The 71622-nt window shown below is 44.1% G+C and overlaps 6 long non-coding RNA genes across 9 annotated transcripts in view; 3 read left to right on the plus strand and 3 right to left on the minus strand.

The window, feature by feature from the left end:
* Positions 1-1463: 1463 nt before the first annotated feature.
* On the minus strand, positions 1464-18853 carry LOC148220218 (uncharacterized). Its single transcript, XR_015798971.1, has 3 exons — positions 16302-18853; positions 8875-15520; positions 1464-1661 (listed from the first exon to the last, which is right to left on the minus strand). It is a non-coding gene; the product is annotated as an uncharacterized LOC148220218 (long non-coding RNA).
* A 1493-nt stretch (positions 18854-20346) lies between these two features.
* Positions 20347-24559, minus strand: LOC148220219 (uncharacterized). Of its 2 annotated transcripts, none has more exons than XR_015799036.1 (3): positions 24390-24559; positions 22200-22302; positions 20347-20820 (listed from the first exon to the last, which is right to left on the minus strand). It is a non-coding gene; the product is annotated as an uncharacterized LOC148220219 (long non-coding RNA). The 2 variants fall into 2 exon arrangements; XR_015799037.1 differs by having other exon boundaries at positions 20347-20864.
* An 11234-nt stretch (positions 24560-35793) lies between these two features.
* Positions 35794-38527, plus strand: LOC148220220 (uncharacterized). Of its 2 annotated transcripts, XR_015798854.1 has the most exons (4): positions 35794-36200; positions 36443-36571; positions 36711-36841; positions 37011-38527. It is a non-coding gene; the product is annotated as an uncharacterized LOC148220220 (long non-coding RNA). The 2 variants fall into 2 exon arrangements; XR_015798853.1 differs by lacking the exon at positions 37011-38527 and having other exon boundaries at positions 35801-36200; positions 36711-36976.
* On the minus strand, positions 38110-47027 carry LOC148220221 (uncharacterized). Its single transcript, XR_015798857.1, has 2 exons — positions 46729-47027; positions 38110-43389 (listed from the first exon to the last, which is right to left on the minus strand). It is a non-coding gene; the product is annotated as an uncharacterized LOC148220221 (long non-coding RNA).
* On the plus strand, positions 45819-51823 carry LOC148220222 (uncharacterized). Of its 2 annotated transcripts, none has more exons than XR_015798856.1 (2): positions 45819-45940; positions 50331-51823. It is a non-coding gene; the product is annotated as an uncharacterized LOC148220222 (long non-coding RNA). The 2 variants fall into 2 exon arrangements; XR_015798855.1 differs by lacking the exon at positions 45819-45940 and adding an exon at positions 45964-49107.
* A 19615-nt stretch (positions 51824-71438) lies between these two features.
* LOC148220223 (uncharacterized) overlaps positions 71439-71622 on the plus strand; it is a 7898-nt gene continuing 7714 nt past the window's right edge. The window contains exon 1 of the long non-coding RNA XR_015798986.1: positions 71439-71622. This exon is cut by the window's right edge and continues 179 nt beyond it. This is a non-coding gene — a long non-coding RNA (uncharacterized LOC148220223).

Below are 71622 nucleotides of genomic sequence, written 5' to 3' on the forward strand. Positions count from 1 at the left end.
TATTGCTTACATTTCTCATTTAGAACAAGATAGGCCATGAACGTAGTTTATACGTAGCCTAGTGTGCTAAGAAATTAGAATTCTAATAGGTTAAGAAGTAGTGGTCTGAGTTTGTGTCTTAGCTTGCTTGTAAGTTTCTATAAAAGAACATTCATTAGGGAGAGCTGGTGCTCTATGCCGTGGCTTTATGCCATGTGCATTTTGCCATTGCTTTGCTTTGTTTTTGCCTTTGAGACTGATGTGCTTCTACAATAAATAACTTTATAGCAACTATTAGCTGCTTTGCTTTTTAAAGAAGAACATAACCTGACAGTGTAGGTGCCTCAGAGCACCCAGAGGTTTTCAAAACCTCACATTGTTCATCAATTTTGATCACCAGCAGAGTGATACTGCTCTGAAGATTTGCATGTGCAGAGCCAATTTCTAAAAGTTTTACATAAGGATCCACAATTGGGTGTGCAGCTGTAAGGCCTAGCTGTTTTTCTAGCCTAGGAGAGAAGGTATGCACGTGTTTTATTGCCAACAGGTTTAAAGTAGTTACCTGCTCATCTGGACAAACATCGATCACCTCCAAGGAGATGAGGCCCAGTGAGAGGAACAATGACCTAATAACCATTCGGCCCTCATGGCCAAGGCAGGAGCAGGGGTAGGACTGCCAGGACATGGCTGTGTCTGGAGGCTTACGGAGGCAGCCTGCCAACAGGGGCCTTGCGTCCCACTGCACTCACCATCGTGTTACTGTGTTCTTGCTGACCTCCTTCAGTTATTCCCTATTCCATCCTTCCAGAAAGACATTCAGTAATGCCAAAGTCAGCATTTCCAGCTAATGGATTCCCTCCTGCCTAAACAGCATGACCCCTGAGCTCCAGCCATATGAACTTGGAAACAGTAGCCATTTATTTACACTTTTTGGGGACATTGGACATTATCTTTCTGTTCTCCTATGCTGAGGTTCTCTTTGTCAGTGGCATGGTTGTATTTGATGGGGTTTTATTGATTGTGATCTGTATTCCATGTATCTTATCCTGAGTCCAGCATATGATCAGTAATAGTCTTAATAAGATAATGGCCTTACAGGTGCAGCCTGTTTTGGCATCGGGGTACACAAAACCTTTGAACAAAAAACAAAGAAAGGGGGAATTGTTGCATATAGGTAAAGCCTTATAAAATAAGGGCCTTTTTACCCTTGAAAAATCATGGCTCAGGCCTGCTACTTCGGCTTAGTAGAAGAAAATTATGAGAAAGTGACTCCGCTGAATTGGAGGTAGAAAAACAAGTTAAATCTTTCTTCTCCCCTGACCTATATGTTTGTTCACTGTAGACAGCCAGAGCTCTTTCCTTGGCAAGCTACACTTTAATAATAGATTTCCCCAATTAATACTGTGAGAAACAACGCTTACTTTTAAAATTTCAAAGTTTTATTAAACCTTAACAAAAATACAACAAAAGACTGAATAAGGAGAAAGAGCAGTGCTGGGAGCAAATGACTCAACCACCATGTACTTGTCCACAAAATGGGTGCTCCACCTTTTATACCCCTAGCCACTCCCAAAGTCTTGTTAGTCAACTTCTTCTTCGCCGTCCATTGGTGGAAATCATCTTACATCTTGATTGGCGGTCAGGTGTTGCCATAGTCCAATGTCCTGACTACCAAGGCCATCCTGTGACAACAATACAAGGGGGAGGGGAAAGAGGACTATGGGAGGACATATTATAGTAACATAACTATACGTATACAAAACTTCTCTTAACATGCACATATTTATCCCTTAATTGTGAGAGCCAACCATCACATTACTCATCTATAAAAATACTGTCAGATATGACACAAGATCAAGATCCAAATCTATGAAAACTAATGATAGGTATTTCATTGACCTATTTTCCATCTTATCCAAAGTAAATCACACTCTCTTTAACATGTATGGGTATGGGCAACCATTAATCCAATCTTTCAATGGCAGTTCTAAGAACAAGATCTGCAAAATTTGGCTCATTAATAGCTCAATCATATTGAATTAGGGGGGGAATTGCATTACTTTTAATGACAGACTGAACACCCCACTCTCCCTCCTTTCTCCTAATATATGTATGTATATAAATCAACAACACTGGTATGAGACTCAGTCCTGGTCCCAGCAAAGCTAACAACAATTTCAGCCAGATTAGACTCAGGACCTTGCAGGTAATCTTCACACCTGCTTTATACCACACACTAAAAACCTATAGCTCTATATATACATGTACATATGTGCATAGCTAAATACCTGCAACAGGTTCAAGAATACCAAAATAGGTTATTGTTAGTAGACAACTACAAATCCAAAGGGCTCCTTTCTCCTTCTTTCTCATTCCCTCAAGAGAAGTCCATAAAAATGTATTAATTTTTATCTCATGCTGTATTGTTTTTGCACAGCCTGGTTTTTGGTAGCGGGGGGCCACAAAGATGGCTCCTGTGAAAAGCTGATGGAAGCTTCCACCATGTCCAGCAGAGCCAATCTCTGATGGCTTTGAAGATGGACGTGCTGCTGGCCAAAACTGGATCAATGAGAGAGGTTGGTAACACCTCTGTGATGACATATTTAAGAAGAAAAACAAAGCAAAGACACAGTTTTTGCTTCTAGTCAAAGAGGAGGAGGTGATAACGTGAAGGAAAACAACATGGCAACACCAAGGTCAGTGGAGAAGGAGGGGGAGGAGGTGCTCCAGGTGCCAGAGCTGAGATTCCTCTGCAGGCCATGGTGAAGGCCATGGTGAAGCAGGCTGTCCCCCTGCAGTCCATGGGTCCACGGGGGATGCAGAGATCCACCTGCAGACTGTGGGGAAGGTGCCCATGCTGGAGGGGATGGATGCCTGGAAGAGGCTGTGATCCAGTGGAAGACCCATTGGAGAGAGAGGGCCCTTGCTTCCAGGCTGGAGCAGCCTGTCCTTGGAGGACTGCACTCTGTGGAAAGAGAGACCCACGTCGCTGCAGTTTTGGGAGGACTGTCTGCCTATGGGAGGGACTCACGTTGCAGCAGGTGCGGTAGGACTGCTGCTTGTGAGAGTGGACCCATGCTCCCATGGGAGGCACCCCACGGTCTCACAGGGGAAGGACTCCTCTTCCAGAGCAGTGGAAGAAAATCTTGGTGATGAACTGACCTAAAATCCCATGCCCTGTTTCCCTGCACTGTTGGTGAGAAGGAGGGAGGGACTGTGGGAAGAAAAGGTGTTTTAAGGGCTTATTTTACTTCTCATTATCCTCCTCTGATTCTGTTAGTACTAAATTCACTTTGCAGCCTTAAGTTGAGCCTGTTTTGCCCTTGAAATGTTTTCTCCCGGTCCTTATCTCACTCGCAAACCCTTTGTTAATTTGTTTCCCTCTCCGCTGCCCAGCTGTAGCAGGGGAGGGTGAGTGAGCGACTCTCATGGGTGCCTGGCATTGGGCCAGTGTCAAACCATGACACACGCATTTACAGTTTAGTGGGGAAATTTAATTGTCAGAAGCCTGGCATTTTCTTTCTTTTAAATTGAAATAATGAAGGAGGTAAGAGCTAATTATTGGGCTCATCCCAGAGTATGCAATCTATGCAACTGTTGTGCATTTTAAAAATTTTAATAGACTTTTTCATTGTGTCTCTGTGGGACTGCTACTTCACTATCACTTCTGGAGCAAGTCAACAGAAATGAGAAAGCAACTTCTAATTCACACAGGAAAGACCAAATCTGCCCTAAAAGACAGCACACTCAGGTTCTTTATAAAATGAAATATTCCACATATTGAAATTGAAATATTTCCATTTCACTTGAAACAAATAATGAATTTCTTCTATGTTAACACATATTAATGGCAACTTTAGGAAGGCAAAGATGCCCTCATGAATAAGTCCATTCATACAACCAATTTCTGGACAGGCAAATATAGTTTCCTTCACTGCCAAATTTTGTACAATATTCAGCTTTTGTTACTGTCAGTGCAACAGCCCCACTAACACCATGGCTTACAGAGTTTGGCCTTTTCTTTCTACTTGCTATGAATGGAATTTAAATGTATGCTAGTGTCATTCTGCTCTTTATACTTCAAGTCTGGATTATCCTAATTCCTATTATTGTTCTTAACTTACAATTTGTTACAAAAGATTTTACAACTTTTCTAGCACTATTTTTTCACAAACCACTCTGAGTGGTCTCTGTCAGTATTACAGAATAGAACTACAAATGCCAAATCCTGCAGATATTGTTCCTGCTTAGAAATTTACTAGTTAATGTGGTTGGCACAGATGTATTATTCATCAAAAGTCTAGTTACTCATTGCTTTGTAGCTTTATGCTAAGAACTGTATGACATTTAATGAAACTAACAAAATCAGTCAATTAGATTAAAAATACTGATGTTCTAATAAAATATGTAACTAACGCCTTGTATTTGAACGGTTTCTTTTTCTTAGTCTGTATTATGCCAATTGGTATATGAATCTTAAAAAGAGGACTGAACTGAATAGTATCTATAATAGAAACTATTATCAAGCGGGAACAAAAAAGTAATAAAAACTGAGAGAACTGGAAACATTTCTACATTGAGATCTATTAATATATTTCATTACAGAAATATATTACCTATTACTTTGTTTATCGACTTCAGCCTTATTTCTTCTAATTATTCAAGCATAAATCTTTCCCTAGACTCAACTCAGAAGCAACCTGTGTAATATGGATTATACTTATGTTTTATCAGTTCCAAGTTAGAGTTGGAATAGTTGCAAGATACAACCTTCCTGACACAAATAATTTTCTTAATTATATAAAAAGCTGGTTTATAACTTGAAGTTTTCAAAAAACAATAAACCATCTCTATATGCTGATTTCACATTCCCATAAGAAAATTAATAAGTTTATCCGAATAAAATAACTTGTAAATAAACTAATTTTTCTCTGATTCTTTTTGTATTTTGGGCATTGTAGATCTTAGCAATGATGTTAGCTTTAGTGTGGGAAAATATTATAACTGAAATCTTGTAAGTTATTTGTAGATTTCAAGTTTTTCTTTACACTGTGCTGACATTTAGTACAGCCCCGGTGAGGAAAACAATACTGCCATTCATAGCTCTAGACCTAGATTTCAATTGACTTAAGCAGGCACAATGACACTTGGTCATTCACTGGTTACCCATATTGTGTTCTCAAAGTTTCTCTCAGCAAAAGTATAATGACTCAGTATTGTATGGTTACATAGACAAGGGCCCAGAACAGGAGATGCTAGTTTTGTCTGATGGTGTGAGAAAGTTGTGAAAGGATCTTTTCTTCCAGATGGTGTTAAATTCAGCTGCTTTTTTAACATTGTCCTTCAACAGCAACTGATGCTCCCTTTTCACCGAGAATAAGCCTGGATTCCTACTAGTTAACATGCATAGTCGCACAACCTGTAACTTCAACTGTTTTATGACAGTGACATGCTAAATGAATTTGATCTGTTTTTTCCTAGTGCTAAAACTAGCCTTCAAAGGACTGCTCAACTGATATTTACACTTCTTTTTATTTAAAGATGTATATTGTTTGGGTTTTTTTGAAAGTTCTAAAGATAGATAATTTTGTATAACATTATTTGCTACATGAGGCAAGCATAAACTTGGAGACCATGCTACATTTTAAAATGCTCTCTTTTCCCAAGTCAGGTTTGCAGATGGGGCATTTTGCTTCCAAGCAATGAAGGAAAAATAATAACAATAATATAATTAGTAGTAGTAATAGTAGTAGTAGTAGTAGCACTAGTAGTAGTGTTTTACTAATTTATAGTCATGTAACTTCAATATGGTACAAATCAATTTAATATTGCAATGGGCAACACAATTATATTTGTGTTTCTTCTGGGTGTTTTTCTTAACAAATTAACATAAAATACCGAGATGCAAGCAAAAGCTTAAGTTAATTGACTCCATTGGATGCCTGAGTAAACAATAGGTTTCTCCAGAAAACAGTTTATTGACTTAACTGAAGGTCTTTCAGAAAAAACCCCACATACTTTGTAATGTAAATATTAATGGTCATAGACAATCACTCTAGGTAAATAGCAACTCTGGATAGAAGTAAATGAAAGGCATACAAGCACTCAAAATGAAAGACTGGTTGCACATACAGTGCTTCAAATGTAAATAAACAAGGGGCTTCTCATCGGTCTCTACAGTAGTACAACTTTGGCATGTGTACAGCAGCTAAAGGGGGAATTAATGTAAATACAGATTGGCTGGAGTACTCTCTGAATCTCAGTAAAAAAAGCCACTGAGTAAGCCTTAAAAATTCTATAGAATATATTTGGAACTATAGGGAAGATGAGATGACTTTGGAGGCTAATTATTTCTTTTAAATCAACAGTGCATGTCTTGTTTCTAAGACCTGTTTGATGGTTCTCTGCTTCCTTCGTCTCAGAGTATGTGATGTAAAGGTAAGTATTTCCATTATAAACACCCAAACAGTATTTTATGTGTCATCCTATTCATAAGTAAAAATTGAAAAAATAAAAAAATTGAAAAAACCCTCAAAACACCAAACCCACAAACAAACAAACCGCCTGTACAAAGTCAACCCTTTAATTTATGAAGAACGTTGAGAATTGTTTCCTTATGTCTGATCTTATTTTAATCTATTTTAGAGATGTTCAATTTCTAAGATAGTATTAGACACTAGTCTGCCTCTGGAAAGATGTTTAAGTTGAATTAAAAGGAAAATGTTGCTCTTAAAAATTAAACCTGCTCAATTTCACTGTAAAAGGTGCCTAAACTGCAATAATGATAAATATGAATAGCACCGAAACAAGTGTTTATTAAAACCCATTAGATGTTTGCAAGGTCAACACATTATGTCTGCTATTTTTATCCATCTGGGAAGAGAGGCGCAGTCTCCATAGCTGTACCTCCCAGGTTGCCTCACCTCTGCCTTGCCTCTCCTAAATCATCTGCAATACTTGGGCCAAGGAAGAAAAGTGAAACTTGTTCCCAAGGAGCTTGTACTGAGGTTCCAGAATTAACAGAAAGAAACAGTGTACAGCCACAGAGCAGTCGGTGTTCTCACTTGGGAGCCTTCAGATGGCTGTGGGTGGGAAGTAGCTCCACTTATGGAGGCAATGGAGATGAGTATGGTATAGTGCACTTGAGGGTTTTTTCATTCTGCAGCCCCCAGCAGAGCTGTCTGTCACGGGCTGCCGAGGCATGGAATTGCCACTTTCCCTGAGCGTGGGAATGGGAGGGCTCAGCCGTTCACATCTCCTGCAGGTCATGTAATGGAATCAATTAGGCAAGACAGACCATCAGCTTCCCCACCCCCTTCCCATTTCTGTCAGGTCCTAATACGTCCTAATTATTTCAGTTTGGGATGCCAGAACTGTTTCCTAGATAGATCTGATCATCCTTAAGCAAAAAGAGAGGAGGCATACACGTGGATTTTTTGAGCAAATGTCACTTTAATTTCCAATGCTAGGCACAGAGTAAGACAGAACATTTTTAACACTTTGACAAGGGAGGAGGCGATCTCATCTCCATCATGTCCTTCTGCTTCAATAGCCTCCTCAAGGAAACCTTACTGGAACTGAGAAGCATATGTGCTTGCATATTGAACAGAAGAATAAAAATCAGCCATCACTTGTGCATTTGCACCAAGTTCTCTGTAGCTATAAATTGTTAAGCTTGCCTACACTTCAATGTGAACTTTTTTTGAAAGCCTGGTTTCATGTTATTTGAAATAAATCCCTCAATGCTTTGTCTAAGATGAATGCAGACTGATTTTTTTCCAGTTCAGCCCACACTGTATCATCACCACCAACAGCAACTATCATCATCACCCTAACCAACCACCAGCTTTATTTTTAAAGCCATTTCATTGCAATGAATAATTTCACAAAATGAAACAGCATTTCCAAATAACTTTCTAAAAAATGTAATCTCAGCTCAGTTAAACATTAACTGGTCTAGGTTTTGCTTTATTTATTTAACATCAATCGTTGCACATGCAATGTTTACCATTGTTACCATTTCCTTGTTGCAGCACTTAGCATCTGACAATTTCATATTCTGGACTAAGTATGTTATTTAATTCCCTCTACTCCCACCTTTAGCTATAAAAATGTTGATTCAATAGAATTGATAACCTTTCTTGGTTGTTTTTTTTTGTTTGTTTGTTTGTTTGGGTAATTTTTTACTGTCTCTTGCAGTAGTCTTTCATTTTCACATGGTATACGATGATTTGGAAGGAGTTTTTACTTTCGGTTATCTAGCTTTATGAAGACCAAAACACTCATACAGCTAGATAACCAAAGATAACAACTCACTTCCCTCTAGCTTTCCTTGCTAGAATCCAATTTTTTTTGATAGATGTGCAGTTTCCTCCAATAGTACCAGTGCTGCTTTAAAATAGTCATCCTTTTATACAATTGTGACCCGATGTGTGTGTGTGTCCATGTGTGCATGCTCAGCTAATAGCACCCAAAAGAGGTCTGTTATCTTCAAAGTTTATTCCAAACTTTTTCTTTCAGTCAGTAATTTCCAGCAGGGATAACCAACAATTCATCTGTTAATATCAGAAAAAAACCCCAGCTATTAAGGTGTATCAAGATGTGATAAGACTGAAAAAGCATTCATCCCTTCACAAGCTTCTATTTGCATTATAAATTACTTCAGCCTCATAAAAGACTCTTTAGACTATAAAGATGTAAAACAATTGTCAATTTCCAGGGCAGTGTAAGGAAGAAAAAAAACCCCACATTTCAGTAAAAAGTGACATGATGATTCGAGGATCCAGCTCCTGATCCCTTTAGATTATGCATGGTATAGAGATTTGTACCAAATGGTGGCAACTTGACTGTAAATATCTTGCATGTATGTCTGTTTTGCAGGGGGGAGATCCTTACTTTCTCAGGGCTCCTAGAACTGGGAAGAAGCAGTCTTGCTGGCTTGCTGCTGCCCTCGGTCTGAAAGAAGGAGAAAAGTGGTATAATTGGGGGACCTTTAGTGCCAAAATGTGGACCAGTCCAGCAAGATCAGAGGTCCTGGACCACAGGAGACAAAGGTAATGATGATGTCATGAGAAATTTCAAGTACGCATGGTTATTGATATGCATTAATGATCAGTGATCTGCCTCTGTCAGCCACAGCAGCAGCAGCAGCAGCTCGGGACTAAGCCCTCTGTTGCTCCTGACTGCAGCAAAATCCACCTGCTGCCTTTACTTTCCTTCTTGCAAGCATATATTGCTCTAATATTCAAAGACTGGAAGAATTCTCTCTCTAAGGATAGGCAAAAGCACTTCAGATCTGTGGAACGTCTTTGCCTGCATTTTGGCAGCCTCTGCTTGTGCAGAGAGATGTGAGGCACTTTGCTATATCTTAAAGTTGCGCCTTGTTTTCTGAGACTGGGGATCAGATCTGCATTACACAGTAGTCGATGTATAACTACTTTGACAATTTGCCCTGCTGTGATGTGTTTTTAATGGCTTCGCAGCTTGGTTGTTTTGTGTCTATAGTGATTTGCAGGTATTTACACCAGGATGATTGTGCAACGCATTTTTCTCTACTTGTTTATTTGGAATGCTGCTTATATTACTCAAGAAATTGATGAAGTCTTTCTAAATTGTTAGAATGAGTTATGTACCATTTAAAGATTTAAGTCTCTCAATTCACCTGTCCTCCACATTATACTTTGAATTATTTAACATTATAATTTGTATAGAATTTTTCTAAGTCCAAAGTGCAAAAAATAAAGGTCTCCCAACCATATATGATACAATGAAACTCTGGACTGAGATCTACAGTACTTACTGTTGAAATTAAGAACTGTATTTTAAAAGCTCATATGTACTGTGGTCAGTATAAGATGCATATTGAAGAATTCAGCACAGAGAATATGAACTGCTCTACACTTCTAAATGAATTCTTGCTTGAAATTCATGCTGCTACTATTCTTTTAAGGTGTAAAATAAAACATAATGCATCATGCTGTATGTTCCTGTACAGTTATAGTGAATACATTTCACTGCATTTAAATAATTTCTTTGTAAATTAACCTGTTTGCATTATTGCTATTTTTAAGGAGAAATATTTAAATGCATGAAGTTGAACTGAAATTCTTGTTCTGCATTGACTGTATAGCCTACTCACATAATAAAGCATATATGTGCTTGTATGTACACAGGGGGACTGTGTATACATGTGTAGGACTAAGCACATGTGTATAGGTATTTATCAGACAAGGCCCAAAATTAATACTGCAACCAAGAAGTAAAACAAATATTACTAATGTGCCAAATCCTAAATTCAGAAGTCATATTACTAATAAGACCATTCATTTGTATTTTCAGATTATCAGCCTCTGAAATTGAGCATTTTTAAAAAATGTGTGTTAGATACTCTGGTATAAGGAAACACTACAATTTGCCACCAGTGCTTGGTATATGTGAGATGCATGAACTAATTATGCCAGTGCTCTTTTCAGATTATACAGTTTGGCATGAAATGGTTCCAATTCTTATAACACTATACTATTCATTACTGTGCTTGATAATTAGATATCTGTTATATCTAAAGGCACATGATCATTTTGATATGTAAAATTCTAATGAACTTCTCTAAATTGGAAGTTGTTTTTTCGAAATATTTTTTCTTGCAATAGCTAAAGGCAGCAGTATTAGTGGTTTAGGCATGTGTTACATGCACTAGGATTGTGAATTTATCCATTGCATTGTCAGAGGCATGAAAATTCTGGTATTCCTTGTGTATGTGTGCGTATGTCTATGCTTATACAGATATTTCTATATATAATACATATTAACACAGACACATGTACACATTAATGCATACATTAAAGCATGCTATAGCATTGCTATGTTTCAAAGATGCAAAATACACCTTTAAAACATCAAGCTCTGTTCTCAAGACCACCTTACTCACACACTGACTTAAGAAGTAACTGCAATACACATTTTGTCAAATAATCATGAGAGTCTGAGAAAGTCAAAAGAGCCAACATGAAAACTATAACCTAACTGTTCATTAGCCATATTCCCAATTAAATTTTCTAACTTTCAATCATCTAGAAGGACCTTAAGATCAAAGGGTGCCCAGTGAGACTGCACAAAAAATATTTGCTTATTGTGAATATTTAAAAAATCTATACAGAAATTGCTAATTTTTTCCAAAATCACTTTAGAGTGATCTGCATATTGGGAGATATGGAATTCAAACATTTCTTTTTTCCTTCTGCCTTTCTAATAAATGTCCATCAGTGGCCTTTAAATTGGTATGTTATTGACACGCTTTTCTAATTTTTTATAGGTCTCCAGATGGCTGTGATGTAAAAAAGAAACATTATCCATGTATTTTTAAAGAACAAACAGTCTCTATTTATTTTAAAGAGGAATAGTTATGTTTCTGTAATTACTACAGAGACTTGTTCCAATGATGGTATCCCCATCTTCTGTATGGAATATTCATAGGAACCCTATTTAAACTGTTATGAAGTACATAACTATACAGCATTGTATGAATACTCTTTTCCTACTAAATTAGAATAGGACTCATAAATTTAAAATGTCACACCAATACAATACAGGCAAGAATTTCCTGCATAATATCCCTTCCCTTTCAGCCAGGTGAGTCACTTGACTGGCTTGTCTTCTAATAAAAGTGTCTTATAATTTCTTTTGTGACCACAACTGAATTTTACAGGCAGCTGCAGACTACATTTCTGTTTTGTTGAACATGTGGTATGCAAAGGGATATCCATAGTACAAAATAAGATTAGGTAGACTATCAAGAATGCAAAATTTTGGAAAAGAAAAAACCCACACACTCAGTAATTTCACAGGAATACACTATGCGCTGTTAAAGAATATGTTCTATCACCTGACTTTTATTATTAAACAAAAAAAAAATACCATTCCTTGTCCTGATTGTCATTTCCTGTAGTCTTCCTGCATTGACTAAATCTGAAAAATAGCTAGGAAAAGGCAAAGGTTCATAATTTAAATGATTTCACTGGTCTTGTTCATGAAATGTATGTAAATATATAAATGCATGAGTGTTCAGGGGGAGGTGTGTATATCAACATTTGGAGATTATTGAATAAATTACTAAAACACTTCACTCTAGATTAAACAGGGAAATAGCTAGCCACATTTCCTGCAGATGGTCTAATATGACATAAAACAGATACAAGTAATGTACTCCAGTATCTGCAGGGTTCAATGTGGTAATTAATACTTGCAGGACTTAATTATTAACAAAAAAATCCCAAATTCCATAATTATTTGTGGAGATCTATCATGAAAAAGAAAATAATTGAAGAATATTTGGGACTCCTGAATAGAGATGCTGAAAGCTACAGAGGTGTATATGATATTTGCATACTGTAAGCTGCCAGTTACTTTAATACTTCAGTCTCATGAAAAGGAGGAGATGGAGGCTCCATCTACCCTTCAGTTCAAAACATGTGAAACACATTTAAGCCAGTATGTTCTTGATAATTTCCATGTCTTTCACATCACCGATGTCGTGAAATTAGGATCATTAAAAAGGCATGATCTATATTTACAAAACTGTTAGTATATTAAGAATTGTATGTGTAAATAATTATGACACTGTTTTTGCATCATATTGATTACATCAGCTCTAGTTTTAAAGCATATTATTTATTACAAAATAACTGAGTTCTTCTACTTTATGGTAAGTTTTTTCCCCAATTTCATGAATCCTGGGCTAGAATTGTTCTTGGAGAGGTATGTGAATTGGTGAGTGGGTGTTTTGGTGGGTGGGTGAGATGGAGGCCTAAAAGCACCATTGTATAAATCGCTTTCTTCATTTATGCTCTCTGCCTACCAGCGTCCCGGAGAGCCCACACCAGGGCTGGAGGCAGCGGTGGCCGGGACTGTGCCATGCCCCAGCAGCCATTCCCGGAGTCTCGGGGCAGTGGCACCTAGAGCCGTGGCATGGTGCAGGCTGACACCACTGCCACCTCCCCCTCTCAAAAAGGTGTATGTTTTAATCGGGTTGAGCTATGCCAGGTGCATCACACCTACCTCTGCCACCCCGGACAAGATGAGAATAATTATAACCTCATGAAACATTTATTAAATCACCACTGCTCAAAGGGATACATATTTTAATCAAGCTACATTTTGGACAACCCAGTAATGCCTGCTTGCAATTGTGGCCCATAAAGCACAGAGGCACACGGATTTATTAACTACAGTGAATAATGTCCACCACTTTGACAATCTCAAAAATATGAGTTCAACTTTTTAATTTTTTTCAATTTCTTTTTTTACAAAACACTTTGAAAATGTAGGGTCACCAGAAGTTAGTTCCATTATTCTAGTTTAAAACCCAGTGAATGATTGTAGGAACAATGTCTATACACCTTAAAAGGTACCCAGGTACTGCTAAAAAGCTTCTTCTCTGCATAGTTAAACATTATAACTCTGCTTTTACTGGCAATATACTTGATAATTAAGAGTTCTCACACCTAACCACATACAAGACCAACAAGTTTAGCATAAGACATACAAAATCAGCTAACCAATATAAGCCACCGTGTTAACTCATAAAACCATGCCTTGTTAATCAAATTTCCCTCATGGTCACCAGTGGAAGTTCCTGGAGCCCTACTCAAGATCACCTGTTTTGTCTGACTCTGGGTGAGGCAGCCCCTACCCCTGAACCTGTCACAGAGCTGCCAACTGAGCTCAGGTTCCCATATACCCATTCCCTCAATTGGAAAACATGGAAGTCCAGTGAAGTTGATCTCTCTCCCTTCTATAAGGAATTCAGGTTCTTTAAATTCTCCTCACAATACTTACATTAGTTCTTTATAAAATAAAGATTTGACCTCAGATCTAAATGAATCTCTAGTAGAAAACAAAGATTCCCACCATGGTAAAGACCCCTTTAAAGCACAGAAAGCAGGTCCTTTCATGTCTCCAGAAATTCAGATCTTTCTCCTTGTGATCTCTATTTAAAAGTGCCACTTATTTCCATGGTGCAATTCTTGCAAGATTGGTTCTAAAATAATTAGAAAGCTTCCACAAAGAAAAAGGGAGGGGAGGCAAAAGGGTGTGTTTGTGGGGTGTTTTTTACTTTTTTTTTTTCCATATTGCTTCCTAAGCTCCAGAGTAGAAAGTGAAGTCTTGCATGTGAGGCTCTACAAGGTTTTTTTTGGTGGAGGGGAGACAGATTGGCCAAGGTCTAGTCCAGCCCTTTCTGCTAAGGAGAAAATGCTCTGAAATTCAACCAGTTTTCCCAATGCTTTTGTTTCTGATAAACTGAAGTCCTTTTGTTCATCCATTTCCATGGTCTTTTCCTGTTCCTACTATGTGTTTATGCATTGCCAGAGATAATGAATTTACACCAAAACCTCTCATAATCCCATTTTGACAGACAGAACAAATTAGAAATGCCTTGTCTAAAGAAGAGCAATGGCTACATATTCCTAGAGAAGGAACACACATTTATTTGGAAACACCAAATGGTTGAGTTTTTCTAAGGTGTTCTCCTCTGGCTAACTTCTGAAGAATTGATTCTTCTGAGTCCTGGTTTTGGGAGATATTACCTTTTTGTGTAGCGTGTCAAAATTGATCAACCAGTCAACAACAACAACAATAATAACCACAAAAAGGATCCCTTTCAATTTGTTATCATGAAACTTGTAGTGTGACATCCCATCAACACAGTGATTGCTGGAAGAAGGCTTTCTTAAATTGTTTTGTGGTTTCCTTCTTTTCCTTCTCATTCAATGCTTCAGGTTCAAAACTAGTGGCACAGAACCAACACCTTGTCCATGAAAATGCCAGCTCTTTTTAGAGCGTAGGAACTAGGCAAAGGGCCATGTGGTGCCTTCGGAGAAGTTTGGGTGTGTCTGATCAGAGAAGATTATGGGAGAGGGAGGGGGTGCACCACAAGAGAGGGAGGCAGGACAGCTCTCTGCTATGTGCCCGGGGAGGACGCAACAATGGGATTGTGCTTAATGTTTGCTGTGGGCAGCAAATGGGTTGGCAGGGGTGGTTACAGGGCAGGGGTGCTGATGGAAGAGCCTTAGAGGGGATTTGGGGAGGGCCAGGGGTTTGGGAGTGTGCCAGACAGCCTGTCCCTGCCTGGGATAACTGCATGACATCCACATATGGAATTTTTTCCATGTGCTGTGTTGTAGTCATGTGAGCAGGTGTCAAGGAGTGTGAGCATGTGTGAAGAATATGTCAGGGGAGGTATTGGGGCAGGGACAATACTAAAAAATATGCATATGTATATATATATACATATTAAGTCATATGTGTATGGTGCATATATATAAATATACGTTATATGGGAATCCCATCCAGAGTGCGAGTCCAGGGAGAGAGTAGTCAGTCTGCAGAGGCACGGATTTCCTGCCAGCTACTGCCAAGGACAGCAGTCCAGCCATCCTGTCCTGGCCATGGCCCTTCACAGCTCCTGTTGCAGGCCAGACAAGCACAGCACACATGGATTCTCCTGCTAACACAGCCCCTGGGGACAAGGCAGACCAACAGAACTCTGTAAGAATAAAAATGCAATCTCAGACTAAAATAACAAAATTCTGGACAAACCCTGGCTACACAAAACTGCTGAGAGGACTTATAAAAGCCTGGATCAGTCTCTCAATCAGAAATACACTCATGTTTCCATTCCCTGGCTCGGCCATTTAAGTTTAGTCAAGATGTTTGAATAGAGAAACAGTGCATGAGTGTGTGTGGGTATAAGCGTGTGTGTGCATGTGTGCAGCGGCTGGCTTACAGCTGTTTTGCTCTAAAATTGACTGTGTCAAGTTCTAAAGACATGCTCTGGAACATAACAAAACAGACAAAAAAAACTTACATCCTATTAAAGACTACCATTAATTTTCAAAACGCTGATTGCATTTAATTCTACAGCCTCACCAGTGAAAATTCCCCTAGAGCTAAAAGTTCTCAAATCATTATAAACCAAGGTGTTTCTAAAGGGAAAAAGAGTGCAGGGAAAGATATAGAGGAGACAACTTTAGAAAATTGCTCACATCTACCCTTTTCTACCTTGGTAACAAAGCCAACTTTCTAGTCAGATATCTGAGAGCCCTTTAATACTGCTTCTCTTGCCAAATGGGAAAAATCAGTACAAACACGGGAGAGTAGTTTTGACTTGCAGATCAGATCGGTTGGAGGAGTGAACGGCTTGCCCAGAGCCTAGCAAATTTTTCATTTTCTGCCTCTTCTTCCTTAAATTGGCACTGATATCAGTGAATCCCTTACACAAAACTGCTAACGCTGTATCAATACAGTCATTCGAAATTATGATTTACCTGCACTGCGTGTGTCGTGCAGTACTGGGAGGGCGGGAGTTTTTGTGTCTTGATTGATGTTCTCTATCTCCCGCTCATCACCTGATGAAGAGGAGCGGAGGCGTTCCCGGGGATGGTAATAGGGCATCGAGAGGGTGGGCTTTATTTTACCTCCGTGTAGGGAGAGAAAGTGGACCAGTCAGGTTATTTTTTTTTTTAACATTTATTTTATTGGGCAGGGGCTCTGATCAGTAAGGCAAAGCGACGAGCGGAGCCAAACAGCCAACGCTGCTGCGGACGTTGCCTACCCGCAGTCGGGCCACCTCCCCGCTACGGCCGCCTCTCTGGACTGGCCCGGCATGGTCTGATGAGGCTTGGCTCCGAGCGGCTCTGGCTATGCACACCCTCCCGTCCCTCATCCTCGCTTCATGTTCAAGGTTTAACAGCGAGGTCATATTAATTGACGTCAGCTTGAAGTTTACTGTACGTCCGGCTACATTTGCATATATCAAAGAAATTAGGGTATTAAATAAATATGCAAATCCTACTGCTTGGATAAGAGACTGAAGATTCCCGGAGCGGTCGTCCCTATTAATGAAGATCGCAATTAATGAAACAATCTGTTCTTTCGTCCTCCCCTCCTCCAAACATCATAAACAACAACAGTAAAAACTCTGAAGTAACAAATATCAGTTAGGCACAGAAGCCTGGGGTGCACCGGCTAGAACCGGAGGCGACCTGGCAGGGAAAAGACCCTGTCTCAGAGCAAGCTGCTCCAGACGGCTCCCTATGCTTAATCAGGGCTTCACCGCTGCGCCATTCTCCGCCATTCCCCTCCTCCTCCTCATCCTGTTGGTTCTACCGTGTATTATTTTTAATATTGATGCATATGTAAAGTTATATTTGCATTTACAAATTAATCTAAAGTTAAAAGTTATCGCTTTTTCTCAGATCTTTCCTTCCTTTTTTTGTCCCCTCTTTTCTCCCCTCCCCTTCCCCTTTTGGCATGACTCTGATGTGTATGTGCCTTTATATGTAGTTTCCTCCCCGCTTCTGTTTGCATAAGGTTACAAAATATGCACAAAGCTAATAAAGCAAATATAGGTCCACAACATGCTTATCGGGTCTTAAAAGGAGAGACATATAATTGTCATGTTCAGCAATAATATCAATAGGTCGAACCTGGAAATTTGACCACCTAATTAACTTCATATTAGGAAAAAAGTTACTGTTTTAAAATATGAGGCAATATAGATAATGCATGTAATGGGAACGGATTCAAATGATTCATAATATTTCATTGCAGAATTGCGACCTGTAAAAGCACTTTATGTCTCTGGATTTCAGGAATGTTTTATTTCAGATTATCTTAAAATGTGTAGACCCAGGTATGGAGGGCTTTTTCTAAGGAAGACAATTTATACGCTCTGTCTTAACTGCTTACTTTATTAAATGTATTACAATTCATATTAACATGGGTAGTTTTAAAGGAACTACCTAAGTCTTTACTGAAAATGCATTTTTAAAGTTTATTTTAAAATATTGCTGTTAGCATTACAATATCTTTATCTGAAAATCCACAGGTCATGAATTACATTTAAAAACCGTATTAGCTCATTTCTATTTACCTTTATGGGGAAAATCTTATTTTTTAAAAGAGAGTAGTTTAAGCATGATTAAAACCAGGAGATTACTCTATTTTTAAATTCTAGAAATATTATATTTTAAAAGAGTAATGTTTTCCATAAGAACAATGCCCAATCATATACATATTTTTTCTTAAAAAGAAAATTTAAGTATGTGCATAGATAATTACACCATGGATTACTTACCTGCATAAACGTATAAGGTGAAAATTGCCTCCCCTTCAAGACTGCCATGCATATATTTTTTAAAAAATAAAGATCAGAATGTCATATTCCATTTGTATTGCTCAGTACCTATTTCACAACACGTATACTTTGGATTTCTTATGGTATTTCCAGCACTACCTCTAGCTCCAGTTGCACAAGACCTACACTAAAGTGCTCATATATGTCACCCAAAAAAAGTGGTCAGATGCCTACCCGTAAGACATTTTAAAAATCATGGAAGCAGATACTATAATCTAAGATTAATTCTAACCTTACCATATAGAGCAATGATTTATATAAGTAGGTACTTTTTTTTGGTACATTTTTATGAATAACGGTAGGGCAACACATGTATCTAGAGGTGTCCATTTACAAGTGATGTTGGGGACTCAGACCATGAAATTTATTATTTTCACTGCTTTTAATTAGCTCACATGAATCATGTTCCCCTATAAATTTGTAGTAACATATGCACAGACCCACAGAAGTGAGTGTCTAGCCCATCTTCGGGTGTGTGCACAGGTAGCAGATGGCACAGAGGGAGAGCGGGGAGTGTGTGTAGGTTGTGGTGAGCAGGGGTATATTGGTATGTTGCATCCCCTCTGCCCACGGCACAAATGCGCGGCGGTGTGTCTGTCTAGAGCGGAAGCGCGGCCCTGGCCACCTCCCTGCCCCCGGCTGCCACGGTGGCGCAGGGCAATGACCCCACGCCCCTTCACTCCCTGTGCTGCTGCTTACCCCCGCCGCCGCCTCGCTGCGCACAGCCGTTGCCCCTGACGGCACCGCACCCGGCGGGACGGGACGTAAGGCACCGACGCCAGTGCTCTGCCCCAGTTGGGCTGCCTCAGGAGCAGTGCCTGAGCCCCCTCCCCTCCAGCTCCCCTTCGTCTCTACCCTCGTCGCTACAGCCACACATCTGCCCCTCCCCCTCCATTACCATACGGAGGCTGGGTCCCCGCGAATCACAGAGGCAGCGAGCGACATTTGAATAAGCCCTGCAGCCGGCAGCAGCACCGGCTCCTGCAGCGACAGCGCTCTGCGCGTTTCCTCAGCCCCTCCGCTCCTCCCCCGCCCCTGCATGTGCCACAGGCATGGTGGAGACAGCTGTCTTGCCTCAGTCACTTGCTACTTTAGGGCTAATTTCATGGGTAGAACATGAACAATAAATACTTCCCTAACTTGTTACCTGATACTTAGCCTTTTAAAGCTAAAAATAAAGGCGCATAAAACTCACATGTTATTTCGAAATGCCACCGAAGTGATGATTTCATGGATTTCAGATAGAAAAAAAAAAAAGGTAGCATTAATAATATTCTAATTTTGGGTAATCGTTACAGATGACTGTTACAGATGAGAGAGGGGACGCGATGGACACTGATGAAATAGATCCCCTCCCTCGTCTTTTTTGCAATACTTTTAATGGCTAAAATCATCTAAATATTAAATATTTTAAACTTATATTGTCCTTCTCCTCAGCCATGTCTATCTATCTTATAATCATAATCAGATCTGTGCCGATATGCTCTATGTGTGAACATTCATGTTTAGTCATTATTTACAGATTGGGTTAGAAGAAGGGAGACATAGGAAAAGAAAAACTATTTTCTTATTTTTCGCTAAATTTAAACCTTTGAAGGAAAATTTGAAAAATTACAACCATGTAATCTTAGGTAAAATAACCTAACCTTAAAATGAGGTTTTGTGGGTTTTTTTTAAGTAAGGAAAAGGCTTGATTTACTGGCTTTTGCCCTCACAAAAGTTCGTAATTTGGACCTCTTTATATGTCCTGTGTGAATGCACCTAATAATACACATCGTTTAGAAAAAAAACCCACAAAAGCCATGCTAATGTCTTTTTATTTAATAATGTCTCCCCTGATTAGAGGTAGAAAGACAAGAGGAGCAGCAGGGGAAGAGGAAGTGGGAATTTTAATATTCATTATTTTCATGCATATTTAAAATAATCTCTAAATTGTTAGATTTCCGGGCAGGAGAGTGAAGGGGTGATGTAGAGTAAACTCTATTAAATATGGTGAGCATTCAAAACATTAACTTCAGCATCAGTCTAGGATAAGTAGCCAGTGCAGTTGAGTTCCCATATACCATATATTTGTGGGTTTTTTAGTACTAACAGCTAAATTGTCTTGATGTCTTTTCTGTTTTTCTATTTTTGTAATCAGTTTATTATTTGGCATAAAATAAGCAATCAACAAATTAAGGTTTGAAATGATCAGTTATTTTTCTGTTTTCCATAACTGACTCACAGAGAGGACTAAACCTAATTTTGTTTCAGTTTGGATAATTTTTTTCCTTTACATCAGCTTCGAATCAAGTGGAAAAGGTTGTCAGGGCGTGGGTATCCCTCAGCTCCATGACTCCTCGAAAGAGTGTTTCCTACCCAAAGTCCTCTCCTTGGCTCCGCTCTGTGGCGGGCTCCTTGCACGCCGATGAGATCAGGAGGGGGATGCCGCTGTTCGAGCCCGGCTGCCTGCAGTCCAGGAGACCCGAGCCAGGTCCGGGTGTCCCAGTAGGCGCAGCTTTCCAGCCCCCGCGGTAGCTGCTTCCGGCAGAGAGACAGCGACATCTACCGGTGTTCGGCAGGGCTCTGGCGAGCGCGGTCGATCGACGGGTTTAGGGCTAGAGGAGAGGCCACATCGCACCGCGTTCCTTTGCCCAACCTAGCGCAGCCTGGGGAGAAGACATCAAGGCAACGATCTTGTCTGCATGACCCGCTGCAAAGCAAGAATTCAGCCCTACTAGAGCGGCCGTTTCATTGGGCACACCTCCGCATACACGCACTCCTGACTCCAGATCTGGGCTGTATCCCACAAAAATTAGAGACCTGACAGAGATGATAAATGCCTCACTGAGAGCAAAGTCTTCCCAAAGAAACTGGAGAAGGACGCACTGAGAGCAGAGGGAAGGGCAGCACCTGTGTGTTCTCCCTGCCGCTACTATCTCACCCCAGCATCTCTCCCCTTATTTGTATTGTCTTATATACACGCGGAAAGGCAATAGTCCACAAACACATTTCAGCAGGAACAATCGCTGCCTTTCTAAGTGCTTTGCATTTTAATTGCCAGGATAAAAAAAAGAGATCATTTTGTGTATTCCTGTTTGAAGAAAAGCATGGCTTATAAACCGTGAGAAGGGGAACGACAATATTATCTGAAGCAAGAGTAAAATTTTACTATTTGCCCCAGCGGAATGGCCCTAGTCTTTATTTAATTTTTGTGCTGATGCTGTGGGGAAATAACTTTTTATTGGAAACACTTTCTATCTGATCTTTACTTTATCCATATTCTTTTTTTCCTTTTTTTAATAACTAAAAAATTAAAATGAAAGGGACAGATTTATGTTACTGAAAGGAAGTTTTTATAAGTACAAATGGCAATGAAGACTAATTGTGTTGCTTTTAGGAGGGTGAGATGCATCCGAGAAGCAGGAGGCTACATTTCATTGGATTAACTGCTCCTTTCCGTTGTTTTTATTCTAGTAGTTCATTAGCCAGGTGTACTTTGATAATTAATTTCCGAGATCTCATTCTAGGAATTTTGTTTGTTTCGTATATCAATAGACTTTCCTCAACGGGCTATAGTTGAAGAAAATAATAACTTGTCTGTTTTGAATTACATTTTTGTGCATCTGCAGGAGAAAAATTTTGCTAAACAACCCTAGTCTTGAGAATGAGTTCGCTACTAGTAGCATCAAAAGACCGAGGAGCATTCAGTCTTAGAAAATGTATGTCTACTTAAAGGAACCAATATAACATTAAAATCAACGAAAAATCAGCTTGTGTCCTCAAGTACTGAAGAGATCTCTAAATACCGGCTGATCATACCTAGTCTAAACTCAGTAAGTGCTAACATTTTCCTGGCTCTTTTTCTCCCTAAGAACATTGTTCTCTTCTTTTACTAACTCCAGGAACTGTTGATAATATTTTTACACTAAAATAATGGTAACGGGTGCCTCTCATTTTGCCCTAGACACGCCGACATCCTCCCATCCCATCTTGACTCATCCCCCAAACCCAGAGAGAGAAGTGGCCGGGGCTGGCGGTCGCCTACCTCCATACCGTGCTGACAGGACGCAATAGCGGATTGACGGGACGCTGGCCCTGCGGCTGACAGATGCTGCTGCTCTGACACATTCCCACGCTCTCAGAACCACCTGGAAGAGAATTGCAGCACCTAATTAAAGCCTTGCCATTTTGCTGAGAGCTGTGTGCATGCCTATTTGGCAAAAAGTGTCAGACATCTAATATATTTCTCTCTCGTGTCTGATAACACTAGGACTACTTATTTAATAAAACACCGCAGGGTACTGACAGTCCAAATGCACAAAATCATTATAGTCCTTTGCCCTACTGAGCCCCCATTTCCTTTTCTTTCCCAGCTTTTCAGTAGCAATGAATAAATCGAGAACTAGAGTGCTATATTCAAATACAAATGAATCAGAACATATAAACCTATCATCTTCAATCGTCAAGTTGAAGAATCGTCAAGGCTGAGGCAGCCTATAAGTAGTAGGCATATTGCAGAAAACCTGGGAATGGTTGGCAAAGGAGTGCAGTTTGCAGCCGATTAACAGACCCATAGAGTGGGATAAAACGGTCACCTACTTCTCCAGGGCACCTCCCCTCACACCCCAAAAACTGAACTCAGTGAGAGTAGAAAGAAGTGTATATACTGACTTTAAAACCTGCATAGTCACTATAAAAGGCTTTCTGAAGCTAACCTACCTTGGCAATCTAACTAAGCAGAAGTTTTATTTATTTTCTTCCACTTGTCTCCCTGAGAGGAATGTTAAATTTCTTTACAAATGAGTTGTGGATCAGCCTATAGATAAGGCTAGCACTGAGAAATAAAAGAAACAATGGGATGGATTCCACTGATTGATGAATGGAAAGAGATATTTGCCTTTACAAACAAACTGTAGGGCTGCTGATAAATGAAATTGGATATCGAAAGATGAAAGAAGCAACGGGGGGAAAACTATGAATTCTATAAGAATTAAAAATTAAAAGGGAGGGTTATACATTAGAGGGGAATTTCAGGTATCAGGCGTTCCGGGAAGTCTGTGCCTCTCAAGTACCTAAGCCAATGGGGAAAGAGAGAGGGAAATGCGGCCGGGAAAATAGGATAAAAAGGAGGCTGCGTCCTCCGAAAATTTAAGAGATCCCAGGGGAATGTCCCATGGCCTCTCCCTTTATTCGAATAAAGCAAAAAGGACTCCTCTGTCTCCTTTTTGGACATAAACCTCTGGTGTTTGTGGATTAATTTTCCTGACATCCCTCACATAGACAGTTTCCCAATAGCATTTCCTTTTTTTCCAACTAATGGACAGACTGTCCTGGGAAAAGCAATTGTCAGCCTTATACACCCAGGGCAATCAGAAAACCAAACCCTTCCACCTCACCCTAACCAGAAGCAAGGTCTTATTTCTTTTATTTGCTAAAAGGCAGCCAGATGGGAACATGACAATTTGCTCTCTCTCTTTGATACGAGCATGTGTGTGTACGTATTGCCTTACGTGTATCAGCTCGACCCGAAACGGTGTGAATACCAATTTCCCGACAAGTGTTACCGCTTCCAGCTCAACGCAGCCTCCGATAGATGTGTGTGCGCGCGTGCTTCTGTGTGTTTAGCAAACCAATAGGTAAGTCGCTATCAGGTGATCTGGCTTGTAATCCAATAATCTTTGTTCGGTTAAATAAGATTTATCATTAAGAGCAAAAAAATCAGGAAATGGGAGTAAGGACAAAGCGGGGGGGCGGGGGACGGGAGGCACAGAGAAATCTCTCCCTGCTCTCTCAGGGTCTGCTGCTGTCAGGGGTTACTGCGCCGGTCGCAGCCCACTCAGCCCAGCATAAACTTTCAGAAGACTGAAGTGCCATAGAAAGCAAACAAGGGATCTGAGGAATCGAAGGGCGGTAAGGAGGCCGGCGGAGGAATGGGAGGTGATGCCCTGCCTTTTCCCCCCCAGTCCACGGGAAACTGCGAGCAGGGTCGCCCTCCCCAGACAGTGTCTTCCTGTCCCCTGGGTGACAGAGTGTGGCCTCCTCCGGAGCCCAGCGGGGCATTGTCTGGTCTTACCAAGCCCCCGGTAAAGCCGAGCCCCCCGCAAGAGTGCGTGTGTGCGATCGGCGAGGCTGCCGCGGAGCAGGGTGGCAGGGCTGCTCTGTACCCCAGTACTTACCGCCGCGATGCCCGCCACCGATTCGCTCCCCTTCGCAGCCCCCTCAGCAAGACACATACCTAACATACATCCTCGCAGAGATCAGTTGAGACTTTTCGAGTCTAACCCCGCTCATTCAACGGTAGGAAGGAGAAGAAAACATAAGGGGTGATGAAAGAAGAGGGGTAGCCACGGGTGCTGCCTCACACTGAACTGCAACGTGGCTCCCCCCTCCCCTTCTTCCTGACATTTCCCATCCACTCACCTCCTTCCTCCCACCCCGAATCAGAAAGCCACGGGAGGGAGGGACGACACACGGATCTATGCTGGCTGCTGGGGCGCAGCGTTTGAGGAGAAAAGGAGGAAGAAGGGGCTGAAGGACGGCCCGAGGCATGCCCGCCCGCCTGCCCAGACGAGGATCACATGCCACATGTGGGGTGCGCAGAGCTCCGAAGTGCGAGGCTACTGCACGGGATACAAATGGGCTGCGGGTTGCGGCGGGCGTCGCCTCCCCTCCGTCCCCTCCCCTCCTTCCTGTTGCTATTTTTAATGTTATTCCTAATTATACCAATAATTAATTTTAAAGATCTTTGCAAATGTAAAATGACAGCTGGAGCTGAGAAGCAAGAGTAAGCGTTTCAAACAATAGATTAGAAATACTAGGAAGTGTCTCGGCAGGAAATGGAAACTTTTTGTTTCCTCAAAGGTGAGATTTGCTGTCTGCTTATTAGTACAGTAACATCCTCGGTTCCCGACTAAATACAGTAACACAGGTTCTTGTGATTAATACAAGAAGCTTTATGAATTGTGGTCCCTCCCTTGCTCTTTCACAGACATACTCGCAGCACACCTATTCTGTGAGAGACTGGGTTGGCAGGGTGCTGGCAGTGGACCCAGTCAAAAGTTTCGTTGTTGCAGACACAGTAATAGTCCTTCCAATTTTCTTAGTTAAAATTTTATTTGACGAATTGCAAATTTTTCTAAAAGATTCATTGATACACAAAAATATGCTTACATCTGCCAGAGATGGTGCAGAATGAAAAGGTCTGAATAGACCTCATCTGAAATCGAATCCCCACATTTGTAATAGTTACAATATACAACAAATAATTAACAATTTGCTGACCAGAGATGGCATAATTCTAAGCCTTCTTTCTTTTGTAAGGAAAATGATGGCAAAATATGATTTGCTATTTAACTAATTGGAGCAAAGAACAGTACAACAAAAACTCTGGATTATGTAAATTTCGAGTTCAGAGTGAAAAATAGTAAACATTAATTAATTATGGCGAATTTGACAACGTGTTTTAAGATGCCTTTACCTGATACATACTATATCCTAATAAAACAATTAATGAGAGATCATATTAATGGTGTTGAAACAAAATTAATAAATAAGAATTAAGCTATATTTTAAAAATAGGTCGCACCACAGTAAAAATGTCTTTGATGCTTTAGGATAAACAGTCTCCCACAATATATGTTGTAAAAATCCTATATTTTGTTCAGAAGCATAACATGATCTTTGATTTTGTATCGATTTTGGTGTTGCATAAAATGATTAACATAATAAATAGAAGCAGCTGAGTCGGACTAAGTAGAAACCTACTAGTATTTAAATTATCAAAATAAAATCCATCAAATAATGTTTTCCATTCTAATGAGCATGGAAATGTTTCTCTTCTAATTTACTTATTTTTAAAAAAGACATTAAAACATGTTAGAACTGATTTTCTTTCAAATCAGAGAAGTTATTATTAGAACAATTGTCTGCATATTTTTTTCTATAACATGCCATTACTTCAAGCACATAAATACAGACTTAGGTCTGGAAATTGAAATTTTTATTTTTTTACACTGTCTATAAACATTGCTATGAGATTACATGTACTCACTTTCTTGTATGGACTATCCATTATCTGGTGTCTACTTCTTTCAGAATGTGTTCACACTCAGATTTAATCTTCTTAAAGCAGTTACTAGATATACAATATCGTCAACATGCATACAAATATACATGAAAACTACATTTGACCTTCAGAAATCAGCTAAGCCCTCTGGGCAAGTAAGTTCCAGTGATGTTAGGCATGAGTTGCTGTTGAGCTCAAACAATTCAAGTGGAGAAAAATAGTGGATTATGAAGTAGGGAATAATAGCCACATTTATTTATTAAATTTATTTCAAAGGGGTTGAGTTTGACCCAGTTGATCAGGTTATAAGGATGTGTAGCTATTGATATAAAAATGCAGTTTTTAAGCCCATCTCTTGTTAACCATACAGACTTATATGTGAAAGCAAGATATTCAGTAGAGTTTTCACAGGAATTTAAGAGGGAGACACACAGTACTGGATTTAAAATTATTTACTCCCAAAATACATTAGATTTTATAGTACCAATCACTTGGCAAGACAACTTCTTCTAAAAGGTATATTTCATACAACTGCAACTGCTGAATTAAAAAATAGAGATAAAACATTTAAAATACTTTTAATTATTCTGGCAAGGTGTAATACTTTAATTCTATTTTTCCATCTTTTCTCTAATGACTTTATCTCCTCAGAACTCTATGTGCAAATAGTATACCTGCATTTGTGAGCAGAAAGCAGGTCACTGAAAATTATCTGGCCAAGCAATGAAAGTACCAAAGCCAGAATCAGTCCTCAGTCAATACATGCCTTGCCATAGGAGAGATGTCTATAAAACACCATATTGTAGAATTCCTCTTGAAAAACACCCACCATAATTTGTCTTCTTAACAAGATTAAATTGCTTGAAATTCATGATAACTGCGAGATATATTATTTTTGTGTTAGTTGCTTGAATAATTTAAGAAAGACTTCCACCACTTAATTCAATCTTGCACAAAACTTTCATTAGGTCAGAAGGTGCTTTTCCAAGGGAAGAACTGAATAGTGTAATAAACCAAGATAGAAAGTTTGATGTGTTCTTTGGAAGTTTTTGAAAGTTTGAACGTGATGCCATTATAAAAATGTATTTAAGTACTAAAATAAGAGCTTCTGAACATGCCTTGACTGTACATGATTGGCTTTCTAAAACCCTGCAAAATTAGGCAAGATTCTGTTTCCACTGAAGTAAAATACAAAATCCTATTCTTTTCCATTATAGTAAGAAGGGCCCTTAAATTACTTTTGTTTACACACACACAATTTGGATTTCATTTGTGTATCTCTTCAAGGCACACCTGAAAACCAGGGCTCTGATATGCATATTGATTCATGCAGGATCTCTACATCAGAAAAGACATTATGATATAGATATATTTATATTTTCTGTATAAATGAAGTAGGAGAGTAGTGAGCTTAACTAGCTTCAAAAATGAACGAGTTTTTCCAATGTCCTGGGGTACAATGCAAAAATGTGTATTCTATCACCATCTGTTAAAATGTGGGAGGGGTGGTGATCCTTATCTCTGTGGGAGATATCCTCTGCTGATGTGCCATCTGATAAGATGGGGGGATGATCATCGTTATCTATTCACAACCCATCCCTCCTCCAGAAGATATATTCTGTTAATGGGCCATTAAGTCCTATTGTGTGACTGATAAGATTACATCACCCCATTGGGAGATGCCCCAACCAGGGGCAGGAGCCAAGCCTTTCCTACCTAGATAAAAAACTGGGGTTTGGGACCCGAGGGCAGACCTTTCTACTGGATCCCAGAGGAAAGTCGGACCTTTTTCCACATCATCGCTGGATCTTCGGAGGAAAACTGCACCTTCTACAGGAGCACTGCTTCAACAGAACCACATCTGTCATCCAGGAGGACTGCAGCCACCATTTATACGGACTGCTACCAACACCCTGACTGACAGGGTGTCAGGTTGTATTTCTGACTGTGTTGGTGGTTGTTTCTTTTATATTATTGCATGTATTTTATTTTTTTCTCTTTTCTCCTATTAAATTGTATTACTGACTTGGAGTCTCGCACTGGTTTTACTTTCAAACCAACACATTAATTGGCGCCCAACGTGGGGCACGAAGGGTGCTGAGGAAAGTCAGTATTACAATTTTGTTTTCACCATGATTCTCAACATGCTTACATGGGTTTTATATCTTGCTCTCTATATTTTTCCACACATGGGGAACTATCTGCCAGCTGTAATGCTCCTGTGTAGACCAGGATATGGTATAAAAATTGCTTTACTGGCCTATTATGTCTACTGCATGATAACCTCTGAGGCAATGAACATAATCCGGAATATATACTCGACTTTGTTTGCTTGTCCTAGTCTAGGTTGCTACATCCGGGGTTTTAACAATCACACCCAGCCCTTGGGGGGAGGGGTAAAGGATGATTTTTTCCAATCTTTCCGGCCTGATACAGTAGTTTTTGGAAATGTTGAGTTCCCGCTGGATGCTAAGGACAGCACAATATTGTTGTTAGTTCTGCTTTGTCTCCTCTGCACAGCCTTTACAGCCTACAACATGCTTAGAAACAGAACACTACATGGCGTATTGATGCGTATTCTTGAGGAAGAGGAAAAAAGAAACAAATCAACTTCGTCCACGACTGCACAGAATGTCACAAAGAGGAGAAGAACCAAACAAAAAGCAACAGTGCCCGTGTCTATGCAGACTGCCACAAAGGAGGAAAAAGCCAAAAGCGAAGCAACAGTGTCCGTGTCTACGCAGACTGCCACAGAGGAGGAAAAAGCCAAAAGCAAAGCAACGGTGTCCGTGTCTATGCAGTCTGCCACAGAGGAGAAAAAAGCCAGAAGCACCATCAGCATCTCCACACAAACCATCACTGAGCCAGAACAGCCTAGACCAGTAGCAGTTGCGCCCGTTCAGAAGAAGAAATCAAAGAGCAAATCAGTTCGCATAGTGACTGACGAGGACGTGGCAGGACCTTCGCACCCAGCAGAAGTGACAGAGCCAGAGATCATCACTCCCTCTCTATCCCTGGGTGAGCTGCGTGACCTGCGGAGGGAATTCACCCGCCAGACAAATGAGTCCATCTTGACCTGGCTGCTCCGCATCTGGGACGCTGCAGCCAATGACACCATTCTGGATGGATGTGAGGCCAGGCAACTGGGATCTCTGTCCCGGGATATGGTCATTGACCAGGGGATTGGGAGAACCCAAGAAACTCTCAGCCTCTGGCGGCGACTGCTGACAAGTGTGAAGGACAGATACCTTTGTAAAGAAGATCTTCAGGTGCACCAAGGAAAATGGAGCACAATAGAACAAGGTATCCGATGCCTGAGGGAATTGGCCGTGCTGGAGATCATTTTCTCAGAAGATGAGAGATTTCCTAAGAGCCCAGACTGTGTCCGGTGCACGTCACAGATGTGGTTGAGATTTGCACGACTTGGACCAGAGATGTATTCCCGTTACCTGGCAACGCTGCAGTGGAGGGAAGGTGAGGACATGGTAGGCGTCTTGGCCAATAAACTAAGAATTTATGAGGACACTGTCACAGCCCCATTTCGTACCCATGTCTCATCCGTGGAAACACGGCTGGTGGAGCAAGTCCGAAGCCTGATTGAAGAGGGCCATCAGAAACTAAAAAAAGAACTTAAGGAAAACAACTACCAGATCTCTCCTGAACCAACAAGAGTTTCTGCCATTAGGAGCCGGCGTTCCTCAGGCAGGGAGAGAGGACACACTCCACGAGGTAACCTCTGGTTTTTCCTTCAGGAGCATGGAGAAGACATGAGGAAGTGGGATGGAAAACCCACCTCCTCCTTAGCAGCCCGGGTACGGGAGCTGAAAAGCGGGACACCTACCCCAAGAAGTTCATCTAGAGTCAATGCTGCTCCAGTCTCTCGTGTACAGAACTCCAGACAGTATCAGAATGATGATATGACTGATCCTCTTGAAGGAACCTCAAGAACCTATTTACAGGGAGAGAGCAACGTGTACCAGGATCAGGAATAGAGGAGCCCTGCCTCTAGCCAGGTAGAGGAGAGGGATAATCGGATCTATTGGACTGTGTGGATCCGATGGCCTGGCACATCCGACCCACAAAAACATAAGGCTTTGGTTGACACCGGCGCCCAGTGTACTCTGATGCCATCAAAGTATGTAGGAGAAGAATCCATCTCTATTTCTGGGGTAACAGGAGGATCCCAGCAGCTGACTGTAGTGGAGGCCGAAGTGAGTTTAACTGGGAACAGGTGGCAGAAACACCCCATCGTGACTGGCCCAGAGGCCCCATGCATCCTTGGCATAGACTGTCTTAGAAATGGATACTTCAAAGACCCAAAAGGATATCGCTGGGCTTTCGGGATAGCTGCTGTAGAGACAGACGGCATTAGAAAACTGAGCACCTTGCCTGGTCTTGCAGATGACCCCTCTGCTGTGGGACTACTGAGAGTTGAAGAGCAACGGGTACCAATCGCCAGAACAACAGTACACCGCCGGCAATACCGTACTGACAGAGACTCAGTGATTCCCATCCATGAAATGATCCGTAAACTGGAGAGCCAAGGGGTGGTCAGCAAAACCCACTCACCCTTCAACAGCCCCATCTGGCCTGTGCGTAAATCAGAAGGAGAATGGAGATTGACCGTAGACTATCGTGCATTGAATGAGGTGACTCCACCGCTGAGCGCTGCTGTGCCGGACATGCTGGAACTGCAGTACGAGCTGGAGTCCAAGGCAGCAAAGTGGTATGCCACTATCGATATCGCCAATGCATTTTTCTCCATTCCTCTGGCAGCAGAATGCAGGCCTCAGTTTGCTTTCACCTGGAGGGGTGTGCAGTACACCTGGAATCGTCTGCCCCAGGGGTGGAAGCACAGTCCCACCATCTGTCATGGGCTGATCCAGGCTGCACTGGAGAAGGGTGAGGCCCCCGAACATCTACAGTATATCGATGACATCATTGTATGGGGCAGCACAGCAGGGGAAGTCTTCGAGAAAGGAGAGAAGATTATCCAGATTCTGCTGAAAGCTGGTTTTGCCATTAAGCGAAGTAAAGTTAAGGGACCAGCTCAGGAAATTCAGTTTCTAGGAGTCAAGTGGCAAGATGGACGTCGTCAGATCCCAACAGAGGTAATTAATAAGATCACTGCTATGTCTCCACCTACCAACAAGAAGGAAACACAAGCCTTCCTAGGTGCCATAGGCTTTTGGAGAATGCACATTCCTGAGTACAGTCAGATTGTGAGCCCTCTCTACCTGGTTACCCGCAAGAAGAACGATTTCCACTGGGGCCCTGAGCAGCAGCAAGCCTTCGCCCAGATCAAGCAGGAGATTGCTCATGCAGTAGCCCTTGGCCCAGTCAGGACGGGACCAGATGTGAAGAACGTGCTCTACTCTGCAGCCGGGAACCATGGTTTGTCTTGGAGCCTGTGGCAGAAGGTGCCTGGTGAGACTCGGGGTCGACCACTGGGATTCTGGAGCAGAAGCTACAAAGGATCTGAAGCCAACTACACTCCCACAGAGAAGGAGATCTTGGCCGCCTATGAAGGAGTTCAAGCTGCCTCAGAGGTGATTGGCACAGAAACACAACTCCTCCTGGCACCCCGACTACCAGTGCTGGGCTGGATGTTCAAGGGAAAGGTGCCTTCCACACATCACGCCACTGACACCACATGGAGCAAGTGGATTGCCCTCATCACTCAGCGCGCCCGTATTGGGAATCCAAATCGCCCTGGGATTCTGGAAATAATTACAAACTGGCCTGAAGGTGAGACTTTTGGATTGTCTTCTGAAGAAGAAGAGGAACAAGTGGCACGTGCTGAGGAAGCCCCACCATATAATGAGCTACCGGAGGCTGAAAGACGATATGCCCTCTTCACTGATGGTTCCTGCCGAATTGTAGGCACTAACCGGAAATGGAAAGCTGCAGTATGGAGCCCCACACGACAATTTGCACAAGCTACCGAGGGACAAGGTGGATCGAGTCAGGTCGCAGAGCTAAAAGCCGTCCAGTTGGCTTTGGATATTGCTGAACGAGAGAAGTGGCCAAGGCTCTATCTCTACACTGACTCATGGATGGTAGCTAATGCTCTGTGGGGTTGGCTGGATCGCTGGAAAAAGGCCAACTGGCAACGCAGAGGGAAACCCATATGGGCAGCTGAGATTTGGCAGGACATTGCTGCCCGAATAGAGAAACTGACCATAAAGGTTCGACACGTGGATGCACATGTACCCAAAAGCCGGGCTAATGAAGAACATCACAACAACGAGCAGGTGGACCGAGCTGCCAAAGTGAAAGTATCACAGGTGGATCTAGACTGGCAGCACAAGGGAGAATCATTCCTAGCTCGTTGGGCCCATGATGCCTCTGGTCATCAGGGGAGAGATGCGACGTACCGATGGGCCCGTGACCGAGGGGTGGACCTTACCATGGACAGTATCTCACAGGTCATCCACGACTGCGAGACCTGTGCCGCAATCAAACAGGCCAAGCGGGTAAAGCCTCTGTGGTATGGTGGACGATGGTCAAAGTACAGGTATGGGGAAGCCTGGCAAATTGACTACATCACCCTTCCCCAAACCCGCCAGGGCAAACGCTACGTACTGACCATGGTGGAAGCAACCACAGGATGGTTAGAGACCTACCCTGTGCCTCATGCCACTGCCCGGAACACCATCTTGGGCCTAGAAAAACAAGTCCTTTGGAGGCATGGTACCCCTGAGAGAATTGAATCAGACAACGGAACCCATTTCAAGAACGGTCTTATCAACACGTGGGCCAAAGAACATGGCATTGAATGGATATATCATATTCCTTACCATGCGCCAGCTGCCGGGAAAGTTGAACGGTGTAATGGACTCCTTAAGACTACTTTGAAAGCACTTGGTGGTGGAACCTTCAGAAATTGGGAAATGAACTTGGCCAAAGCCACCTGGATGGTTAACACTCGAGGGTCCATCAATCGAGCCGGTCCTGCCCACTCTGAACCCCTGCACACAGTGGATGGGGACAAGGTCCCAGTGGTACACATGAAAGGTATTTTAGGAAAGACTGTTTGGATTAATCCCACCACAGGCAAAGGCAAACCAATCCGTGGGATTGTTTTTGCTCAAGGACCTGGTTACACTTGGTGGGTAATGCAGAAAGATGGGGAAACCCGTTGTGTACCGCAAAGAGACCTAATTTTTAGTGAGAACTGTATGTAAGGTTTCATTTTGTATTATATATCTGTAAGAGGGTATTGGTTTGGGTGTGATGTAGATGGTAATAGAATAAGGGGTGGATTATGTCCTGGGGTACAATGCAAAAATGTGTATTCTATCACCATCTGTTAAAATGTGGGAGGGGTGGTGATCCTTATCTCTGTGGGAGATATCCTCTGCTGATGTGCCATCTGATAAGATGGGGGGATGATCATCGTTATCTATTCACAACCCATCCCTCCTCCAGAAGATATATTCTGTTAATGGGCCATTAAGTCCTATTGTGTGACTGATAAGATTACATCACCCCATTGGGAGATGCCCCAACCAGGGGCAGGAGCCAAGCCTTTCCTACCTAGATAAAAAACTGGGGTTTGGGACCCGAGGGCAGACCTTTCTACTGGATCCCAGAGGAAAGTCGGACCTTTTTCCACATCATCGCTGGATCTTCGGAGGAAAACTGCACCTTCTACAGGAGCACTGCTTCAACAGAACCACATCTGTCATCCAGGAGGACTGCAGCCACCATTTATACGGACTGCTACCAACACCCTGACTGACAGGGTGTCAGGTTGTATTTCTGACTGTGTTGGTGGTTGTTTCTTTTATATTATTGCATGTATTTTATTTTTTTCTCTTTTCTCCTATTAAATTGTATTACTGACTTGGAGTCTCGCACTGGTTTTACTTTCAAACCAACACATCCAATTAAAATGGTATCAATAAATTCCTTCTAAGAAAAAATATTATAAGTATCAAATAATTCTTTAATGAACTTCATTAGTGTCCTATTTTAGCCAAGATTATTATTCTTACAGGAGGAAAATTAATAATTGTATGAATTGACAAAATTGGGATGAGTTTGTTTTGGGGGGGTTGTTTGTTTTTTGGGGGTGATGGCACTCTAGAAACATTTAAAAGGGATTATTTCTCCCAAGTGGTGCAGAAATGACAAGAGCAATTTTCGAAAGATAGTCCACTATTTTTCTGCATTTTTTTTTCTTCCCCAAATGATCAACTAGACTTATTGAACATCGAAGGAATCTATTTTTATCTTAAACAGATTTAAAGCCTTCTGATGTATCAAACTTGGACCTGAGGGAAATAATCCACCTGGAGGATGTAATTAAATATTTGGAGGATTGAGTCTGCAAACCCAAATTTAGATGTCATATGAAACTGCAGGAATTTCATGTGCCTCTATAGATCTACAGATACCCATATAATGTATAATATGCAATATAGTATGCTTATAATCTCTATTATTACATATTATTAAACACAGATGCTATCATACAAGCATGAACATATATAACAAAAACAGAGCACCTGGATTATAAAATGCAAAGCTATATTGAGAAAGGACTCCAGACACTTCCTCGTGGAAGTTCCTGCTCAGTAAAGAAAGTCATACATTCTGCATTGTGAGCTTCTCTTGAGATACACTGTATCAGAAGTCAGAACTTGCTTATTTCTTCCTGGTCCAAGAAAAGGCTCTTTTTCTCGCACACAGGTTCCTAAGCATCTCTGATGGGAAGGACTGCAAAATACACTGCTGAAAATGAGGTGCATAAGTTCCAGGGGCTAGTACCATTTGGTTCATTTGGTAAGAGCTTGGAGTGGCAAATACAGGAGACAGTGTCATCCGGTGCAAACATTTGTGCAAGGAGCATCCAACTTCTTTTGCACTTGGCTTTCACATGGATGTATTGAGTCTGTGAGGCAGATCTTCTGAAACAGAGAAAAGATTATTTAACCAAGCTGCCCGTGCACGTGCAGTGCATCCATCTCCATATATACACGCTGCAAAGAGCTTATTAGGTGTTATTGTCAAACTGTTTATACCTCTGTCTCACTGCCTCCAAGACTGAGAGGCAGAGGTATCAGTAAGGCTTAGCTTTGGAATCTTTAGCAGCGTGAAATTAATAACAAGCAAGCAAGTAAGCGAGAGAGAGAGAGAGCAAAGAAAGAAAGAAAGAGAAGCAAGCACTTTTAAAAGTTGGGTTAACGCTGCTTTTTAAATTCTTGCCCAAGAGTGTAACTGTCTGATTTTGAGTTCCCAAGACAAAAATCAGTGTTTGACCCGTCTAAACATGTCTCTTTCTTTGTGGCAGTTAAATAATTATCTGCTCAGACAGGGAATTTCAATTTATTAAAACTTCACATTTCAATTCCATTAAATGCCAGCCAGATCCTGAAGAAGTGATCAATGCACTTATTAAAGAGAGGAAAAAAATAAAAAAACAGTCAAACCAATCAGACCTCTCTCTTAGATGACAGTCAAAACCAGCCCTGTACCTGGCTGCCGAGAAGGGCAGGAGACAAGCAACACGACTGACTTTATGGGAAGCGGGCTTGCAGTCACAGAGCTGGGGGAAGAGGCGGAGGGAAGGCGAAGAGACGCAGGGATCTGAGCACGCCGCACGCTCTGCGGGGCCACCCGGTGGGACAGGGTGGGGGCCTTCCTCTCCCCGACTCTCCAAGCTCAGTTGTGAGCCTGCCCCGTACTGAGCCTCTTCTCTGACCTCGAAGTACAAACCGTTCCCGAAAAGGTTAAATTCCTGATCGTCACGAAATTACTTGCTCGGGTTTGGGAGGCGGCACCACGCTGAGGCTGTCATTACCGCTTCCTCTACTCACACGGCCCCTACGAGCAGGAGAGCTTGCTCCCGGAGCAACGTTAAGACGCTTTTTTGGACAGCTGTCTGAGTCTCTGAGAACAAACGGATTAAACCTCTCACCGAAGTCCCCAAGAGCTCAGGAATACTGCACACACAGGCACCCACTGCATCACAACGTACGTACGCACGCACTCGGAGAAACTGCCTCTCCGCTGGCCCGGCCTGCCCCTGGAGTCCCTTGGCGGGCCCTGGACACCGTGCCGGGCCGCGGGGACTCTGCCAGCCGTGAATAGTTCTAAGGCTGGGAGGGGCGATTCCCCCTTTCCAGGGTCGGGGTCCGGGCCGGTCTCCCTCGCCGCGGCCCTGAGGAGACGTAGGCAAGCCCCGATCACTCAGGTCCGCCCCTCCCACTTCGCAGGGTGTGGCGGGCTGTAGCAAGTGGTGTATGCTGAAATGAGAGCGCACCGGGACCTAGCTCAATTAAGCTACACGAATCCAAGAACAGTCGCAGCCTCAGTTACAGGCATTCTAGTTTGAGCGAGAAGCGGTGAGCGCGCGGAATGGAAAGGGGAGGGGGGAGGTGGAATGTGGGGGAAAGGCGAACTGCAGTGCGGCGCTGCTGCCCCCTGGCGGAGCTGGGCAGTGCCGTGTTGGGCGGGATCTACTCAGCACCTGCGAATCCTCAGGGCTGACTGCGTCCTATCGGCGCTCCGGGCAAAGGATTAAGCAACGTGCGGAGCCCCGCGCAGAGCAGCTCAAGCAGTGCAACACCCGCAGAGAAGCGCGGGATAGCCCTCAGCCCCCAAAATCAGGCAAAGTAATTTCTGCCCTAAAATGCCGGCCTGAACCCTGCGGCGCGGGGGGTGTTGCTGAGGGCAGGAGCAGCCTTTGGCCTTCGTCCTCAGCCTTCACCTACAGGCTGTCCCGGGTCAGTGCAGCAGCGCGGCAGGGCACGAAAGGGGACACGGCCACTCTGCCTTTTGCAGAGGGGAGCCGAGGCCCCGACGCTGCTTCTTCGTGGGGCCGAGAGGCGCCTAGTGGCTGCCGGGGCGTTCCGGGACCTAGATGGGACCAGCGAAATGGCTTCCAAGAAGAAACCAAGAAACCATAGGAGACTGGTATTAATGGTTCTTTGAATACGTAAACATAGAGGCATCCCCGCTCCCTCCCTCCCCCTCCCCCCGCCTCGTTTTTATTCATATTGTTTCACAAAGATAGGTTGCGGGACAAAATAAAAAACTACTCATTCGTTTAAAGCTAAGTCTAGTTACTGGCTTTGTAAATGTCAAACTTTGTACAAATAGCCCAGATTTACATCTTTTTTTACTCGCTGTTTTAAGTGTTGGAACGTCGTAAGAAATAAAGACAGCAAGAAGTGGAATAGATAAAAAAAAAGGGCAGAGGGGGAAAAAAGGAACAAAAACAACAAAACAGAAAGCAAAAAAGAACAGAAACAACAAAAAACACTCAGCATTATTCATATTCTATGGGGAAAACCAGATCGAAATAAGTGCAAAACGTTAAGTAAAGGAGGCATTTTGGTTCTCAAGAGTTGCCAGAAACTTCAGAAAAACATCAAGAAATGTAAAAATAAGAACGAGACAGGGGGCATAAAACATGTTCAAGTACTTCCCACAGATGAGGTTCACACAAATCCTACAGTCTTGCTGGCGCAGCAAGGATTTAAAACTAAGAAGTATAAAAAGGGAAAAAACTTGGAAGTCATGCTATCAACATCCCTCAGCTGACTGCTAACATAAGGACTTCCCTGGAGCAGGGCAGACAGTGTGTGAAGAGGTGTGGCTTGAAGAGCACACCTGCCACATCCTGGCATGGCTGCACTGGAAGCATAGTGGAGCCCTTGGCAACAAAGATTAACCCCATTGGGTAAAAAGGGGGATTTGAGAACTAAGGAATGGGGGGAAAAGCATTTAGAGAGATTCAATACAGGGAAATTAAATCAAGGAGAAAGATATCACTGTCTGGAACCAAACACAGTTGTGCAAAGAATGAAGCAACCGAGAGATATGATGGAAAGAAATGCAGCAAAAGACACGAAACAAAAATGTGAAAAATCTCCCAGAGTGAAGGAAAGGGTAACTTTCTCATTCCTTATTGGTTTTTATTTGTTGGATTTTTATCTTCCGTGCAGTGTAAATAGAGTTTCCATCAGTCGGAGCAGAGATATATCATACGCTCATACTCCTCCCAGGACTCTTGCTGCGGTCCTGGGTGAGGGTGTGGATTTTCTGTACACAGGGAGTCAAGGGGACCACCAGCCACTGCACGTGCAACTGCTGTGCTCTTCGCTGCAAATTCCCGAGCCTTGCCCAGATAGAATTCTGGCTCTCGGTGAGCTCTCAGACCAGCGGGGAAAAGTGACCAGCATATGCAGAGAGGCACAAATCCATAGTTTATTCTATGAAGGCATCCTATCTAGCATATACCAAGGGCTATTGTTTTACAGGGGTTTTTATATCTTTTGAGGGTTTTACAATTTGCACCAATTACCAAGGGAATTCTACTTTCTGACCAATCCCTGAGGGATTTTACATTCAAAGCTGGCCTATGGATACTAAAAGAGAATGAACCACTAATATTGAAAATAGATAAGAGGGTCTTCCAAGGGGGGGGGGGAGCTAAATTCCTTTTGTATTCGTCATTTCACAAACCATTTCTTATCTCTAAGCTATGATTTTCCAAGGAGCTTGTTCTGAGGATGCAGGGAAACTTTCTTCTGTGTTTCCTGCTCCCTCCACAACTCCTCTCTCTGTATTTACTAAAAAGGCGCTTCCAGCTACTTTCTTGAAGCATTGAACAAAGCATACAAACATAACTAATACAATGCCAACTATGATTAAAATCCATACAAGTCCCCATTGTCCAAAAAGGTTGTTGAGCCAGTCTGGGGTGGTTTGTACTTTCAAGTCTTTCACGAGGTCTTTCAGCTTCTGGATGTTTGCCTGGATGGATGTTGAACATGAGGAGAGATTGAAGCAGCACATCCCCTCAAAGTCTTCACAGCCATGTCCGTGGGCGAGCAGCAGGATGTCGATTGAGGCTCAGTTTTGCAGGGATGCGTGTCTCGTGGTTTCTTCATCCTTTAAAAATCACTCAAAGCAGCAGATGTGACATTGCCCTGCTTACTGAGCCAACACCCTAAATGAGTAATTTCACCAAGGGCTTTTGCTGCAGCCACCCATGGAAAAAACAGGGAGACAGCAGCTCTTGTGGGTTTGTTCCAATTGTACAATTTAGGGTCACAACTCTCATCAAATTCAGTGTAACATCTTTTTTAGCGTTTTGATTCACTTTCCTTTTTCCAGTTATGTAATAAGGTAATGTTGGGGGTGAGGGTAGAAAGCTTGCCAAGGCTACAGGGTGCCCCCTGAAGGTGAGAGGGGATTCCAGCCCAAACCCGATCACCACAGATAAGAAACATTCCACGGGGTAACGTTTTAGGGTGGACGGAGGATTCAAAGAGAGCATGAGTGGTGTAATTGCACCAATCTAGATAATTGTAGGCTTTGTTGATGGGTGATATGTCTTTTCTGTATGTGTTTTGAATTTGACTCAATTCAGGCCAATTTTGCTTTGGACTTCTGTAGTAGAATTTGACACAGTATATTGCTTTGGAGGACCCCAGCAAATCTAATTCTTGGGGTTCCTCCGGGGCATTTGGCAGTATTTTTGTCCAATGGTCCCAAGCGTCAACTGGATTTGGTCTCTTACCAGTAGTGCGGAGGAGCTTTGAGTTCTGGACGGGCCATTCCTCTGCTACAAAGGGAATTCCTACCAAACATGTGGAAAGTGGGTTATCAAGGTTGCCCATAGACAGGCACATGTTATCTGGTTTCAATGTCTTTTCTAAAGTTACCCAGACATTTTGTTTGGGTTGTGGACTGATCCAGCTGAAGGCATGCGGCACGGTGAAGAGGATCCAGGCAGCAGTGAGGACAGCATCAATGGAGAAAATTTTCATCTTTGGACAAGGATGGGCATTCTGATAGGGAATATAAGTAAAGTCAGTTATTTTTATGATGGGGGAGAGAGAGAGTTAGGGTTTTCTCCTTCATCGCCTTCCTTTGTCCCTTCCCCCCCTTTTTTTTTCTAGGGATAGGGAAGTGAATACAGGATTAGGGGTTACAGTAAAACAATTGGGGGGGGGGGTTGGAACTAATACTAGGGTGTTTCAGTAGAGGTAGTAACATCTAACTGAAGGTCACTTTGTGGCCAGACTATGTCTAGCTTATGATTTGCCTGAAGCAGCAGAGTGCTGCTTCGTTTTTTGTCTCATCTGCTGTCTTGTGACAGGATGATCTTTTCTTTGAAGTGCAGGTGTTCGGCGACATCTTCTTCTCCAAGCAGCGCTGGTTTGGTTTTGAGGAGGTCTTGTATTTGACTCTGGGGAGCTTTTGTTGTTGTCTGTTGGAGTAGGTTTCACTGTGCCTAGGTATGGTTTTATGTTTTTTCCTGGGAACCATCTTGGTCCAGATGGCAGGGAGACGCAAACGTACTCCCTTCCCCAGGTAATTAATTGGAAAGGTCCGGAAACCTGATGTGTTTCAGGGTCTTTCACCAGCACTGGTGGTTTCTCAGTGAGCTTTGCTTGAGCTGAGTTTGCAAAGTGTCGGAATATTGGGGGGTCAGGTTCTGACTCGGTTCCATTTAGGAAATTGATGACATAGAGAGCTTTGCAGAGTCTTTCCACTGGAGATAAAATTTCTGTGTCTCTTCTCTGCTGGTGAAGGACTCTTTTGATGTTCTGATGAGTTCTCTCTAGGATGGACTGTCCTGTGGAATTTCCAGGAATGGTTTGAATGTGTTCAATTCCCCATTCACCGAGGAACTCTTGAAATTTGTGAGAGATGTAGGCGGGTCCATGATCAGTTTTGATCTTTTTTGGAACTCCCAGAGTGGCAAATGCTAGGAGAAAATGCTTGATAAAGTGAGTGGCTGTTTCTCCGGCATGAGCCAATGCAAAGACTGCTCCAGAAAACATGTCAATGGACACATGCACATACTTAGACTTTCCAAAACGTGGGAAATTGGTGACATCAGACTGCCACAGCTGGCAGCTGTTCAGGCCTCTGGGATTGACTCCCGTGCCCATAGAGGGCACTTGGTAGTTTTGACAGTTTGGGCATGTTGCCACAATGACTTTTGCTTGGGACTTTGGGATTTTAAACATTCTCATGAGAGCAGGTACATTTTGGTGGAAAAATGAATGTGACAGCTTTGCTTGAGCAAAAATGTTGGGGATGTTTGCAGTCTCGAGTGTCATGGCCAGTGAGTCCGCTTTCCTGTTTCCCTCCGTAATAAAACCCGGGAGGTCAGTGTGTGACCTAACATGCATCATATGGTAGGGTAATTTTCTGTTGGAAATGAGGGTTATTAATGTAAAAATCAATTGGTGCAATTTTGGATTTGAGACTTCCTTGAGGAAGGCATGTTCTGCTCTCATAGCAGTACCAGCTACGTAAGCTGAATCTGTGACGAGGTTAAAGGGTTTGTCTTTGAATTTCTCAAAGGCTCTAACAAGGGCTGCCAATTCCGCAATTTGTGATCCCTCCACAATTTGGACATCAGATTCGTAATTGTCAGTTTTGGGGTTTTTCCAAGTCAAGACAGACATGTGAGAGGAACCTGAGTCATCTGTAAAGACAGCTAGAGCATTGAGAGATGATCTACTTTAAACAAGTTTTGGGACCAGATTGAAGGTTGCATTTTGATTAAAAAGTTTGTGTTTTGGTATGCAAATAGAAATTTGGCCTGTATAGCTATCTAGAGCAAATTGAAGATTTTCATTGGTTTGGAGCAGATTTTCCAAATCTCTCGTGGTCAGAGGCAGGTAAATGCATGTGAACTCACACCCTGAAAGAGAGCGGAGGCAGGTTCTGGCCTTTTTTATCAAATGTGCCGTGATATCCTGAAATGTGGTAATTGTCTTTGAGGGCTGATTGCTTGTGAAAATCCATTCAAGGATTAACAACGGGTCTGTGAGTTGAGGGCCCCATTGAAAAATCAGTCCATAGAAGCAAGGAGCCTTTCCTAAAATAACAAACTGAAAAGGCAAATTTGGCTCAAATCTGTATGCTTGACATGAAGACAGGGCTTCCTGAACTTTGATGATGGATTGTCAGGCTTCTGGGGTGAGTGTTCATGGGGAGTCCAGGTCCTCGTTGCCATGGAGGAGGTTGAACAGAGGGGCGAGGTCTTCTGTAGTGAGTCCCAGTAGGGGGCGGATCCAGTTGATGGATCCACACAGGCTGTGGAGGTCTCTTAAAGTCTTCGGGTCATCTCGAATGGAGAGCTGCTGGGGTACAATGGTCCTTTCTCGGATTAAAAGTCCTAGGTATTTCCAGGGGCTGGTGTACTGTACTTTGTCTTCACGGATTTCAAATCCTGCTTTTTCTATGGTTTGAATGGTTGTTTTGACAGCTTTTTCTAAGTAGGTCTGTTCTGATGCACAAACTAGGATGTCGTCCATGTAGTGATTGCTTCTGGGAATTGTTCTCGAACAGGAGAAAGGATGTGTGCCACGTGCCATTGCAAATGGTTGGAGAGTTTTTGAGTCCTTGGGGAAGGAAGAGCCAGTGATATCTTTTGAGAGGAGCTTCTCTGTTGAAAGAGGAGACGGAGAAGGCGAACCATGGTGTGTCTTGGGGATGCAATGGGATGCTGAAAAAGCAATCTTTGATGTCAATGACAACAAGTGTCCAGTCTCGAGGCAGCATCTATGGGGAGGGCAGTCCAGGCTGGAAAGGACCCATGTCTTCAATGATGTTGATTTTGCAAAGGTCATGGAGAAAACTCCACCTGTCTGTTCCAGGTTTTTTCAGGACGAAAACTGGAGAGTTCCATGGGCTAGTAGATTCAACAATGTGACCTTTTGCTAACTATTCTTCAACGAGGGCTTGCAATGTGCGCAGTTTGACCTTTGAAAGGGGCCATTGGCCCTGCCATAAAGGGTCATCCCCATTGGGTTAGGGCATCTCTGCCCCATAGGGTGATGGGGGCTCTTACCACAAATGGTTGGATGGTTGCCAGTTTACCTTCAGGCCCTTCGATGACGACATTGTGTCTGCTTCTCATGGAAACAGCAACTCCCCCAATTCCAGACAGCATGCCTGCTACAGGTTGACGTTCCCAGTGTGGTGGCAATTCCGAGCAGGCAATGACGGTGGCGTCAGCACTGGTGTCTATCATTCCTAGTTTCTGAATTTTTTCCCCGTAGCAGAAAAGGTTGCACTCTAGGATGGGTTTGTTTGGACCCATAATTTGTGTCCACATTATTGAAGGGTTGAGAGGGATCTGTTCCATGTGATTTTTTGGAAGCAGGAAGGCTTGTGCTATAGGTGTTTTCTGTGGAAGAAAAAAGAGAGTGTCCATGTAACACAATTGGACAAAGATTTATTTTCCAGGTGCTACAGTTTGTATTTGAGGTTAAATGGAAAATTGTGGTGGACCATGGAAACTGGATTAAAATGTCCCGAGGACCATCTTGTGGTCCATACTTTCCCGTGGGGATACGATAAAATTTTTCATCTGTAATATTTAAGGACAAAATGGTTACCAATTGGAGCCTGGTTCCCATTGAAATCTCGCCAAATGTTTGGTCTGCCTGGTGTAGTCTGGGATTTTTGAGGATAATGGGGTTTGATGTTCCTTGTATGTCATCATTGGGGCTGGGTGGAAGGCAGCTTTTGGTTTCTTGTCTGCACCCAGTGCTGAAACCAGGCTGCGTTGGAAGTTTTTTGACTCCTGTTGTTGCTTTTGCTGCCTTTGGGGTTTGTGGTGGTTGTTGTGGGGGTTTTGGATGGGTGGGTTGTCAGGGCAGTTTTTTTTTAAATGTCCAAGTTCCCCACAATAAAAACAACGACCATCGTCTTTGGAGACCATCGCTGCAAAGGCTTCAGAAGCTCCATCAGCAATGCCCTTGTCAACTGCTTTGGTCACCGTGTTTTCAGTGGACATGTGGTGTGTGCAGCTTTCCACCATCTGCCTGATGGTGGGATTGGTGTCAATAGGTAAAGCTCTTAAAATCGTTTTGCATTGTCCATTTGCATTGCTTAAAGCAAGTTTTCTCAAAAGTTCCTTTTGTGCTTCTGTGCTCTCAATTTGTTTTTCAAGAGCATCCTTGAGCCTGTCTACAAATTTTATAAAAGTCTCATCTATTCCTTGCTTGCTATTAGAGAAATGCAAGCTAGGAATAGAGTTGTCAGGGGTAAGAAGGAATGAGGTTTTTGCTGCATTAGCAATGTTCTGCAGTGTTTCTTCAGGAATAGAGTTGGTTTGTTCTGAAGGTTTAGAAAAGTCACCTTCTCCAGCTAATTGTTCAACAGTAAAATTCTATCCATTAAGATCTTTTGAATATTTATCAGATAGTATTTTTAATTGTTTTTTCCAATGCCTTTCCCATAACATAAATTAGGCTGGAGATAGAAGGGAATTGGTCCTATTTCTGAGATCATGTGGAACCATCACAAAAGCAGAAAAGAGAGCCTCTAAAAAATTTCTAAAAATGTATGCTGATATACCGTGTTCTTTTGCAGTTTTTGCCAATTCCGTTGTTTCGTGTCAATTGATTGCCATTCTGCTCTGTTTGAGGATCCTCCTCTGCAGCCTCGTTTATAAATCACAGGAAAGGCAGAGATTCTTTGGGCTAATTGCCAGTTACCATCTTGGGTTGCTTGTAACTTTCCATTGGCCCATAAATCTGTTTCTTCTGAATCAGAAGCAGTGGAATCACTGCCGCTGTATTCAGAGGAAGAGTGGCATCTTCTTTGGGCACGACGCTTTTTAAAATGCGGGGGGGGGGGAAAGTTGGAGCAGGGAGGGTTGTGGGGGGAATTGGTCTGAAAGTGCAGAAGCATGTGCTTGGGTGCACTGCACGGTTTGGCCACAGGGTGGCACTGGTGCAAGAGTGATCGCAGTTTTGCCAGCCGTGCACCTTTGCTGTGCCAGGGGCGCTGCACAGGCCATGCAGTTGAAATCCGAGCCGCCCTGGGGGATGGGCGATTGTGGGGCTACCATGCAGGGGGAGTGGCTAGGAAGGTGCAGGACAGTCTGCAGGGGATGGGCCTACATTGGGACAGCACTATCGGGGGGAATAAGGGTTTTGGGGAGAGCGGGGATGTTTGTTGGGGGCGCGGCTGGATTTGTGTACGGAACTGGGACAGGAGAAACAACAGAGAGACCTGCGGGGACCAAGGAAGCGTGAAAAGAAGGCAGTAAAACATTTTCGGGGACAGAAACGGGGACAGGGGAGACCCCGGGGTCTGAAGGATGGAGAAAGCCTCCTGGGGCAGCATTAGGGGACGAGCCGGTGAGGGAAAACGGGTGGTTATGTGAGGAGGTGTTGAGACTCTTTTTTGTAACTTGGGGAGTACCGGAGCCGAACAAAGGAGAGCCTGCATTGCATGGGAGATGTGATAGAGAGGGGTGAGAGACAGTTGGCCAAGGGAACAGGGTCTGGGGAGGGGAAAACTGAGGTGGGAGGGGAGTTTGGTGCTGTGTGAGCTGAGTGGGGATGGGGTTTGGTGGCGGGTGGGTGAGTGACAGCTTGGGGATGTGGAGAACTTGCTGTGTAAAGGGTGGAGTTTGGGAACTGTGTAGCGAAGTTGGTTTCTATGGGAGCGTTATCAGTTGGTGGGGGAAGGGCTGGGGAGAGAGAGACAGCCTAGGGTTCGTGGGGATGTGGGGTACCGAGAGGGGGAAGGGACGGGGGCGTTTGAGCTGGCGCGGAGGGAGAATTTGGAAGCTTAGAGGGGGGAGGGGGAGAGTTTTCAAAGCTAGGGGAATTTGTGGCTGTATGAACAAAGGAGTGGGGGGGGATGGGCAGAGGGGCCGTGGCTGTGTTCCCAGTGGCTGTGGGAGACGCGTTGTGGGGAGGCACAGAGGCAGCTGGGGGAAGGTGAGTTTGTGTGGGCTGGGGGGTGCCTGCGCAGGGTTGCGGGTTTGTTATGGGGTTGGTATCGGGGAGGTCTGTGGGTTGAGGGGGGTGGGGGTTGTTCGGGACGACATGTGGGGTTTGAGAAGGCGGGTATTGGTTTAGAGGCGGAGCGGGGTGAAAAATTGGAGTGGTGGCTATGTGTCTGTGACCTTATCGGTGGGTAGGAATGTCGGTTTCCATGGAGACAGGGCTTTTAGGGGTAGGAAGTGAGGAAGGGGGGGCAGGGATAGGATTAATAATGGGGACTGAGCTCTCGATGGGGTCGGGGAGCACAGCTGTAAGGGAGGCGGGGGATGAAACGGGGAGAGCAGGGGCTATGGCAGTGGGGACGGGGGGCTAGAAAGATTGGAGGAGGGATAGAGAGGGATTTGTGTGTTGTTTGAGGGGATAAGGGACGAACGGGGTGGAGGGAGGATAGGGACAACATTATTTTGGAGTTCTCATCTTGCTCTTATGATATGTTGGAAAAGGGGAATAAAGGCGGTTACGGAAAAATCAGCATTTGCTTGGCATTCATAAATTTTCGTGCCAACCGCATCCCAGAAAGAATCTAAAAGGATAGTTTTGTCATTAAAGTTTGAAAATTGAGTAGAAATTAATTTTATAAATCTTTTTAGAACAGTGTTAGAAAAAGAGCGTTTTGAAAAAGAGAAGTTGTCAGCGGATAAAGCGGTTAAAGAGAAAACAAAAGAAAAAAAAACCAAACCCAAAACAAGACCCTAGGGGGAAGAGAAGCTATTTATACTTACAAAGCTTATCTTTGACGGGTCTTTGTGCTGCTCGTTAGGTGCTAGAAAATTTCAGTCCCGAGGGGGGAGGGGTCTCAGGATTGTTGAAGTTGATCCCACGGAGTTAAGTCTTTTAAAACAAAGACATAGTTGCCGAATTTTTTGTGACACTCAAAAACAGATACAATCAGATCGCTGCCGTTTGCAGAATGTGGGCGGAGTCCAACACTGTTCGAGCGCCACTTGTTGCTGGTGGGGTTTGGGGTTACCCGTGGGACCCTGAGACTGTCTCAGCAGTCCTCAGCGACGGAGTAGGCTCCCCAGCCTTGCCCAAATAGAATTTGGTGCGCCCTCAAACTAGCAGGGTGAAGATATCAGAATATGAAGAAAGGCACAAATCCACAGTTTATTCTATGAGGACATCCAGTCTTGCATATTCAACGGTTGGGGTTTTTCAGGGGTTTTTATATCTTTTGTGGTTTTTACATTTTGCACCAATTACCAAGGGAATTCTACATTCTAACTAATCCCTGAGGGATTTTACATTAAAAACTAGCCTATAGATACTAAAAGAAAATGAACCACTGTTGTAACTCACTAGATGTATTGAAAATGGTAGATTCCGTAACCCCTGCAATGTCCTGTGGTCTGGCCCCTCTCCCCTCTGGCCATGCCTAGTTGTCCGAGATCCAATTTCCCCCCGCCCCCTTACAGACCCTAGAAAAGACCTATGCCCCTGGACCTCGCCCTCTTTTTGCTCCTGGAAGCCCACAAGAAAAAAACCTCAGGTTCTCCCCAGGGGGGAAAGAGCTTCTTTTGTTATCTTTTATTCATGTCCATGTAGTGGATCCCAGAGGCTTCTTCCTAACATCTGAGCAAGTCTGGAACTAGGGTGAAGTCTCAGGGACCGCTACAGTTGGCGCTCAACGTGAAAGGGTCTCTACGGATGTTAAGAGAACCCAACGACCGGCTGTGACTCCCATCTTCGGGATCCGATAAGCCTTTGAGCTCATCAACTACCTTAAACTTCTTTGAGCTGCGTTTTGTGCAGTTCTGAGACTTTATGGACAAATCGGGAGCCTGACAGTAGCCCAGGCAGGTCGGTTCTGGACAGAGACCCACTACAGTTACACAGAAGCCTATGCCTGCAAGATAAAGGGTGACTGTAAGCCTCTGATTGATCCAGGGTGGGTTCCCCGGAACTCCTCGGGGGGGGGTCTCACTGGTGGCATTTGGCCACCAAGAAGCAGCGGAGTGCATGAGAAGCGGTGGCGTGAGCGGGGCAGTGCAGAGACGGGGCTGCGCGCAGGTATGGGGGCCCTGCGCCCAGGCACGGGCAGCAGCTTTGATTGGCTTCAGAGTGGTGGCGGGTGTGTTTCGGCAGCTTTTTGCAATCCCAAAAGCTGACAGGAGCGGCGGAATTATTCTTAAAAACATGTGTTTTTCTGTGTTTTAACTGTGGTTGGGGTAGATATAGTGGCAGATTGTTACTAAATATCATGGGCTCACAACAATCTGCCCTGCAAAAGAGTTTAAGTTCAAAGCTTAGGGAAATTTTAAGTATGGGAGATGTTTTAATCTCTAAGAAAAGATTAGCACATTTTACAAGCTGGCTGTCTGTTGAAAAATCGGACCTTGAATTGCAAGATATAAATTTGATTTCATTTTGGGACGAAATAGGGGATTTATTAACTTTAAAAGTGGAATATGGAGATGCAACAGCCTCTCTATTCCTCCTGATATTCTTACAAATTCGAAAACTTTTAATTCAGACAGAAAACAACAGGCAGCAACAGCAAAGCAGCCTGGATTCACCTTCCCTTTCTCCAAAACCCTATAACCTAGAAATGGAGGGGACCCACGGGTCTCCCCAAGAACCGCAGGGCACCAGGCATAGCTGTAGCTGCTCTGGGCCCAAGTCCTCCCCAGTATCCCGGTTCTGAAGATTTTTCCAAAATTGTCAGCCATTCTTCCTTGTACCCTTCCCTCTCAAATGTTTTCGCTTCAGAGGAGTGTTCGGAAAGTTACAGAGGTGACTTCCCTTCAGGGCAACAGCCACGTGACTAAGCCTGAAGGGGCCCGGGAAAAGATCCAAGATGGTGCTGGCCATGCGGCTTGTCCCCGGGGCACTGTAGAGTGAGTGGTGGGGGTTCCATATGGTGGCGGCCACACGTTTCCTCTGTCATCCCACAATCCCTTCTACCCTCTGGTCCCTGCCCCAAAACCATTCTCCTCCCATAACCCACTCCTGCCCTCGGCTGCCTTGCCCCCTCCCTCCTCCAAGACCCTGCCCTACATGACATCACCCTGCAACCACACCCCCACTTGTTTTAACCCTGGTTCCCACGGCTACCCTTCCCCTTCTCTGGTTTCACATGCCTGCCCTCCAAGCTGCTGCAGGTGGGGATGGGGGTGGGGAGGGATCAGCTCACAGCCCCTGTGGGATAGATGGTGTCCCCGCGGTGGGGGAGGGTGGGCAGCCTGCCAGGCCCGGTGGGGGGGGGGGGTGCCCAGCCCTGGAAGTCAAAACCTGGGAGAAGAATATATACCATCAGCTGCTCCCATGGTTTATCTTGGTAGGAGAAATGGCAAGAGAAGTTATCAGCCTTTGTCCAATCACAATAGAAAGGAAATTTGTAAAGTACAGAGAGAATTTGGTAGAAGCAGTGAAATTTTTAAAGGCATGATGAGAGCCACCTTTAGCTCAAACTAACTAGTTCCAAATGATATCAAGGATCTTTTCCAATGTCTGTTAACTCCCTCAGAATATGATCTATGGGAAAGCCTGTGGAAAAGATCTTTGAAAGTGCTTTTACAAGAGCTTTTACAAAACTCTGATGATGCGAAAGATGCTGATGAATATGACATAACGTATGAACACCTATGTGTGGAAGGGATTGGCATTGCCCGGAGAAACAAACCAGAGTATTATCTAAGTCTGTCCTGGATAAAATATGCAATGTTGCAGAAAAGACTTTTCACCAATTACCAACAGTGGACGCCAAGGGTAGTTATGTTAATATTAAAGAGTTTGCTTCTGAGAATTTCTTAGTTTGTAAATCGTCTTCGTGTGCAAGTGGAAAGGCAGGTGCGTGATCCAGTGGTACAAGCCGAATTGATTAAGGAGATGACTCAGAGGAATGCTAATGAAACCTACCACCGGGTTATCCTTAGCCTTCCCCTCGAGCCAGCACCTAGCTTAGCACAGATGATAGAAGCCTGAGCCAGGAAAGCAGAACTGCTCAGTGGACATGAGAGAAATCCTGGACTGGCACACCCAAAGACCACGGCAGCTGTGACACCAGGAGCAAAGAAGCAACCAATGTCACCAGAGCAGCTGCAGCAAATCATCTGCTTCCAGTGCAAGCAGCCAGGACACTTCGCCAGAGACTGTCCACACAACCAAAAACAGATGAAGATCAACAAAAAAACTAGATCTACAGCACAAATTTATAAATACTGCAGGCTCCACACTGGCAAAAGTCTCTCTCTTAAAAAAAGGGGGAGGATGGAATACAGGGTGTGGGGATGCAGGACAATCAAAATGTCAAATGTTCAATTAACAAGCTTTGGCAGCCATTAGGCCTTTTTAGGCTCGTGACTACCAAAGGTTTTCATTTCAGGTCAGCTGACTGGACAGTCATTACAGTGGACTTACCTAGCAGCTCACAGGACGTGACGTTAAACCACATGAAACTGGACAGTGAGTATTTTGTTACTGGGGACACAAGTCACATATCCCTGGAGATTGAGGTGGCTCCCATGACCATCAAGGGAAGCATAACTGGCTTCATTCTCCTGGAACGCTGTCCTCTACCACCATATTACCTGGTCGAGGGGAAAATCCTCTCCCAGGCCATTCCCATTCCAGCGGAGGTCCCAATAGATGGAAAATCACCTGAAGTCTACTGGGCAGAAGTGGTGGGTGAGGACAAACCTTCTTTGGCATGCAACCTAACCCAGGGATCAGACCACCTCCATGTGGAAGGGGTACTGGACACAGGCGCCGATGTGACTATCATACCCGAGAGGATGTGGATCTCACATTGGGAGTTACAAGCTGTGGCTTGCAAAATCCAAGGTGTAGGAGGTGTAAAACTGGCAAAAATATCAAAAGACATAGTGCAAATTGAAGGCACGGATGGAAAATTGGCTAGCATCGGTCCATTTGTTACAGACTATAAATGCCCTCTATGGGGGAGAGACACCATGTCCCAGTGGGGAGACAAACTGATTATTCCTAAGACTCCCCAGGATTTTTAGAGGCGGCCACTGTAGAGCGCCCTACCCATAAACTAACATGGCTAGATGACACCCCAAAGTGGGAAGCACAGTAGTCGATGAGTAAGGAGAAGATCAAGGCTCTTAAAGAGCTTGTGGAGGAGCAATTGGCCAAAGGCCACATAGAAGAGACAACCAGCCCTTGGAATTTGTAATAAAGAAGCCGGGGAAGGACAAGTGGCAGCTGCTCCACGACTTCCGGGAAATAAACACAGTAATTGAGGACATGGGGTCACTCCAACCTGGAATGCTGTTGGGAGTTGAATTGTTCCCTTTTCTTTCTGTGGAATTTTCCCCATTGTTGCGCTAAGTATTTGTGGCTACACCTTAGTAGCAATACTTTTCTCTCGCAGGGGGGTGGGGGATAGGGGGACACCTGAAAAGGAAAGGTGGGACAGGGGCCTGGGATCTCTCTCGCTCTCGCTTCACTCTTGGAGTGGAAGGAGGACAGCCAGTGCTCCGATCTAGCATCTTCCCCGCCATCCCAGTGCTGAGAGCCACGTTCCCTGCTGTCGAACACCTCTCTGCTCGTCTCCCACTTCATCCTACTACCTCCAGACACTCTGCCGTGCACCACGACCGACACCGTGAGGGGGAAGTTGCTCCTCCATCCCTCTCACACCCGAGCCGCCGCCATCACCCAGATGCCTTCAGCTGCGCGGGACCAGCCCTGCCCCCACCACCGGTAAATGAGTGCAGGGAGAGAGGGCCTGTGGCCAAAAGAGACTGTAACTGAGTTATACTGTTCTGTTTTGCTGACAATTTTTATAGCTGTTGTTGTTTCTGCTGTTTTGCCTTGTTAGATGTCAGTAAATAACTGTTATTCCTAACCCCATATCTTCTGCCTGAAAGCCTCTGATTTGAAACCATAATAATTAGAAGGGAGGGGGTTGCACTCTGCATCTCGGGAAGGGGGTTCTCGCCTTTCCTTAGCAAAATACCTGTCTTTCAAACCGAGACAGATGCCTTCCCCAACCATGCTTCCTCGAGATTGGCAATTGACTGTTCTAGACATTAAGGATTGTTTCTTCCACATTCCCCTACACCCAGAAGATGCCCCGCGGTTTGCCTTATCAGTTCCTACCATCAATCGAGAAGCCCCAATGAAGTGCTACCACTGGAAAATTTTTTTTCAGGGAATGAAATGTAGTCCCTTCATCTGCCAGTTTTATGTGGCCTCATTGCTGTCCCCGGTGCATGCTCAGAGAAGGGAAGCCATCATCTTACACTACATGGATGACGTGCTTGTGTGTGTCCCTCATGACTCTATACTCCAATACACACTTGACCTATTGGTTAAGGTTTTAACCTCTGCTGGATTTCAATTGCAGGAGGACAAAGTCCAAGGTAGCCACCTTGGAAGTACCTGGGCTGGGAAATCACGGCATGGACCATTGTTCCGCAGAAATTTGAAATTAATTGTAATTGAAAAACCTTGGCAGATCTCCATTCCTTCTGTGGATCTTTGAATTGGGTCAGGCCCTGGCTAGGCCTCACTAATGAGGACCTAGAACCTCTCTTCAATTTATTGAAGGGGGAGAGAGAGCTGCTTTCTCCCAGGGAACTGGCCCCAGAGTCAAAGACTGCAATCTAAAAGGTGCAGAAGGCTTTAGGAGAGAGGCAAGCTCATTGTTACCAGCCTGAGCTGCCCTTCAAATTCATTGTCCTAGGAAAACTGCCACACTTATACGGGTTAGTATTCCAATGGATCGAGGGGCAGAAAGAGTCACTCTTAATCATAGAGTGGGTCTTCCTCTCGCACCAAAGATCCAAAACCATCACTAAGCCACAAGAGCTGATAGCTCAGCTGATTCAGAAAGCAAGGATGAGACTGTATGAACTAGCTGGTTGTGACTTCACATGTATTCAACTCCCAGTCAAACTTTCTGAGGAGGGGAGGAACTCTCCTGAAAGGTTGACTAAAGAGATGTTTGAGCATTTGCTCCAGAGCAACGCCAGTCTCCAATTATCTCTGGACATCTATAGTGGACAAATATCAGTCCATGCCCCATCTCACAAGCTGTTTAATGAGGAATTCCATCTCATTCCTCGTGAGGAGTCGGAGACCACTCAAAGCTCTCACAGTGTTCACGGATGCATCCGGGGCTTCCCACAAGTCGGTGATGACTTGGAGAAATCCCCAGACTCAGCATTGGGAAGCTGATGTTTTGTTTGTGGAGGGATCACCCCAGGTAGCCGAACTGGCAGCAGTTGTGAGAGCCTTTGAGAAGTTCTCAGAGGCAATCAACTTGGTAACGGACTCAGCCTATGTAGCGGGGGTAGCGTCCAGGGCGGAGCAGGCAGTGCTCAGAGACATCGAGAATGAGCAGCTTTTCAGGTTGCTTTCAAAACTAATTTATTTGATTTCCCATAGAGAACATCCGTTCTATGTGATGCATGTGAGGTCACATGCCGATTTGCCAGGCAAAATCACAGATGGGAATTGTCAGGCAGACTCCCTTGCAACCCCAGCTGAACAAGCAACCCCAGCTGAACAAGGACGTCTCCCAGACATCTTTCAACAGGCAAAGCTGAGCCACCAGCAATATCATCAGAATGTGCCAGGTCTGATCCATCAGTTCCAGCTAACATGGAGTCAGGCTCGAGCCATTGTGGCCACCTGTCCCTGCTGCCAGCTCCAGACCATGCCATCAATGGGCATGGGGGTTAACCCCCGAGGTCTTTGCAGCTGTGAAGTGTGGCAGACAGACATCACACACATTCCCAGTTTTGGTCACCTTAAATACGTTCATGTAAGCATTGACACATATTCAGGCGCAGTCTATGCCTCTGCCCACGCAGGAGAAAGGGCTGTGCACGCCAAACAACACCTAGTGCAAGCCTTTTCAGTGTTGGGGATCCCTAGGGAAATCAAAACTGATCTGGGCCCAGCGTATAAGTCCAATGAGTTCCTGGAATTCTTCCAGCAGTGGGGAGTAGAACATAAAACTGGCACCTCCTACTCCCCCACAGGCCAAGGTGTAGTTGAGTGAGCCAATCAGACGCTCAAGCAGGTCCTGGCTAAACAGAGCAGTTCAACTGCGTGGATGTCTCCACAGCAGAAGCTCTGCAAAGGCATGTTTACTATCAATTTTCTGAATTGTTCATTTGAGAACATGAGTCCACCTGTGGTGCATCATTTTAAGAGTGGGAAACAGTTCAAGTTATCCCAACATCCTCCAGTCTTGATTAGGGACCCAGAAACCTGGGAAACCAAAGGTCCCTATGAACTCGTTACCTGGGGACGTGGCTATGCCTGTATATACACTCCCTCATGCCCTCGGTGGATTCCCCAGAAGTGGGTGAAGCTGTATGTCCCCAAACATCCTGCTCCAACTGAGGGGGACGAGGAGCAAGTGGCTGTGGCTTCACAAAGAAGACGCTGCCAAAAAAAGGAAAGGAAATCTTCATAGAGGGCAACATTCCAGCAGATAGAGACCTGTAACCGGTTTTATAACATTTGTCTTTCCTTTTAGAAAAAACCTTCCCTCCACTCAACCCCGTGATGAACTCCATCCAAGTTGTCCTCTTGTTAACACTGAACAGTCTGGCAGCTTCATGAATTGTCCCTCAGACACGTCAAAACATCTGGGTGACCCTGGCACAGACACTCCAACAGGAAAACATGTCTGTCCATGCAGCAGCAAAGGACCCTATATCCACCTGCCTGGTAGGAATCCCATTGAAGGCTGGAGAATATTCAGCCAGCTTTGAAACACAGATGCCCAATGAACTTCCCGAGTCACACACCATTTCATTATACAAAAATCGTAGGCAGCAAGCTGTAATGAATAAGAACCCCATAGAGGAGTTGCTGCCAAGTTTGCCCAAAGCAGCCCAGGAACCCCAAGAATTAGAGCTGTTGGGTTCCTACCCAGCACAATATTGCATTTATTTTATGATCCTCCCAAAACCTTCTAGCTTAAAAGAGTTCCACACTATAATGCAATATCGTCAGGAATTCACTGCCAAAAGGTGGTGTAATATTCTAAACCATATTGCAGCTGACACCCCAACTCATTCAAGCCTCAAAAGCCTCCCTAGGGGATTGTTCTTGATTTGTGGAGATCGGGCATGGGCAGGGATCCTTTCTCAGCTCTTAGGAGGGCCATGCACCTTCGGGCGGTTGTCCCTGTTGGCACCCAATGAAACCTTAATTTGCGATTGGACTCACAAAAACAAATTGGCTAATAAAATCCAAAAGAGAAGTGCAGACAATTTGGACTCAAATTGTGGTTCTGAAATGTGATTCTGAAATTTTCCATTGGGCCAAGTCAAAAAGAATTGCTGTGTCCCTGTTTCATCTGTGGGTTGCAGCAGCCAAAGCTCTGGGTGAATTGGGCCAACCTAGAGTGTTGGGTAGTCAAACAGGCAAACTTAACATCCACCACAATCAGCTCCCTCCTGGAAGACAAGGAAATTACCAGGCAGGCCACACTCCAAAATTCTGCTGCTATAGATTTTCTCTTACTGCTGCATGGACATGAGTGCCAGGAATTTGAAGGACTTTGCTGCATGAACCTGACCTCGAGAGCTCCTAAACTTCCACGCTGCCCTCGGAAGCATGAACAGCTTGATCGGACAAGTGAAGCAAGAATCTGAAGATTGGTTCAATGAAAGGCTGGGGACTCACAGGGTGGTGGACTTCCATAGTTAAAACAATTTTGTTAATTTTTATTATTCTTTTCCTTGTAATAATGGTGTTCGAGATCCTACATCACTTGGTTTTCAATTAATTAATGGTTTCATTCCTTCTACCTCAGTAGTCATTCACATAGAGATCAAAAACCTAGAACAGTCTAACTCTCCCACTAACTGCAAGTGGTGGGCAAGATCATAATTTGAATCAAGATGAACCTAATATCCTTCCTTCAACTTTGTTAAACAAAAAACGGGGAGATGATGTAACTCACTAGATGTGTTGATAATGGTAGATTCCGTAACCCCTGCAATGTCCTGTGGTCTGGTCCCTCTCCCCTCTGGCCATGCTTAGTTGTCCGAGATCCAATTTCCTCCTGCCCCCTTACAGACCCTAGAAAAGACCTATGCCCCTGGACCTCGCCCTCTTTTTGCTCCTGGAAGCCCACAAGCAATAAACCTCAGACTCTCCCCGGGGGGAAAGAGCCTCTTTTGTTATCTTTTATTCATGTCCATGTAGTGGATCCCAGAGGCTTCTTCCTAACATCTGAGCAAGTCTGGAACTAGGGTGAAGTCTCAGGGACCGCTACGGGGGGCAGGGGGGGGGGGGGGGGGCGTGTGGCATGACAACACCTGACTTCCAATCAAGTTACAAGAAAGTAGTCTCCACCAATGGACCTCAAAGAAGAGTTAACTGACAGACCTTAGGAAGGGCTAGGGTTGCCTGATGCAACCTCAGGGGTATAAAAGGTGGAACAGTCATTTTGTAGACGAGCAAGTGGCAGATAATCATATGCTTTCAGTGCCGTGTGTCTTCCCTTATTCAGTCCTTTGTTGTATTTGTTAAGGTTTAATAAACCTTTGAAATTTTAAAAGTGAGCGTCATTTCTCACAACCTTGACTTGCAAAAGATTTTTTAGCTCTGAGAACAGAGCATCACCTCCCCTTCTTTCCTTTGGCTTTGGCCCCTCCTTCTTCATTGACCTTGGTGTCACCCTGTTGTTTTCTTCACGTGCCTTCACCTTTCCTATTCTCTGACTCAGGAAAACATTGGCATTCACAGATGTGTTTTGTTCTCAAGTGGAGTGTTTCAGCACTGAAAGGGTTAATCTTGCCAGGGCCCTGTGAAGCACAGAAAAACTCTCTATAAGCCATAAAATAAGTTATAAGAGTAGATATGTATTCAGCACTGAGATGCATGGGGGGATAGCTCCTCTAAAAACATGCACACTTTTGGCGACCTGCGCCTCTCCTTTCATTCTCTACAAACTAGGAGTACACAATACACCTTATACATACTCATTGTCTATCCCCGATTCATACTGAAATTAGCTTCACGCCTTTTTGCAGCTGTGCATTGTTCCTTTTAGGTTGCTCTGGTGGTCCTTTGGGGGTCTTTGGGATGAAGTAGTCTTCCTCTCAGTTGAACTTTTCACCTTGCCTCCTTGCACATGCTCTCTTTTTAGTCCTTTGGTCATCTTCTGGACTTTGATATCAGTTTTCCTGATTTCAGGGGTCTGAGGACCCCCTTATTCTGTAGTGTCTTTGTCCTTGCATCCTGTTTGCGCATTCTAGCCCTTGACCCCACCTTGTAGCTGTGGATATGGAGCCTGGGAAAACAGAGTTTCCCCAAGCGTTTGAAGGAAAACAGAAAGGAAAGAATTAATAAACAAAAGTTGCACCTGCTGTTGTTGACATTGTATGCGTGTGAGACGTGATGTTTTGGTAAAAGCATGTTTGTAAGAGGTGTTGCTCTCCTTGGACCAATAAGCTGACTCTATTCTTGGGTCAGCGAAGTATTCTATAAAATGTATTTCTACAATAAATCTGCTTCTTCTACCTCTGAGAGGAAGCCGTGTTGCTGGGTCTTCTTTTGTCGCTCCTTTAGCAAACAGCGACATGTAGCCTTGCTCTCCTTCTGTTCTTGTAAGCACCGTAAATTATAGCAAACATACAGTTTTGTCAGTCCCCCTTTTAGTCAAAGCATTTCTTGATGCTTGATTCTTAATTCTCAATTTCTCTATTTCACCTGCACCAGGGAATTGCGTGCTCTGCCTCTTGCTGCTGGTCATGTGATCTTCTTCCAGCACTGCACAAGCCGTGCCGGCCACTGTTTTCTGTCCTTTTGTATGCAGTGCGGCAGATTAGAAGCAGACAGGCATGCAAAGTCTCTCACTGGCTGAGCTAGGATGGCGGCGGCCGCTTAGATCTCATGGCTGTTTGCCGGCCCCGGCCGCTCTCAGTTCCAGCCGCGGGGCCACTTCCTGTGCAGACTGCAGTGCAGAGTCGCCTCTGTTCTCGGCCACATAGTGTCTTGTGGCGCCGGGATAGCCCCCGGCTGGATGGCTGGGTGGCTTGCAGCTGGAATGGAGCCCGGCCCAGCCTGGAGCCCAGCGGAGCCGGCCCGGCCCGACGACTGTGGGCAGGGCTCAGCAGAGGCAGGATTTCAGCAGCCATGCTGCTACTCGGCCCAGGCTTCCCCTTCCTCCCCCGCCCGGCAGCCAGGCAGCGCAGGCTTGGCCCGGCCTTACCGGGAAGGGGGGGAAAGGGCCTCCACTCTTTTGCAGAAAGCAGGGAGAGCTTTTAAGTGGTTTCTCCTTTCTTAAATATGGTATTCATAGAGGCAGTTCAAGCTTCTCTAATTGCCTAATTGGTGTATCAATATTTTCAGAACCAGCTAGCTATTGGTTCTATCAGCTATGAAGGAAGCTGTAATATTCTACACAGGGGAAATCACTTCAGTGGCTGACCTTTTTTCCTCCTCACCAAAAATTCAATTAAGGCAAACCCAGAACAGGTGGTGATAGGGTTGGGTGTTTATAGGTAAGAATCAGGGGGAAGGACAACAAGGTAGATATCCTGGTGGGGGTCTGTTATAGACTACCCAAGCAGAATGAAGAGATGAATGAAACATTCTATAAGCAGCTGGGAGAAATCTCACAATGATTGGCCCTTGTTCTCTTGGGGGAGTTCAACTTACCAGATGTCTGCTAGAAATAAAACACAGCAGAGAGTAAATAATCTAGGAGGTTCCTGAGGTGTGTGGAAGAACTTCCTGGCACAGCTGGTGAGTAAGCCAACTAGAGAAGGTACCTTGCTGGACCTGTTGTTTGTGAACAGAGGACTGGTGGGTGATGTGATGGCTGGAGGCCATCTTGGGCATAGTGATCACAAAATAATAGAGTTTTTGATTCTTGCAGAAATAAGGAGGGTTGTTAGCAGAACTACTACCTTGGACTTCCAGAGGACAGACTGGTCTGTTTAGGAGACTGGTTGACAGAGTCCCTTTGGAGGAGGTCCTGATGGGCAAAGGAATCCAGGAAGGCTGGACATTCTTCAAGAAGGACATCTTAAAGGTGCAGGAGCAGGCCATTCCAATGTGCCTAAAGACAAGCCAGCAGGGAAGAAGACCAGCCTGGCCGAACAGAAGGCTTTGTCTGGAACTCAGGGAAAAAAGAGAATTTATGACCTTTGGAAGGAGGGGTAGGCAACTCAGTAGGACAACAAACATGTCATGAGGTTATGGAGGGAGATAATTAGAAGGGTCAAAACTTAACTAGAACTTCTGTAAAAGACAATAAAAATGTTTTTATAATTACATTAACAACAAAAAAGAAGGGCTAAGAAGAATCTCCATCCTTTATTGGATGTGGGGGGAAGTATAGTGACAAAGCCCTTCTTTGCCTCAGTCTTTAATAGTAAGACCACTTCTTCTCGGAGTACCCAGCCCCCTGAGCTGGAAGACTTGTACAGGGGCAGAATGAAGACCTCATAATCCAAGGGGAAATGGTTGGTGACCTGCTATGCCACTTAGACACATAAAGGCCTATGAGGCTAGATGGAATCCACAGTAATGTTATGAATTGAGAAGGGAGATTTTAAATAAGTTTCTGCTTTTGCCCAGGCCTCCAGCAGTAGGCAGTAATTTTACTGAGGCAGCCAGCACCCCAAAACCCACTCTCATTGCAAGTTCTTAATAATGACTGATCAGATCTATTACAACATGAATTATTTGTTGAATAGACCAAAGAAAAACAGACATAAGATTTTAACCAGACTTCTTACTACACAGGATAAACAAAGAAACACTACTAGTAGTTAACATACAGTGTACGATTAAGGTACCAAATTTTAAAGCTAGCAAAAAAATAGTATAGATTAGGATTCAATGTATCTTTCAATCCAATTGCTGATGGGGCATGCATCAAATCCTTCCTCTCACTTTCTGGAAAAGTATCTATGAAGATGCATCCTAGCTTCATAGGAGAAGCTCTACATGTTTCCAGGGAGTGTGTAAGAGGCTTCTATCTCTAATAATTTCTGTGGCTTTTATAGTCGTAAAGACCAGTGTCTTTTGGTCAGTGATATTTAATTTTTTTTTATCTCTTCCCACATCTGCTCTCCAGACTAAGATGTTGAATCTTAGTTGGGGATCTCAGCCCTTTTGGTGCCAGAGATGACGCCCTGCTGGGCATTTAACCTGGCCTGGGTTATCTCTTCCATATGCAGCAGCCATCTGCGGTAGAGAGAGGGAGGAGGGATGTCCTGCCACAGGTACTGAGGGACTTGGCAGAAGTGCTCACGGAGTAATTTTCAGTGATTTACCATCAGTCCTGGTTAAACAGAGAGGTCCCAGTTGACTGGAAGTTGGAAAATGTGTTGCCCATCTACAAGAAGGTGCAGAAGGAGGATCCAGGGAACTACAGGCCTGTCAGCCTGACTTCAGTGACAGGGAAGCTTATGGAGCAGATCATCTTGACTGCCATCACATGGCATGTGCAGGACAATCATCCAGTGTTACAGGCTTGGGGAAGAGTGCCTGGAAATCTGCCCTATGGAAAAGGATCCAGGGGCGGGGGATGAGGGGCTGGTGGTGGTCAACAGTCAGCTGAACAGAAGCCAGCAGTGTGCCCAGGTGGCCAAGAAGGCCAATAACATCCTGGCTTTATCAGAAATAGTGTGGCCGGCTGTAAGGACTTAAAGAGCACAGTTGCCTGTCTCAAACACTGTCAAGGCCACAGAAGGAACATGCCATAAGATAAGTCACAACAGTGGGAACTTGAGATAATCACAGAAGGGACGAATTTACAACAGGAAGTCATTAATTCCAGGCCTGGTGAAGGTGAGATCTGGTTAGCACATCCTGGTTAATGCATCCAGACAAAAATTCCCACTCTGGCAAACTGTGGGAAAGGAAGCAACTGCTCATACACATATCACCCCAAGTTATGGGAACAGCATCTGTCACCACCCCATGGATACCTGAAACTTGGACTGTATAGAGGTGGTATCCCCAGAAGAACAATTCCAGGACCCCTATCACCAAAGAAGCTCAGGGTGAAGAAAGGCCAACAAGGTGCTGCTGGATCCACAGGTGGTGACTATCTTCTGTTTGATCTCTCTCTCCCCTCCCCCCTCTTTTTTATGTCTCTACATTTGCTGTTAAATAAAATCTGTATTGTTGACTTCAGCATTTGGTCTTGTTTACACCTTAATTTGGACAGAGGCATCTGTTGGTGGTTGGTTTTTCCTTTCCTCTTTTCCTGTGGAATTTTTTTCCCATTTGTGGTTACTGCGCTGCAAAGAGAGAGAAAAGACAGCAACACACACGGACCTCTTTTGGGGGAAAAAGGCCAACTTTATTGTACGGACAACCCGTATTTAAAGTGTGTTACGTGCAGCTAGGACAGGACAGTAGTTCATTGGACAATTGGGAAAAACATCCTTGGGACAGTACCTCAGGATGTATCCCACGGGAAAGACACCAGGTGTTAATCTTTATTATGAATTCCACTCTGTTTTTCACCATATTATCACCCTGGGAGATTTCCTCCCTAACTGAAGCTGTAGTCAGCTTGTCAGCCTGGGAATGGACCTGAGAGTCAGGAGAAATCCAGGCCTGAAAAGGATTTCCAAGCTGTAATTCCCTAGCTCTCTAAATGTGTGTCCACACCCATTGGCATGCTAAGAAGCACTGTTGGAGTGTGAAAAACAGAGGCCTCTCTGAGTTCCTCAGAGAGAGATCAAAATTCAGGGTTTAAATTAAAGCCTTTAGAGAAATTAAAATATATTAAGTGACTCATACATCAAATAGAGGTGTAAGCTTAAGTAAGCAAGTAAGTTTAACTAAGTAAGAATATGTTTTAAGTAGCTTAAAGAGCAAAAGCCTTAGAATCTAGTGTAAAAAACAAGTTTCAAAAACAAGCTTCAGTGAGAACTTAAAAACATAGTTCTAGACATAATAAAAACATAGTAAGAATATTGCTTACATTTTTCAGATAGAACAGATAGGCTATACACATAAATAATTTGTAAACTTTTGTATTATAGAACCAGAATTCTAATAGGTTTAGAAGAAATGCTTCAGGTTTGTGTTTTTAGCTCATTGGGTAATTTGTAAATAAAAATCCATGTATTAGAGTGAGAGCTCACTCTCTTTCTCTTCCTCCACTATCATCATCATCACCACCTGAAAGAAGAAGAGGAAGAACAAGAAAAAAAGAAGAAAGACCAGGGAGCATCTGCCTTTGCTCAGGACTCTGTACCAGACTGCAGCCTCTGCCTCTCAAGACTCTGTACCAGGCTGCAGCTTCTACCTCTGCTCAGGGCTCTCTGCTGGAGGGCTGCTGCTCCTGCCTCTGCCCAGGACTTTATACCAGGGAGCTGCTTCTAATCAGGACTCTATGACGAAAGCTTTTAGCATGGACTTTAACACTTGTGACTCTCTGTCTTTTGAGACTGATGTGCCTTTACAATAAACAACTTTACAGAAACCAACAACTGCTCTGCTCTTTTGAAGATATAAACCCATAGCAATCTCAACAAAGCACTGATGGCTAGGTCCTTGAGATGCGGGGAGGGGGAACCTCCCTGGTTTTTTGGGCGTTTCTCTCGGGGGGAGACACCGCGAGATTAGAAGCAGGTAAAAGGTGTGGGGGGGCAGTTTCTCGCTCGCTCTTAGTTTCGGAGGAGGAAGGTTGATGCTACCCCCCACCATCCTAACGCTAGGAGCTGCCTCTTCTTCTGCTGTTGGACCCCACACCCCGGGTCTGCTAGGATGCCCTCCCACTTTCAGCTTGCTGTTTCCAAGCATCATGCCTCTCTCCTCCATCTCTTCCCATCTGGGACACAGCCATCATTACCCCAGCGCCCCTGCAGCCACACGGGGATCATCGCACCTGCCCTGCCCACCAGGAGCCTGCCAGCACTCACTGCCAGCTGTAACGGTAACTGCACCAAAGGGGAAAGTCCCCGCAACCAAGAGGACTGTTACTGGATTCTTATTCTGTTTGTTGTCAATTCCACAGTTTGCCTTGTTATATATACTAGTAAAGAACTGTTATTCCTATCCCCATATCTTTGCATGAGAGCCCCTTAATTTCAAAATTATACTAATTCAGAGGGAGAGGATTTACTTTCTCCATTTCAAAGGGGGGGGTGGCTGCTTTCCCTAGTCTTTCAAACCGGGACAGCATCTCTCACTAATTAGCTAATAACAGCAGCAGGACTAGAGAAGTGATTGTTCCCCTGTACTTGACACTGGTGAGGCCGCACCTTGAATACTGTATTCAGTTTTGGGCCCCTCATTACAAGACAGAGATTAAGGTGCTGGACAGTGTCTGGAGAAGGGGAATAAAGCTGGTGAACGGGCTAAAGCATAAGTCTTATGAGGAATGGCTGAGGTAGCTGGGGTTGTTTAGTCTTGGGGAAGACCTTATTGCTTTCTACAACTACCTGAAAGGAGGTTGTAGAGAGATGGGGGTTGGCTGCTTTTCCCAAACAACGAATGACAGGATAAGAGGAAATGGCCTCAAGTTGCACTAGGGGTGTGGCGTATGAATGCAAAAAACACAAGCTGGGTGCAAGTGAATCTAGTTTATTGTAAAGTTAGACAGCATTTCTATTTTTTAGTGTGAGAAGATGTTTTCAGCTGCTTGCCCAAGGTCGGTTACAGTCCTCCAATAAATCTGTAATCTTGACAGTTTGTTATTCTTTTCTCAAGGCTTACAGGCTGACAAACAGGACATCTAGGACATCTTTCCTGTTTTCAGATCTCGTGTTCAGCATTCTTCCATGCTTCTCAGTATTTTTGCCACTGCAGCCTTCCATCACACAATGCAGCAGTGGCTTCCTCTCCACATAAGGGAGGTTTAAATTGGACACTAGGAAAAATTTCTTAATGGAAAGGGTTGTCAAGCATTAGAACAGGCTGCCCAGGGAAGTGATTGAGTCACCATCCCTGGAGGTATTTAAAAGACCTGTAGAAGTGTTTCTTAGGGACATGGTTTAGTGGTGGACCTGGCAGTGTTAGGTTACTGGTTGGACTCAGTGATCTTAAACATCTTTTCCAACCTGAATGATTCTATGACATTCACACAGCAGGAGCAGTGGTACCAGTACTGCCATGGGATCAGTAGAGTATTGATACTGACATTAATATGAGCCTGGCACTGATATTGGTACAGGTGTGGGTTACCAGAGGAGGAGTGCAGGTACAGCAGTGCTACCACTACAGGCACCATCTGCTCAGCACTGGTGCCAGAATGGCACTGGTACTGGTAGGAGAATTGTCAAGGCCGGGTCACTGCTAACAGTGCTAGTACCAACAGAGAGGTGCAGGTGTAGTGCTGATGGGCATGTATGGTACTGGCTCTGGTACTGGCACCAGTCCTGGCATGACACTGGTGCCAGCAAGCACTCTCTTGCAGGGCTTTATTTTGGCTGGTGTTGCTACTTCTTTCTCATCTGGTTTATTGCTGTTAAAGCCAACCACCCCCCAGGATGAGCCAGTGCAGAAGGGGCTCTTGATATTTGAGGTGATGTTCTCTGTGCTGCTGCAAGGGGCCTTCCACTTCCTCTACTACAAGTTCCTTGGTTAAGGGCATCTCCCACCCTCCTCCAGCACTGCCAGATGGTCCTTCTGCCCTCCCAGTTATGGTGGGTCTGGATTTTGTCTGGGAGCTCCTGGGTGGGGGATGCAGAGCATGACACTAAGCTGCCTTGGTCCTTGCTGGGAACACGTGGGTGGTACCTGTGTTGGTACGTTGACCTCCAGCAGGTCTCAGGTGGCAGAGCAGAGCAGAGCAGCCCTAAGGTTGAAGGACACAAGGCTGAGGTGGCTAGTAGTGTCTTTCTGAATTTGGGAAAGGGAGGCTGTGGGTTTGGACTGCTTCAAGATGTGTAACATCCTCTCTGCCCTGCCATCTAGTGACTAGTACCAGCAGTCCTCCTGCAACTGAGATAGAACCTGGGGTATGTGAAGCACCTACTCTGCTGCATGGGGGAAGGGTTAGGAATCAGCCCTTGCCAGTCTCCTGGCAAGTCTTGTTCCTTTCTTAGGGACGGCTTTGTGTTAGCTGGGACAGCCTGAAAGTGATTTTGGTGCTATGTGTGGTGGTGCATTGGTTGCCAGCCTCATGCTCAGTGCCCTGGCCAGCCCAGGCAAAGTCTCAGTGCAGCCTCAGCAGCTCCCTGGGACTGCCGGCCTGGAGAGCGGGGACTTGTGCCACCTGCTGGGTGAGCATATGCTGCACACTCTACTGCTTTTGTATAGAAGGATAAATGTTGCACTGGGCCAGGCAGGAAGACAAGGGAAGATGATGCTGGAGTCTGCATCCCTTGTTACCCCCCAGTGGTCCCCACCTTCCCAGCTGACTGAGCGCTGATGTGGGGCAAGGAGCTGGGGGAAGGCTGGAGGGGCTGAGTAGGCAGTCTCACACCACGCCCTGCGGCAGAGTGCTGCCAGAGGTGGGCAGGCAGAAGGTAGCAGAGCTCCATGAAGAGACCTCTTAACACAAGCCACTGTATTTCATTGCCCTGCAGCTCTCTGTCTGCAAAAGCTGCTGTCATCCCTGGGCTGCAAGCCCATCTGGCATTGTCCTCACCTGTCATACCTCTAGCTGATAATATTTATCAAGTCCAGCTCTCTCAGTTTTCTCCCCCCAATAATTTTTCTACCTCTTTGAGCCCTTCGCTGCACTGTGTCTGTTTTTTTTATTTTCCAATCTCTTCTAAGAGTATAACTGCCAAGATCAGGTACACCCTCTTGGCATGTGCCTCCCATGCCAATGCTGGGGCTGTTTTATGTGCAGAGGTGCTGTTTGCTTTGCACCTGATGTCCCTGCATCGGGCAGGGGACAGCACATCTAGTCAAGATGGCTGTGTCATCCCACTGGCAGAACACAACCTTTGGGAGGGGTTCCTTGCATTGCCCTTTCTGCACGTCTTGGCACTTGGCAGTGAGTTGGTCACTGCAAGCTTGTACGTCTGCAACTCCTACCAAATTTAGCTGTTGCTAAGCTCATGATGAGCTAATGATATGAAGAAACTGGCTGAGATGCTAGGAGTTGGCTATTGGCACTTGACCATACATCCCTCAGTTGTACTGCTGTTGCTTTTGTAAGACCAAGGACAAAATAATTCCTAGAAACTGATCTTCCCCATGCAGGGTGAGACGAGCAGAAATGGAAGAAAGTGGAACCCTGAGACCAGTACTATCACAAGTCACCTGCTGGGCAGGGCTAACCCATGCAAATGCTACATTTCCAAAAGAGATGTGAAGCCTGAACACCTGCTCCTCACTCTATCCCTGCATCTCTGCACTGGATACAGCCTGAGAATATTCACATGCTCCTTACTGGAATGCAGTTGCTTCACCAAAAGGAGGGTTGTCTGAAAAATTGTCAGCACCTGTTGCCTGTGCATGTCCTGCACCAGCCGGAAATTGTTCTGCAGAGGTTTGCTGTCATCATTCCTCAGGCTCATCACCAGCGCTGACATCTGGGAGGAGAGCAGTGTGATGTGTGCTGAAGAGGCCCCACAGTATAATAAATTACCAGAAAGCGAGAAGTAACATGCTTTGTTTAATGATGGATCCTGTCTTACTGTAGGTAAGCATTGGAGATGGAAGGTGGCTGTATGGAGTCCCCTCCAACAAGTTGTGGAAACTGTTGTAGAGGGCGAATCAAGTCACCTTACAGAGGTGAAAGGCATCCAGTTGGCCTTAGACATTGCTGAACAAGAAAAATGGCCAGTACTTTACCTCTATACTGACTCATAGATGGTGGCAAATGCCCTGTGGGGGTGGTTACAACAATGGAAGCAGAATAACTGGCAGTGCAGAAAGAAACCCATCTGGACTGCACTTGGTGGGGTAATGCAGGAGGATGTGGAAGTCCGGTGTGTGCCTCAAGGGGATTTGATTTTGGGTGAGAATAGACAATGAAATTCTATTGTTCTAATTGCTATAGAACACTGTATGCTATCACTTCTATGGCAGTTATATGCCCATCACAGCACTGAGTGCCTTGCAGCACCAGTCTCTGCCACTTTGGATTTGGGGATTTGAACCCAACTCACTTTTGATTGCCATATTAATGAAGAATGAACTGTGATGGAACTGGACAAACACAGCAGTGATGGAAACAGAACTGGTTTCAACAGGCAGCAATCCACCACCACACACAATCTTTCCTGCCCTGAAAGACTGTTATGATAGATTGACCTCAAGGTTACTGATTTAAATGAACTCAATGGACTTTTTTAGGGATGTTCCATTAGACTAAAGGAATGATATCTGTGTGTATACCTATCAAAAGACAGGAAAGGTGATAGGGTATTTGAAAACATAGGACCTGCCATGACATAAATGCTATGGAATAAGGGATGGACAGTGTCCTGGTTTTAGCTGGGGTAGAGTAATTTTTTCTTAGTAGCTGGTACAGTGATGTGTTTTGGATTTAGTATGAGAATAATGTTGATAATACACTGATGTTTTGGTTGTTGCTTCTTAGCAGTGCCACCTTATTAGTGGTTCCACATATTAGTGGTTTGCGCTTTTTTTCTGCCTTTACTTAGAGTCAGGATTGAATGCACGAGAGATGGATTTTTTTGTTTGGACTTGGTTTTTTATTAAATTTTATTTAAAGTACAGAGAGTTCTGCAGCACTTCTAGCTAACAAGCTAAAAGCAAGAAAATGTTGGTGTATTTTGCTAGTTACAAGGTCTTTTAAAGCTTAATTATTTAATTAAAAGCTAATATCTCTATTATTTATATTTTTGACCTAATAACCAAACACTTGTGACTTGCACTGCAGTATTTTCTATTTAACCAAAAATTACTACTTGAAATTATGAAGAAGAAGGAACAAGAAGGAAGAAAAGACAACGTTCAAGAGCTTTTATCTTGTCCTATACTTAGTACTATATTCTAAAAACCCTAAATTCTAAACCCTTCACCATGTGATATTACATACTTTTATTTTAGCTACACACTAGTGATTCTAACTTTATCACTCAAATTTGGAAGCTTTCTCTAAGGCCTCAAGTCAAAAGCAGTGTTCTTTTGAGGGTCAGTGTCAGAAAGCATAGAAAGTTTAAAACTCTCAGGCTTTAGGGTTCCAACAGTTACTAAGTAGTGCTTACCCTAAATGAAGGACTTGTCAGTCTCTCCGGTTCTGCCAGTGAGCAGGTGCACAAGAGGCTGAGAGGGAGCATAACCAGGACAGCTGACCTGAACTGACCTAAAGGATATTCCATATCACAGAACATCATGTTCAGTATATAAACTGGGGGGAGTTGGCCAGGAGATGCCAATTGCTGCTGCGGGATGGGCTGGGTATTGGTCAGCGGGTGGTGAATAATTATGTTGTGCATCACTTGTCTTTCTTAGGTTTTATTCCTAGCTCCTTCCCTCCCTCCCTCCCTCTCCTTTTCATTACCATTATTATTAGTAGTAGTATTATATTTTACTTTGTTTCAGTTATTAAGCTGTTCTTATCTTAACCCACCACTTTTTCTGATTCTCCTCCCCATCCCACTGCTGGTGGGGAAGGACTAAGCATGTACTTAGAATGGTACTCAGAATCATAGAATATGCAGAGTTGGAAGACACCCATCAGGATCATCAAGTCCAACTCCTGACCCTGCACAGAACACCCCAAGAATTCATAGTGGAGCAGGAGGAGTGTGTGAGGAGGAAGGAGTGGCAGAGACAAAGCAGGAAGAGAAGGTAGAGAAGTCAGGAGTGAAGCTGAGCCAGGGAAGAAGGGAGGGGTGGGGTGAAGGTGTTTTTAGGCTTGTTCTTATTTATCATTATCCTATTCTGATTTTGATTTGCAATAAATTAGTTTCCCTCAGGGGAATTTGTTTTGACCATGATGATAACTGGTGATATCCCTGTCCTAATCCCAACCCATGAGCCTTTTGTCATATTTTCTCCCTCATCCTGGTAATGGAGGGGGTATTATAGAGTGGGTTGGTAGGCACCTTCTGACCAGTCAAGGTGAACCCACCAGAGACCTGTCCTGAGACATGGTGTTTTTACTATTTGTAAATTTTCTTTTTCTCCCTTAGAGTTCCTGACAAACTATATGATAATCACACATTTCTTCATTATCAACATCTGTGGATTTATATCATCTTGCGTTTTTTTTCAGTTCAAAATATCTTTCTTGCAACCTTGAAGATTTGAGTCCATTTGTTCTCAAGGTTTCTGTCTGTTTACAGTCAAAACTATAATACTATGTTTAACTCTACCTCTTTGTTGAAATGTCTTTAGTTGTATGCAAGAAGACTGCATATATATACATGTATATAGAAGTATAAGGCAATTATTTACTGCCTAAAACATACGAAAGAGAGCTAGGATTTAATGAGCTACAAGGCTAAGCGTTATTCTCGTAACAAACATCTAGAGGCATGTGGTAGTAAACTCTACCTGGCCCTGGTTTGAAATCCAAAAAATGAATTCTAAATAGCTGTCTATAAAAAACTTGCTATAAACTTCAGTGGAACTTAAAACCCTGATTTCCTATGGAGCAAGTATCGAATTAGACACATGCCAGAAAGACTAGAAGAGCCCTGAGGGAACTAATAAGTCTTAGTGGCCTCAAACAGCCTCAGACAAGGTCTCCATCCACACCCTCTGCCTGGGGCCCGAGGGTTTCTTTTAGCTCAGCCTTTAGTCTTTGCTTGAGCTTTGTTGTGATTTTGTTTGTCTGTAGTTCTGCCATAGCCATGGTGGTGTCTGATTACAGATACTATCAATTGTATCCATACGCACAAACTCACTTCTAGGCTTGATATCAGACCTGTTTTTTTACTAGGGGCCTTCCTGATAAGTGGACTGTCTGGCTCTGGTTACCCTATGACACCTCATCCTGACTTGTGGATTGACTTCCTGGTTTGTCCTTGTACCTCTTTCCTCATCATAGTGATGATCTGGGCTGCCTCTTCCCTCAGGCCTTCCTCGCTGGCTGATTTTAGAGGTGATGGGACAGAATTGTGGCTGGTCAAGCCCCTGTCCTGGTGGATATGTTGATTGTTTTGGTTCTGTGATCCCCAGCCCTTATGGAGCTGCCAGCTCTTTTTGTGCCCTGACAGAGCCAGAAAATTTATTTTATGTTTTTTGATTAAGCTCTCTTTCTTCCCCAACATTACCAGCTGTGGACCCATGCTGTAGACTTGTCTCTGGTCCTGTCTCCTTTTACTCCTGACTGGGCTCACTGGATGGACCCTGGACTTGGTTTATCACCTTACCTTGTCCAGAAATGTTTATGGGCCCTGTTATCAGCACCTGTCTCTGTCTGCTGTGTTCAGATGCTTAGGGACTGTACTCCATCAGTGAGTGTACTGCCTGCACTTGGGTCACCACTGGGTCCCAGCTCACCTGCCCCTTGGAAGCAGTTGACCCTTACTGCTCTCTGACAGACCCCTAAACTAAAAGCCCAATGTTTCTTCCTCCAGATAAGGTCACTGATTTTCCTGAGCTCTCAAGGATTGCTTTATCCTTTTCCAGCTATTTCAGGTGGGAGAGGGACCTTGTATTAGTTTGGCATAGCCTGGTTTTTGGAGGGGAGGAACAGGGATAGCTTCTGTGAGAAGCTGCTAGAAGCTTCCACCATCTCCAACAAAGCCAATCTCTGATGGCTCTGAACATGGACATGTTGCTGGCCCAATTAGGTTGGTAACACCTCTGTGATGACATATTGTCCTAGTTTAGGACAAATTTGGGAGGAAACTTTTGAATGAGGTCTTCCTAGGAAAAAGAAAAAAAGAAAAGATTTTAAGCAGTCCCTCCCCCAGTTGGCTTGGGGGAAAAAAGAGAAAGAAAAAAAATTGGAGAAAAGTGGAAAAAAAAAAGAAAACTGTTTATTCAACAGGCAACACATTTGTTATCACAAAAATGAACAATATTAAACAGCAAAACCTCTCGGCGTTCTGAAGAGATGACAGATTTAGAAGAGTTCTTTTCGTGGGCTGCCCGGCTCACTCAGTCTGTTCTCAGTCCCTCCTGTGCTGGGGAATGCTGTGGCCCAGGCCAGGCCTGGTGGGCCACAGGTGTGAGCTCCCGGTGCTCTTCTGGGTTTTTAGTCTAGAGCAGGTTTTAACAGTTCTAGGAAAACAGAAAAAGGGGAAAAAAACAATTTAGGGGGCTTTTCTGCCTCAGCTAGCCAGAAAACTAACTAAGAGCAAAGGAGAGCTCTCTCTCTGTCCACCGCAGACAGCACAGTCTGTGTGCAGGAATGCGGGGGAGCTAGTGCAGTTTCTGATAACAAATTCTGCACTTTTTCTTTCCCCCCTTCACTCTTGGAACTAGTTTTAAAGTTGCAGAATTTAATATTCAACACTAACAGAACAGACGATTTGGGGATATAGGCATTATACAAACACTCTAAGACATATATTTAAGAAGAAAATCAAAACAGGTTTGTTTTTTTTTTCCAGGAATGGCAAAGTGCTGCTGCCAGGGGCTATCCCTGGTGCAGCACGTGCCAATGCGCCAATGCACCAGCGCGGTCACCGCCATCTCAAGGCGGCCCGTAGGGAGCCTTGCCTGCCTGGCCACCCCTAGTGAACTGCACTGTGGGCAAAAAGGACAGGGGCGGCTTTCCCTTCCCAACACCCTGCATGAAGAGAAGCGTTTAATAGCGCCAGCACCACGGCAGACACTGCTGCCCTTTTCACAATAGCGGCAGAGCCGCCTAGCTGGCAGCG

Source organism: Sturnus vulgaris, chromosome W, assembly GCF_052056855.1.
Source record: "Sturnus vulgaris isolate bStuVul1 chromosome W, bStuVul1.hap1, whole genome shotgun sequence".
In the NCBI taxonomy this organism is placed as follows: Eukaryota; Metazoa; Chordata; class Aves; order Passeriformes; family Sturnidae; genus Sturnus; species Sturnus vulgaris.